At 37.7% G+C, this 53,344-nt stretch overlaps 7 protein-coding genes across 13 annotated transcripts; 3 read left to right on the top strand and 4 right to left on the bottom strand.

Moving 5' to 3' along the window:
- Positions 1-1,086: 1,086 nt before the first annotated feature.
- On the bottom strand, positions 1,087-2,323 carry LOC6639438 (phosphoglycolate phosphatase 2). Of its 2 annotated transcripts, XM_047012071.1 has the most exons (3): positions 2,307-2,323; positions 1,433-2,227; positions 1,087-1,355 (listed from the first exon to the last, which is right to left on the bottom strand). In XM_047012071.1, the coding sequence occupies exons 2-3, from the start codon at positions 2,203-2,205 to the stop codon at positions 1,157-1,159; spliced, it is 972 nt and encodes a 323-aa protein (XP_046868027.1). In that variant the 5' UTR covers positions 2,206-2,227; positions 2,307-2,323; the 3' UTR covers positions 1,087-1,156. The 2 variants fall into 2 exon arrangements, with proteins under 2 accessions (XP_046868027.1, XP_002062588.1); XM_002062552.4 differs by lacking the exon at positions 2,307-2,323 and having other exon boundaries at positions 1,433-2,290.
- A 5,927-nt stretch (positions 2,324-8,250) lies between these two features.
- On the bottom strand, positions 8,251-10,488 carry LOC6639439 (protein lin-9 homolog). 2 transcript variants are annotated; one of them, XM_047012167.1, is made up of 2 exons: positions 10,299-10,488; positions 8,251-10,241 (listed from the first exon to the last, which is right to left on the bottom strand). In XM_047012167.1, exon 2 carries the CDS (start codon positions 10,211-10,213, stop codon positions 8,381-8,383), a length of 1,833 nt encoding a protein of 610 aa, XP_046868123.1. In that variant the 5' UTR covers positions 10,214-10,241; positions 10,299-10,488; the 3' UTR covers positions 8,251-8,380. The 2 variants fall into 2 exon arrangements, with proteins under 2 accessions (XP_046868123.1, XP_002062589.1); XM_002062553.3 differs by having other exon boundaries at positions 8,251-10,230.
- An 88-nt stretch (positions 10,489-10,576) lies between these two features.
- LOC6639440 (4-nitrophenylphosphatase) lies at positions 10,577-11,769 on the top strand. The gene is made up of 2 exons (XM_002062554.3): positions 10,577-11,428; positions 11,493-11,769. Exons 1-2 carry the CDS (start codon positions 10,674-10,676, stop codon positions 11,671-11,673), a joined length of 936 nt encoding a protein of 311 aa, XP_002062590.1. The 5' UTR covers positions 10,577-10,673; the 3' UTR covers positions 11,674-11,769.
- A 906-nt stretch (positions 11,770-12,675) lies between these two features.
- On the top strand, positions 12,676-16,564 carry LOC6639620 (prominin-like protein). Its single transcript, XM_023180454.2, has 10 exons — positions 12,676-13,420; positions 13,471-13,618; positions 13,674-13,802; positions 13,868-14,055; positions 14,108-14,272; positions 14,339-14,805; positions 14,879-14,988; positions 15,060-16,002; positions 16,056-16,195; positions 16,254-16,564. The coding sequence occupies exons 1-10, from the start codon at positions 12,937-12,939 to the stop codon at positions 16,480-16,482; spliced, it is 3,003 nt and encodes a 1,000-aa protein (XP_023036222.1). The 5' UTR covers positions 12,676-12,936; the 3' UTR covers positions 16,483-16,564.
- Positions 16,565-19,136: 2,572 nt separating this feature from the next.
- On the bottom strand, positions 19,137-27,182 carry LOC6639621 (FMRFamide receptor). Its single transcript, XM_002062556.4, has 2 exons — positions 26,993-27,182; positions 19,137-21,108 (listed from the first exon to the last, which is right to left on the bottom strand). Exon 2 carries the CDS (start codon positions 20,906-20,908, stop codon positions 19,295-19,297), a length of 1,614 nt encoding a protein of 537 aa, XP_002062592.1. The 5' UTR covers positions 20,909-21,108; positions 26,993-27,182; the 3' UTR covers positions 19,137-19,294.
- A 6,281-nt stretch (positions 27,183-33,463) lies between these two features.
- LOC6639622 (actin-binding Rho-activating protein) lies at positions 33,464-34,502 on the bottom strand. Of its 4 annotated transcripts, none has more exons than XM_047012053.1 (2): positions 34,370-34,502; positions 33,464-34,269 (listed from the first exon to the last, which is right to left on the bottom strand). In XM_047012053.1, exons 1-2 carry the CDS (start codon positions 34,397-34,399, stop codon positions 33,778-33,780), a joined length of 522 nt encoding a protein of 173 aa, XP_046868009.1. In that variant the 5' UTR covers positions 34,400-34,502; the 3' UTR covers positions 33,464-33,777. The 4 variants fall into 4 exon arrangements, with proteins under 4 accessions (XP_046868009.1, XP_002062593.1, XP_046868010.1 ...); XM_002062557.4 differs by having other exon boundaries at positions 33,464-34,311; positions 34,370-34,501; XM_047012054.1 differs by having other exon boundaries at positions 33,464-34,301; positions 34,370-34,501.
- A 7,005-nt stretch (positions 34,503-41,507) lies between these two features.
- On the top strand, positions 41,508-43,946 carry LOC6639623 (carnitine O-palmitoyltransferase 2, mitochondrial). 2 transcript variants are annotated; one of them, XR_006954699.1, is made up of 4 exons: positions 41,508-41,708; positions 41,767-43,529; positions 43,585-43,829; positions 43,888-43,946. XR_006954699.1 is itself a non-coding variant. In XM_002062558.4 (3 exons), exons 1-3 carry the CDS (start codon positions 41,610-41,612, stop codon positions 43,721-43,723), a joined length of 2,001 nt encoding a protein of 666 aa, XP_002062594.1. In that variant the 5' UTR covers positions 41,508-41,609; the 3' UTR covers positions 43,724-43,946. The 2 variants fall into 2 exon arrangements, 1 of the variants encoding a protein (XP_002062594.1); XM_002062558.4 differs by having other exon boundaries at positions 43,585-43,946.
- The last annotated feature ends 9,398 nt before the right edge of the window (positions 43,947-53,344 follow it).

The following is a 53,344-nucleotide window of genomic DNA, read 5'->3' as shown; positions in this document are numbered from 1 at the left end:
TATACTTACATACATAAGTGATTACTATTACTTATAGTTATGGTATATTTACTTACGATTATAATGTGGCTAACTGTAACATGATAAACGGATACTGTACTGAAACATTTTATTGCTCATTAAATTCAGTGACTGGTACTGTAAACTGTTTCGAATTTCTCGTTTATGCGGTTTCTGAATCTCACCAATTATAATTGAAAGTGGAAGCGGTAGATATGTATGTGACTTACCAATTTCGGGTTTGTCCTACGAGATACTAAGTACTTTCTCTTTGACAATTAAAGCGAAAAGCCGAAATACAATACAATAGGCTCTGACATTAGCTTTTCTCTGCTCCAAAGTTCTGTCTTGTATGCAAACTTTATTAATTACGCGCCTCAATGGCTGGCCAGTGCGACGAAACTTTTGCTGTTTACTATTTTCCCCAGATTGAGTTTTACCATGGTTTTTCCCGCCATTTGCACACCCTCACGCTCCCATTTTTTTCATGCAATTTGTACGACTAGCAAACAAACCAACAACAAAATTCAAGTTTCCATACTATGCACCCAAAGGGTGAAATGGTACATGAAAGTCGGCAAATTGGATGTACCTGACAGTAGGAAATATTTCTACTTCGTAAAGTATTTGTATTCTTGATCAGCACTACAAGCCAAGTCGCCATACCAATAGTAAAATAGTAAAGTACTTGAAGCATAGAATAACAAAGTCAGCGCGGTCCGACTTCCTTTCTTATACCCTATTTATAAGTGTACCAAATTTAGTCAAGATCGGATGACTATATCATACAGCTCCCACGGGAACGATCTGTCGAATAACTTCGTTGACGTTGACGTTGACGTTGACAATAGGTAAGGAGAGATTACCGAAAAAAAACTTCGGCGCGGTCGAAGTTAGCCCTGGCCCTCTGGTTTTAATTAAGAATTCAATATTTTGCAAGCATTTTCTTCGATTCTCGAAAAATCCTAAACTGCAATTGAACACCCTGTAACACCCTGAACACCCAATGGCAAGTTTTCTAGAAAATAAGATATATCAATGAATACAATTTGTTGACAATTCCTAGAAAAGTTGTTTGGACTCCCCCATTGCGAAATGTGTAGTATATATTTTGTAATGTGAACCAAATATAATATGAGTTTTCAATTAATACCAATCACCTATTTCGTGATGATAAAAATGGCAATAGGTCTGACAATTTGGGAACAAATAAATCTGGAATCTGTTGGTATAGAAAAGGCATTTTGGATGCCTTGGCCTGAGCTTGTTTGATGTCAGCAAGACTATTAACTCCGGTGCCAACCAATAGAGTTTGGAAGCCGCAGTTATAACCGAATTGCATATCGGTGTAAATACTGCAAAAATAGAATAAAAATAAATTATAATGAAAGAATGACATAAGGGAAAAAAGAAAAAAAAAAAAGGTGCTTACTTATCGCCCACCATAAGGGTTCTCTCTGGTTTAATCACACCTTGACGTATCAGATGACTGCATATATAAGGATTGGGTTTGCCGCATGTGATGGGTGCCCTCTTGGCCACAGCTTCAATCGAGGCGACCATTATGCCACTACTGGGTGTGAAACGTTCGTGAGTCACTGGAAAAGCCAGATCACGATTTGTGGCTATAAAAAGAACACCGGAATCCATTAGATAGCATCCAGCTTTTGTTAGTTTGGGCACATTGAAATATTTGTCCATGCCCACGACTATAGCTCCCACTTTGCTATCTAATTTTAAATTCTGAACGTAATCCAGCATAGAAGTCATTGAAAGTTTTTCGTCATCCTGAGGCAAGCTCTCTATGCCCACTAAATTCAGTTCATCTGCGATTCCTTGTCCTCCAATTATATAGACCTTGCGTTGAAATTTTTGTTCCTTGAGATAACGAGCCGCAGCCTGAGAGGATGACAGCACTTCATCTTTTGCAACAAGTAAACCCATTTTTTGAGCCTTTTGCCATATGCCTAGAGCAGAAGTGGATGAGTGATTTGTACATATGAAGGCCTTCTTACCCGTTGCCCGTAGAGCATTAAATGTTTCTGGAGCACCAGCCAAGGGCACTTCGTGCTTCCAGATTACACCATCTGCATCAAAGATGATTGTTTCGAAAGTCTTTAGCCATTGCTGTATGCTGTGTCGGTTTAGTGTGAGCAGCTTGCAGCATCCTTTCTGCACAATATTCCTATTAAAACTCACACTCATTGTGCTTATCCAGATAAACTAGCTATATTAATGGATATTGATATGAATTTTTGTGATTACATATAAATACCGGCAAGCTTTGATAGTAAAATTATACAAACCAGATTGTGAATGATTTTATAGGGCAATCTTGATCCCAGTGTCGTTACATTTTAGCCATATTTAGCAAAGCCTATTTGCCAAATGCTTGAGCCAATGAAGTTAGTTTCTGCTGTTTTGTTTAATTGATAGTGTTGCAATTTTATTCGCAAAACTTTGCGAATTTCACACGATATTTTGGAAAAAACAGAAATAGCGAAACGGAGACGGTAGGGACAGCTTTTCGGCAAAAGTTTTAATTGCGCGTCATGAAAAATTACCAAAGTCAAGTGGCAACTTGTCTTAACCCTCGACAATTCCAAGTCCTGGCATGCTCACAGTACAACTCCCAATCTCTATCCTAAGCCAATTCCCTGGGGTGCCACTTCTGTTCAGCGTCGTCGTCGTTGCCTTCGGCTGACAGTCAACTAACGCCCGTTGCGGCAATTAAAATGACATTCAGCTTTATTGTCGTCAACGTTGTTGTCCGGATTTTTGGTTTTCGTTGTTTACCCTGCACTCAGGCATTAAAAGGTAGATTATATATTATAAAGCATGTTTAGAACAAGTCATAATCAACCTCATTGTAAAATTAATTTAAAAGTTCAGCGAAGATCTTTGGTATCTCTTAAGAAAGATCAGAAATTACATTGGATACGTAATTAGGGTCATTGTCTTTTAGGGTATTTTGAAGTCGGCTTACCACCTGAACGCACAGATATTATTTGCTTTAAGCAAAAGCCAAAGTCGACACTTGTCCCAAATCAGAGAAAATTTTATACCTTGGCCTAAATTCATTAAATCGTATTCGCCTGCCAGCTATTAGGCTCTTTTGTTTGAAATGCTAAGCCACACAGTTTAGTTGTCGACCATGAGAATGCCCTGTATCAAATATGTTCAACCTACAATTCAACACGAGAATTGCTTTGAAACTTTATGATCTCAATATACCCATTGAATCATCAAAATTAAGGGTATTAACGCCGGAGAAATTAACGGATTTCATGTCCAGGCAAATTGTCGGCTTGTGGTAAAAAGGAAACGACTTAGTCTGCCTCTGAGCCAAAAAGTTCTTTGCCTAAATATACTGCAGGAAATGTTTGTTTGGCAATAAATAATATGCACGTAATCCAAAATCTAGAAATAGCCAGAACTTGATAAATACAATAGATGTTTGGCTTACCAAATGGCCGAGGATTTAAGGAGAAAAAAACCTACGCTCTTTTTACGCTGGTTGACTACTACATACATATTTAAAGTGCGTGTTGGCCATGGTTTCAGTTATTGGGACATTTTTACGCTTCTTTCCATTCGCATGATTTTCCGATGCTCAAATTCATATGGCGAATGAATGCATTTCTCCCTCCCCGCTTGAATAGTCCACATGCCACATGCTTGCTAGCCTCCCATCTGTCGTTACACTTAGTAGGTAATGAAAAACAACAAACGAATTCCACTTAGCAAAACATCGAAAAGCCAAAAGTAGCAAAATTGTGAATTTGTTACACAAAGTTTTGCTTAACTTTTTTTTTTACTGTTCTTGTTCAGGCTTTTCGGCTTGTTAGTTATCGCTGACCTGGTCCTAACCTCGCCGCCTACACCCACTTGCTCTCTTCTGCCTGTCCTAGTCCCTTTTGAAGCAACATCACAAACTTTTTTATTAAGTTTACAAGACCAAGTTAATTTTTCTTTGCCTGGGGCCTCTGTTTTCCCTAATTAATATAGCTTGAAACGCGCTAAGGAAAAGAGGAACTTGGAAACAACAAAAATCAACTTGATTTATATGCTAATCACTAACTCGGCAACTCGTCGAGCTCCATTTCGCTATCGCTTCATTTGAAAATCGAAATCAAATTAAAGTGTTGGCACTTTGGCCACTTATCAACAGGCAGGCATTCAGCACAAACAATGGAAAACTTGAAATTATCGAATATCTGTGCATAAATCATGCCACAGATAGCATCATCAGTTTCAACTGGGTCACGAGGCATGCCATTATTTCTTGGCGAAATGGCCATGGCAATGAATTGCGTTTTCTCCTTCTGTGCCTTCCTTTGTTTTGTCTATGCGTTATACAATAGTCTTGAGGAAAAGGTCAAAGAGCTAACGTTTCAATCTCAATTAATGTTAGATAAAATACTTAAAGAAAACTAACCATTAAGTGCATGAGAAGGTCTCTTCTATTGGTGATCTGTTCTTTATTTGACCACAGGACAAAATAAACTTTTTATACCATACACCCATAGGGTGAAATGTTATATTAAAGTCGCCAAAATGTATGTAACAGGCAGAAGGAAGCTTGTCCGATCTAGCCTTGTCCGTCTGTCCGTCCGCCTGTCCGTCCGTCCATCCGTCTGTCCGTCCATCCGTCTGTCCGTATGAACACCTAGATCTCAGATCTAGGTAATCACACTCGATTATCTCCTTTAATTTTTTACCTTGTGCAATCAAATTGCACTTAAAGGCGCACTTAAATTTGATATTAATATCTAGCAAAATACCAAAAACTGAATAAAATCGGATTAAAAATAGCCACGTTATGCATATAAACGTTTTTCCATAAGGCCGGAGTTGGCCGTTGGCTGGTGAAGGCGCTAGGCTGCTCGTATGCTTGAGTGAGCCAGATACTAAGATATGCAGGTGTAAATGCATTTGTTTTATAAATTTGAAATATTTGCTTTACTGGTGTATGGTATGCCTAAGTCGACGAGACGACTTACTTACTTCATTGTTTGTTGTATTACAATTCCAAAGACATCCATTAATGCTTTGAAAGCAACATATATTAAACTATGTTCTGATGTGGTAAAATAGTTCATTACAGTCACCAAAGATCAGTTATGTTTTGTCTACGATTAAACAAAGTAAGTCGCAGATGGAAAATAAGTTATAATTCTGGCAGCCCTCGTTAATAACAATATCTTTGAGTGCTGAATAATACAAAGCGGACTACGCCTTAAAGGCAATGGGGAAATGCTTAGCAAAATTAAAACGTGCCATGTACACACACACTTATTCAGTGAGAATAAAAGAAAGAGACCGAGAGTGAGAGGGAGAGGGCGTGATGGGTGGGGAGAAACAAGAATTTAGTTGGCTTGCAAATTTCAATAAAAATGCCTGAAGTACATACAAGTTGGCTAAGATAGTTGCATAGTCGGTAGCTACGTGCCACAAACCAGTCAACTAAATAGCAATCAGTGCACAATCTTTGTTGAGGTAAATGCAAAATACGAGCTTAAACCACAAGAAGACACCCACTACCAAAACGCAACCCAAACCCAACATAAGCCAATTCAACGATGCGCCTCATGATTCCATACAATGTGAAAAGCAGAGCAGAGCACAGCAGCCTTGGGCCATGTAGGACTTTTGTTGTTAGCGGTTTTTTGGGTTTGTGTTAAATGTCTGCACATTAAACCAAATTATAACACATTAAACACTGGCAAATTTTGTGGGAAATTTGAAAGCATTAGTTTGACAGTTGAGCGACGGCAGCACACAACAAATTGTGCTCTTTGCTTTACTTTGCTCAACATTATCCTAAATAATTCAAATTGAATATATTAAATTTCCTCTCTGTGACAAGCACACTTTTAAATTCATCAAGCTCGAAATGCTCTTTCATTAAACCAACTCCATCACACACATATATGTACGTATACACACACTTGTGCACATGTTTAACAAGTTGGATCGGCTGCACTAGATGAAAATGTTGTACATACAATTGACGTTTGTACAAAAACCAACTGACAAGCTGTTCGGTCTCTTGTTTTCCTTTTCTTCTTACAGGGATTTCTGGTTTTATTTAATTTTATATTCTCGAAACTTAAGTATTCAGCGCGTCAAATAAATATTGTAATGTAATTAAAGCTCCGGACTTATCACTGACAAGCATGTGCCCTCTTGGTCACGTCAATCATTAGTTGAAACCCAATCCAAACTATGTATCGAATCATGCAAAACCGAAAACAAACCAAAATTTAAGCCATCTCTTCCGATTTATACCATAAATGTTGCCGCCGGCTGGTCTTCTTGTTTTTTCTTCTCTGTGTTCACCAGTTTTCCTTTACACTTGGTTGTATTTGTTGTTATTGCACATTTGCATTTGCCGCCACAACTGCCGGCCGTTAAATAAATCATTTTTCATCTCCCATCATCTCACACAACACACACATTCATCGCAGACACACGCGTACAGATGTCGAGGCCTGATTTACAAGCGGAGAAATGAGTCAACTCAATGGCTATTTCGAGTTGCCCTCTAACAGAATTTACACATGCTCTGCGTATATTAGACTATTTGACAATTGTTGGTCAAAACTGCTAAATGGGATTGTAAAATAGCAAAATCTGCATAGACTAACATTTTTAAATACATGAAAGATTTGCGTTGTTGTCTATTCAGACATATTTTAAATAAAAATTCCTAGTGATAATATATAATGAGCGTTTGAAGCCTTGGGTATCAAGTAGTCGCAACTACAGTGGCCAGGCAATATAGAGCTGGCTTACAGAAAATCGCGATAAATGAACGAACACTGCTAAGGCCTTTTGCCGAGCTCATGTCCATACATATAAACATGAAATTCTCTTTCACCCCACATAGCGTTCTGTCTAATCAGCAGACACTTGAATGTGTGTACATGAATCCGAGGGTTATTCGAAAAACTTCTGGGACATGAAGGTTGGATGGGAAGGTCCTCGTGCTGTACAAACACAACAACTGCAAATACAACATAAATTGGCGTCGTGTGTTCTGACCCAGTTAGCCTTTCATACAAACTTTACGCCGTTGCCATTGATGACAATTTAATAAAGCAAATTGTTGGGCGAAAAGTTTGCTATGGCATTTGGATTAATTCAGGCCCGCACATCCGCATTCGCATATACCCGCCTGAGCCTCAAAGATCCATCGTTAATCAATTAAGTTGGCGTTTTTATATGATTACTTTCATATCGAATGTTATTAGGTTATGTTTGCTTGCTTGGTGGCCGGCCTTATAAACGATGCCCCGCCACGCGCAAATATAATTAATGATCAAGTGTCAATATATAAAGAGACCAACCAGAAGGAAGCTTGAGTAATCTTAAATGCATTGGATTATGTAATGCGGCATATTTAATTTCATTTATCCAATAATGTTGCCAAGGCAATGGGCGCCTTTCCTTTCCTCTATTCAACTTATCCTCCTACAGAGATAAACTAGTGCCTAAGTTATTACACTTGAAGGCCAAAATTAATTTCATTCGTTTGTTTTGTGAGTTCACAAAAATCGACTCATCGCCTTTGTGTCTACAAAATAGTTACATATTTGTAATTAGCTGAATAAGCTTTTACAAACTACAATCACTCAAAGCGCTGTCTCCAGGCACACGTTACCCTTTAAGTGGGTCCATAACCATATTTCATGACCATTTCTCATGGTCTAAGAACATCCGCCTGTATCCACCAGTTGGTCGGCTTTACAATAGTTTGTCAATTTTTTACATGTAGCCATGCTATTTGTTTGCCGAGTCCAAGTTAAACTAAGCAAAAATGGGGTTTGGCTGCAAATTCATTCAGAGGCATATTAATGATATCTTTATGAAGGGCACAGGATGGTGGTAGTGAGTCTACCCATAAATTCTGTGTAAGCTATCAGCAAAAACTTCACTGACTATACGCCCGCACAATTTATGAGCAAAGTGCATTTATCTGGTAATTAAAAAATAGAAAACACTTAAATGCTGATTTATGTACGGATACAAACATATACTACGAACAATAGACCAACCAGCAATGGACTGCGGTCAGGGGTAGGCTTGGTCCCTGGTTCGTAATGGGCGACATTTTTATGATGGAAGCTGGGATAGAAAGTGAAACTGTGTCTTATATTTCTCAACTATATTAATTGTGTAAAAGAAAAGCTTTTACTTTAAACCTGTTTCAAAAAGTCCGAATATAAAAAAAAGAAACGGGGGGGATCATTGTTCAAATTTTATCGACTTCATTGGGTACGTTTTATTGAGGTTGTAATCACATGATTTATTTCAGTGCGCAATAGCCAATAATTTGTTTGGTGTCCCATAATTTTTGGCTTTACAATGTGGCTGCCTACTTATTTTCTTCCAGTTGTAGAAGATGCAGTTGGTATAGCTGCTCAATTTGCTCCAGTTCGTCTAGTGGCTCTGCCTCTCGGTTATTAATGGCCAGTTCAAAAGAATCCATTAGATCGTCTTCCATTATCTCATCAGATTGCTGTTTGGCCGCCAAACGACTACAGAGAGATTCTACCGAATTGATTACCTTCTTAAATGGAACACTTAAAACGGTCGGCAGAGTTGATAAGACGTAAGTCACCACGTCGTTTAGCACTGCCTCGATATTAACTTGATTGTAATAGTTACCCAACTGGCCGCACAGATAGAAAATGGTTTGTAAATTCAAAAGCAGTTCTCTAGTACCCTGAATGCCTAGGGGCACGGCACTGTTCTGTTCGGCCATCTTCATATCCAATTCAGCAAATGTGCGAGCCTGTTGGTAAAGTTGGCTCTGCGGAAGACAGTGTAGATACTGGACTTGCAGGGACTTGTTGTAGCAATAAAGAAACGATTTGACTATTTGTAGGGGCTCTAAGATCTCTGCATTGATACGATGCAAGGCGGTCATATGGGTTGCATATCGTCGTTGGATTTCATCTCGTTGGCCAGTGGACTTGGTATCTCGGCGGTAGCTAGAACCAAATGTGCTAAGGGAACGTGTCGAGTTTCCTAAAATACTAAGTTCGAATTCCTCATTTATATTGGCTATATCTTGAACAGTCTTTTTTTTCATTTTCAATATACTCTTAATCTGAAGTATGGACTCTAGCAAGGACTTGCTATAAGGACTGTTTTGAAAGTTTTGACAGTAGTTCTTGAATGGCTGGTCAGTCACTATTCTGTTCTGTTCAGTATCAATTTCCATTATTATTGTTGACAAATCCAAGCTCTTGGGTTCCAGTATTGGACATATAGCATAATCTGGTATATTGTGGACCTTCGACTTGCCTTCAAAACAAAATTCTACTAAGTAGCTGTTTTCATGGGGTCTATGCTCCACAAGCACACCATCTCTGAGGCCATATCGGGATGTCACTATTTGACGTTGACCAGGCGGGATCTTCTTATTTAATAAAGACGTTACCTTACACCCCATGGACAAGGGCAGGGGAATGCGCCGGGGTATCTGGTCTAAGTAGTCGTAATCAATATGCTTGTTGAAAGTCCCCAGCTGTAATTCACGTATAGTACGCCGACCACGCTCTAGCTCTAAACGTTCCTGATCAACAAATGCTGAAGAGAAACGTCTCGCCTTACCCATGATACGTCGTAGCAGTTGCCAGACGTGACGTGGTAATTGTCGCGTGACTATCTGGGGGTAAAAGTCACACATGAAACGATTTACATCATAGGCATCGGCAAGGATAGGCTTATCCACTAGTGATTCAAAAAATTCACACCACAACCAGCGGTGCGCTGTTAGATATTGCAAAAACTTGTATAAACGATGTCCTTCAGCGTTATAAGGCACAGAAGGGAAACTATCATCACTCTTTTCTCCATCACTGATGCCGTCGAACTCATATCCATATTCCATTAACGGTGGTGTCATTTGCTTGGAGTTAAAATCTGGTATCTTCACAAATAGTTCGTCATCAAAACTCTCCTCAATGTCATCCCCAATATTAGGCTGAGTAAGGCGTTGACGTTCGGACATCTTCCAAACCGTTCCTAAACCGATTTTTGCTAAATATGGCGGCGTTGAACTCAATTCTGTAAAATTCTCGCTTGATAGGGTGGCGCTCGGTGTACTAGCTGGTGCTTCTAATGATGATGATGTTGTTGTTGCTGGAATTGCCGTAAAATCCGTATTCTTATTTGATTTTGTGTTAAAATCATAGGGCATTTTGTGCCTCAGTGCAGCTGAAACCCATCTAAATTATTCAAAATGCTGTTGACATACGTAATTCGCTGTAAGCGAACAATCTTACCTGTTTTTGTTCGCCCAGATCTGCTTTAAGTAGCCTTTTCACCTTTTCATTTTGCGTGTGCAAAAGTCAACTGTCAATTGATTTAGTTCCCGAAAATATTTTCAAACGGCAACACTGGCAGCAATCTTTAGCTTGTCAACTTTCTTCGAACTGAACTAGTTCTTAAAAGGATTCCAAAAAATCAAAAGAAATTTAATAATTTAATAATATTAAGAAGACTTAAATTCAGATTTGTAATTTTTCTGATATAAAATTATTTTGACGAAGTGAGTGAGAAGCGAGTTCTCCCCCGAAACCCCTTAATCTAGTGTGCGTTTGATAATAATCAAACTTGTGTCGTACATTATCTCATTGAATCGAAAAGAGAACAGCAACATGTTTAAGCAAAGTTGTTCCAATCTAATTAAAATACCAAAACAACGAGTACGCCAATGGCTGAACACGTTCGACGTGGTTCTCTGCGATGCTGATGGAGTTCTTTGGCATTTGGATCGACCAATAGAGGGTGCAGCGGATACATTTAATCTACTGTCTGCTTCAGGGAAACAGACCTTTCTGGTGACAAACGATTCGTCAATGCTGGCTGCAGACCTGAGCAGGAAGGCCAATAAATTTGGAATTGTTGCCCAAGAGCATGAAGTTCTTAGCTCCTCGCTGTCCATAGCCAATTTTTTAAGTGCTAAAAATTTTCAGAAAAAAGCCTATGTGGTGGGCGAACGTGGTATTGTGCAGGAATTGGCTAAAATTGGTATTTGTGCATTTTCCAGTGATGACAAGAAGTCGGTTAAATCCCATATAACCATGCAAGAGTTTGCTTCTAAAGTTAAACTTGATGCAAATGTAGGAGCTGTAATTGTGGGTAAAGATGAGGAGTTTACAGTACCGAAAATAATACGAGCTAGTTCATATCTACGGAATGACAATGTCCTCTTTCTTGGAACTTGTCTGGATGCCGCCTATCCTGTTGGGGAGAAGCGTTTAATTGTAGGTGCGGGAGCTATGGTGGCGGCCATTAAGGCACTCACTTTTCGAAAACCTCTTATTTTGGGCAAGCCTAATCCCTGGATGGTGGCCCATCTGCAGCAGCGTGGAGTAATTAAGCCCGAAACAACTCTTATGATTGGGGATACGTATGCACCTTTCAGTCAAATATCTAATTAATGCTTATTTTATTGCCCTCAACACCTTTTGCAGTCTCTCTACGGACATTATTTTCGCCCACAATTGCGGGTTTCAATCTCTGTTTGTTGGCACCGGAGTTAACACTTTAAAGGATGTTCAAAAAATTTGTGAAGATGGTGATGAGAAAAAATTGATAATGATTCCGGATACATACTTGCCGAGCCTGGCAGATTTGCAGGAATTCCTTTGTTAGGAGTTTCGTGTTTTTGCATAAAAATTGTAAATTAGCATTTCTTCAGTTTGTGCATAAAATCCATACAAATATAAGTCAAATATTGTACACACACAATTCTTTTTCTCTCTAGCCTTTGACATTTTGCGGTTTTTTTTTTTTGCCTTTAAGTGTGAGCCACAAATCTTCGGGCCTGTCGGCTAGCTGTTGGGAGCCCTTGTCAAAAGTTGAACAACTGCAGTCCCAATAGCAAAGGCTCGCACATCACCATCTGCATCACAATTGTCGACCCGAAACCGACTACGGTGACCGAAAGCAAACGACCCATCGCCAGGGTGACCCCCCTCCGACCGACTATCTGCGGTCTGCTCTGGTTTGAACCTTATTTTCGCCCCGTAGCCTCTTATTTCACTTGCTAACCCTCCTCCTTACCGTCATGCCTCCGGAAACCACTTGAAATGCTGACTGAGAGGGCTGCTAGTATGCCGCTGCTGCCATGGACACGCCTCTGGTGGTGTGCGTTAAGCGTTTTTTATACCCTGTAGTCATGAGATAGACAAGTATATTAATTTGTTCAAAAAAAGAAAGCTTTTGTGTAGTTGCTGAACACCGAGTTTAAGAGGGTGTCTTCAAGTCTCAGACTTTTCTTACTGTCGATATAATTTTTTCCTTTCTTTGGCCATCTGTTTGAAAGCAGCCTAAAAATATGGCTCAAAGGCACTTGTTGTTTATTTCTGGCTTCTTGTAGTAAATATACATTTTATCATTTAAGTACACAACCAACAACATAGTAAGAGGGTAGTGCAAAAAGTTAACGGAAATATCGCCAGAACAGAACATTTTTTTTAAAATTCAATCGACTATCTTTTTATCTTTCCTTTTATAACATCATACATAGATTATTTTGAATCGCTTGGACGCATTCCTATTTCAAGCATTATTTTCCCCTCATTGCTTTCTTATATCATAAACAATGTTGTGTTTCTAATTCAAATCCAAGGCCTATCTGAAAAATTTGTCAAACGAATTACTACTTTTCATGCAGAAAAATTGTTGTTTTATCATTTTGTGTTAATTTTTCAATCACTTATTCTGAATAACGTTGGAGAAAATTTTTGTATTCCACATATACATATACATAATACACGCACACATACGCACACGAAGTCCGCGAAAATTTGAAGTCATTTTTCAATTGCAGTGAAAAGAATCCAAATTTATGCAGTAGTGTTGTTGGTGCATGAAATGGATGACCCGCTATTATTAGAGAGTGGAGCTTGTTAAATGTTAAGTATGTTGGATAATACCGAATCAGCTGACCCGAAGATCAAACCAAGGCGGTGCGCAAACCAAACGCGACGACGAAACGGTCACAAAGGCTACCTCGTGATTGGTTACCTCAGTGTGGTGATATGCGCTTTTTTTTGGGCCACTCTGATCTCCCCAAGTTTTGCCCAGAATAATGAGGCATCCGAGTCTTCGGATGGCTCCGCAGGTGATTCCACAGCGAAAAACAAAACGAACCCCGGGGGAGCCGATGACTTTGTAGATAACTCGGTGATATGGCGAGAAGGCTACATAGGCCATGGAACAACTCACGAACAGTTGGGACAAACTCATTGGCCGGCAGTTGAGTTTACCCCTTACAAATCGCAAACGAATTATACGAAACCACCGATTCGCAGTGATGCAACTATGGACATAGTTTTTAATTTCTCGCGTTTCGTATTCGATACCATAGTCACAGATTCTCCGGCCCTGCCGCCGGGTAAGTGAGCTCAACTTTTTACTAAGGCAATGGCTTATTCTGTTCTTTAGGATATGTTGTGCTAAAGGATAATGATACTCTGGCTTTGGGTTCCAAATCGGAGGAGGACGATTGGGCCGACTTAATGGCCAAGTATTGGCTAGTTTTTGTCTGGATTGTGTTTCTGCTTATCGTTATCATTGTAGTGCCATTTATTGCGTAAGTGAATAGTATTGACTCCGTGTTTATGGCTAAGAAAGAACTCAATTCACAGTGTTTGCTATTGCTGTTTCTGTTGCTGTCGACGTTGCAAACAAGGTTGTCCACCCTGCGATGAGCGCCAGGACTATCGTCGACGCCTCTGCTGTGGTATTTGTTTGGGAGTGCTGATTTTACTTCTGCTGTAGGTTCAAATTTTTTTTCCATTCGACATCGCTTTTTAACTTATTGAATATCGTTTGGTATCAGATTGGCTCTCCTCATAGCCTTCTTCTCGAATAGACTTTTGGATCGCGGTCTACAGGACTCGTCGGACACAATTCGTCGCGGCAGTGAAGACACTTGTCTCTTTATGAAGGATGTTGCCGATAATATCCATCATCTGCTGGTACTTAACTACGAAGAACTCGAGAATCATATGATTGACCAGCTTAATGGTGGGTTTTATTTTACTTTACTCCTGACACAGTAAGAAACCTTATCTCGTAGATGCTCATAAGCACTTGTTTTTGGATCTGGCGGATACATCGGAAAGCAATGCTGTAACCGAATTAGAGCGTATATTGGATAATATGCCGGAGGCTCTACAACTAATGAGACAAGTGGACAAGTTGGAAAAGGAATTGCGTTACACTGGTTCCCAGTTGAGAGATGGTAGTTTACATACAATAGTACATTATTCAAAACCGATTATCATCCCTGTATTTGTTACGCGCACAGGTGTTCGAGGCATGAAACGTGATATTAATTATGCGGCCTCAAATCTTTGCGGAACGGATTATTGCATGAGAATGGTTAATAACATGGACGTTGAATTCATTGACACAACTCCCTGTTTGCATTTTGACGAGCTACCTAATACTACTATCTATGCGGAAAGCATCGAGAGTATTATCAAGAAAAAGCATTATGAAGTGCCCAAAAGAGCATTACAGCGGTTGCAAGAAGTCAATACCATGGTCCAAAAGCAAATGGAGCACCTGATACCACCTCTCATTCGTGATGTGAAGAAGGGAAGTGATGCATTCCGTGAACAGTCCAATAGAATACATAATATTGTTGGTTCGGTGCTAAGTGATATTCATCAAAATACTCTCCATTCAACGAAATCGTTTGAAGATGTTTATGAAAGATTCGGTACTGGCCGAGATCTAGTCAATTTACTGGTCTGTTTGTCACTGTTCTTGGTAAGCGATTGCTTTGAAACCCCATTAATGACCACTTCATACCATTATTTACCGCCCTTATTGTGACTTGTAGATTATTGTTATACTAATTGTGTCCCTGATTTGCGGAGTTGTGGGCCCAGCACAGAGTGCGGGAGGAATGGGCTTCTGCAGTAGGGGCACTGGAGCAATGTGTCTATTGATGTGAGTGGACATTCAGACATTATATTTGGGGAATTCCTCTTTTTCTAAATAGCCATTTCGTTTTATTCCAGTGTCATTTTGTTGATTTTCTGCGTGGTATCGTTTATAATATTAGTTGGCACTTTCTATTTCATGATGGGGCTAATTACCTATGAGGGGGCATGCGCCCCGCTTCACGATAAGGAGGAGAATAGCCTAATTCGTCAATTCGATTCGACAATTGATCTCAACATGTATCGCTCACCTAGTCAAGATGATGAGGATCAGATGGAGGTTCCAGCAATTCGGATGTCTAATGCCATTAAGGCTTGTACGGCAAATCGATCAATTTTCGAAATCTTACGCGAGAATCATATGTATGATATCAACGATTTGTCTCGTTTAAAAGTTTTGAACCTCGACGATTCTAGCGAGCATCAAGTTTTTGAAGATGACCTATCAAAATTTGTGATATTAACGCCAGACGAAAGGAGCCAGATTAACGATTTGCGACAAGAAAATTTATCAACTTATCATAGTACCGTTTTTACTGCTAGTATGTGCTCCTTGTACACCCCCATGTCGCTAAGTAATCTGGCTGAAAGTCTAAGACAACTGTCTTACGAACTATCTTCTGAATATGATTCGGCAGTCTACGCATTTTACAATGAACATTTGACTGCCAAAGCCTACCACGAGGCGTATAGTGATGAGCTCAAGAGCACCCACAGTAGCCTTGTCAAAAAGTTGAACAAAATCGATGAGTTGATTTTGTATGAGAATTTCGATTTTGCTACATCCATACAAGTGCTGATTGAGGCCGTAGTACGGGCGGAGAAGTTCATTCAGGATCGCGGCAAGCAATTTATCAACACGGTGACCTTAAATCTAACTCAAACTATGGTGGAGCAAACTGGGCAATACGTTGAAATGGTCGTCAGTCAGGTCAACAATAATGTGGGGCGATGTGATCCACTGGCCTACATTTATGATCGTGGTGTTGAATTTATCTGTCATCATATGGTCGATCCGATTGTAAGCGTTTCTTTTGAACTCAATGCCAAAATACTAATTCTTCATATCCATAGAATGGCTATTGGGTAGGCGCTCTACTTGGAGGTTTAGTTCTATTACCCCTCATCTTGGTGGCCCATCGTCTTATGTGCCTGTATAAGAAAATAGTACCTTTACCTATTGGAGCTGCTCCTGCGGCTATTGTTGAGGGAGGGTAAGTCGAAAAAGTCAGATTTATTCAGTATTCTAATTCGTCGATTTACATTATAAAGGTGCCCCGTCTGTACGGGTGCTCCTTATGTGCCACCAGCGATTATTACCTGTGGTGGTGGCCAACAGGCGTATTGCGAATGTGAACCGCAACGTGGTGGTGGTGGTGGCGGCGGACAAACGGAAATACCCAGGCCAACTTTGGTGGCAATCACACAAACCATGGAGACAACAGAGATCATAGACGATCAGACCACTTCAGATAATCAAACTAAAAGGAAACAAGATTGATGTTACAAAAAAACATCTTAAATTCACTGTTTTTGTGGCCTCTTTTTCTATTTGGAAATAAATTGCTATCTAGATGAATATATTCAATTTAGACAACTCATCTACCGAGGACTGCACTAATGCTGACAGAAGCTAGTTTTCTTAGAAAGTTAAACTCATTTTCCTAAAATCAAGTAAACAAGTGAACTAAAACTATGAAAAATGAACACACTAAAAAAGACTATAATGAGCAACATACTATTACACAGTCGTTCGTTTGTTCCATTCCGTCTTGACTGTCACAGCACACACTAGACCGTCGATTGTAATTTTCCTCTCTCTGCTATATTGTCCTTACTTGAATTTTGTTCCATTGCCATTCCATGTAAAGTATAGCTTGGGGAATTTTATTGCAAAAGCCATGCTAATATTTTGGAGCAGGGAGGATTAGTCATGGTATGACAAAATGAAAGTTTACAAAACTTGGTTCGTGACTTAAATTTTGTCAAATCATTGGGCAAACATTAATTTAAGCATTGCTGCAGCGTTATCCAATTGTCTTGGTAAGCTGAAAAAATCCTTCACTGCTAATTAATTAGCACAAGCATCGCCGGGTCAACACTTTGTCATTGGCAGAACAGAACACCATCGAAAATTTGAACCATTTGTCAAAATGAGAAAGCAAAAAAGCATCAACACTTGAAGCTAAAAATGATAGTCGAATCCTCTGGGCGGCATTAAAAACGCATCAAAATTTTTTTGGTGACGAAAACCACAGTACAAATAACTCAGCAGAATTCTCGATCCAGTCGTTTTCTCATTTAGGTGCCACTAAGGAGGGACAAAACTGCTGACATTATCTCCAAACTGATTTATTATCGTTAAGCTTTGCCAGGGACTTTATTTTACGCCCAAACACAATACGGAGCTTACCTAATTGTTTTTGTTCGTCTCAAAATTGACAATGACCAGGCCTTGGATACCTTTTTGTAGCATACTTATTTGTACATTGCTTACGTAGATTTAGCTTGTTTTTCACCCAACCCTTGTTATAATTGGGCACTCCAATTGGCTTAACTTGTTGGCTGATGACCATATTTTATAAACTTAATTAGCACGTCGAAAGTAAAGAAAGGTAAAAAGGGTTAGTTTCCATGGAACTTTTGAACAATAATACTTATACGACATGGTGTTCAACCGAAATAGACACACACTTATATTTAAGTCGTATAGGCTTCCTCATCTTACTATTCTATACATGTGAATACACAATCTTTCCCTGATGAGTATACAAGCAAAACATAAGTAATTGCGTTAAGTTAAGAACTTTGTTTGTTATCCGTGTATTATGAATATTCCTTTGTGTATCGCCTTGGCATTATCATCATTACCATCGACTCTGTGTTGTGCCTCAACGTGCTAAGCATTGCAAATTGGCTTGACGAATTGTTTGAGATTCATGATTTACGTTGGACTCGCAGTGTCTTGAGCAATTATCTAATCCTATTTGTCTCTTGCAAATTGAATTTTAAGTGTGTCAAATTTAGAATATTTACTGGTGTAGATGAACGCATTTCGTTTGCATTTCAATTGAGAATGACTGCAAAATGTTTATGGTATCATCAGTATTTATTTTTAGCTGAATTTCGGTCTCGCAATAGTTTAAATTAAGCTTTTAGCATTCTGCTAGAGAGCTATACAAATTTTAATCTAAACTATGACTAAAAATAATTTATTAATTTATGAATTTATGCTTTGCATAAGATTTAATATTTATATAAATATATACAATCACTTACATTATTAAACATATACATACAGTCATATATATATACATACACATACATATTAAAGTTTGGGTTTGCAGTAAAGCAAAGGGTTGGTTATATTATTTCTGTTGTGAACACCTGAAAAATGTCTTTTCCATTAAATTTGTTTAACATTTTTTTAAACATTTTATTTAATTTGTAGTTCTTGTGGAGTATTTGAAATTGAGCTACTCGTTTTCTAGTTTGCCTCAAAACTTTTGTTTTCTTTGCCAACATGACATACAAAAAAAATATATATATAATATGAAGTTCTAAATTCGATGGAGAGAAAAAAAAGAATGAATGAGAAAAGTAAAAGTTCGATTAACTTAAATTATGGCCAATCAGAAAAAGCAAACGAAAATCATTTATCAAGTCTTCGCTGATAGATGGCACAAACTGTAAAGGCTTTTTAATTAAAGGTCTAACAAAGTTTCGCAAATAAAAAAGTTTGAGAAATGCTTCAGCTACCAGGGATCGGACCCTTTTGTCGCTAAAAGTTTGCATTTTGTTCGTTATTTCGTGGGCTAAATTTAGTGCAAAATTGCGGCAAATTCAATAGATTGAAACTATATGAATGAGAAAGAGTTTTTAGATTGAAATCAATTGAAATTAAATTCATCAAATGCAGTCGTGAATGATGGGATGGTCTCTGTAATTCAATACTCTAATTCATTTTAAAGTGAAATCGCCGTTGTCATTATGTAAGCTATCTGAATTAGAGTTCGGATGACTGATTAAAAACTTGGGATTATTTCAACTGTGGATTGGAGTACCTAACGAAATGCTTAACTTTAAATATTAAGATAATATGAAAAGTAATTGTTTTTTTTATAGTATATATATATATATATATATTGTGGATAGATTAAGAGTCGAAGAAGAAGTAGTAGTATGAGTTGAAGTAGAAGTTGCAGAAGAAACACTTAATGCTTATCACAAAGTAACGCTACGCTTAGAGCGTTTAGTTTTCGATTACAGTATCTATTTGCTGTAAAAGACTACATCTATGTTTCTATGTACACTCAAAATCCCGATGAGACATGACCGAGCTTCTTATTATCCACCGATGTCCAATCGTAACCGAGTGCCGTATTATTATTGGTTGCAGAATTCGTGGTGGTCGAGGCCGAACGTTGCATCTCCCGAGCCGGATAATAGACCACTGGGCCTGGCGAGGGTGCTCGATTCCGCTTTATTTTGATCAAACCCGGTGATCCGGATACTTGGGTTAGTCGCACATTGTTCAATGAATTGTTACCGCTACCGCCGCCCCCGCCCGTGGCCACCAGATAGGTGGTAGTTGTGCTCCGTTGAGTGCCGTGCCTAGAGAAGCGGCCGGATGAGCGATGGTTCATGGTTCCATCGCCGTTGTTCGATATTGAGCTCTCGTAGTGTATAAGATCCGGTTGGTCACGACTCAGGCGTCGTTTGAAAAAAATGAGTAAAAAAATGCGCTTGAACTTCTCGCCAAATATGATGTAGATAAGAAAATTGACGCTGCTATTGATCGTGATGAGCAAATTGGAAATTTTTGTGACTTTATGATCGATCAATTGATAGAAAGCTTCCGAAATGTTCAGAACTAGAGGCAGAAAGTTTAGCATAAAGAAAACTATGACAACGCATAGCAACATGGTGGCCAGGCCGATTTCCCGCTTCTCTGATCTGGATAGACGCTGACGTTCACGATTTGCCCTCTTCACCTGCCTGTAGATAAGACAATTGAGAATGGCCAGCGTTAGAAATGGTATAATATAGTTGACAATCAAATAGCACCAATGTATATATACATTGATATACTTTAGGTCTCTTCTCAGTCGCGAGGGTCGCACACAGTGCAATATTCTATCCGTATCGGGTAGCTGATATGTCACTGTCAGCACCTCCCAAAAGCGTGGCATATTATAGGCAAGGGCGAAGCACACGCAGACGATGAAGTATATCTTGGCCCTGCCATAAGTGCACAAGGCACGAGCTCTTAATGGATGACAAACGGCCACGTACCGTTCCAGTGTCACGGTGAAGGTCATATAAATGCTGGCTGTTTGGGCTATCATTCCGATGGGGAAAATAGCTGGTGAAATGAATGGATACACATAGTTGTAGTACCCAAAAAAGTGCCCTGTATACGGATAGATCGAGGGGATGCCAAAAAGTAGCATTGACGTTATGATTAGCATAGTATCGCAGCGCGCTAGTCCTGTGAGTAAATAGTTAATACTCGATCTCATCTGCGGACGGGACAATATGATCATGGATATGACATTACCAAGTATACCCAAAATGCCCACTATATTAAGCATAACACCGCAGACCCAAAATTCAATGCGATTGTTCTCTAGCATAGGATTGTAGGGATCCTCACACATTCGCGTCCAATTTGGGTCCATGCCAAGATCATCGTCGTAATGCGGATACATAAAATCCGTTTGCGTATCAGTGTAATTGTGCGGGGCCATTGAGGTGCTGCCATTGATGAGTAGAATTGTGGATGGTGTCAATGTTGTCTCATCGGTTAGATCATAACGCATGGCCTCATTAGCTGTCACACTATCCAAAAATTGATCCACACTTATAGGGCTTAGCTCGTAGTCGGTGGGCGGCAAAAGTAGCCGGGCAGCAGCCGAAGAGCTCATTTTGGATTTCTTTGACCAAATTCTAGTCAACTTTTGCTAGCATTTAGGGAACATTTATATCGTCAAAAGTTTTTCTTAAGAACATAAATTCCTTTCTCTTCTTCTCGGTTTCGGGTCGCCACACCTGAACGGTGTCCTTCGCTGCGCTCCGCACTGTACACGGTTAAGAGCTGCTTGCCACGCCTCGTTGACACTTTAAGCTGTGAAAGAGGAAATGAAAAATACAAGGTCATTGAGTACAAGTTTGCTGCTGTTGCTGCATGGTTAGTTATGACTAAGTGACTTAGCATCTTTTCTATATATCTTAAAGTATCTCAAAAGTTTTCTTAGTATGTACTTATAAGTACACCATTCAGTTGATTGGGATTTAATTTGGCTACAAAGTTGCATTTTCTTTTAATTTGAATCTATATCGGTTATACTGATTGATTTTTCCAATTGTTTCATAATATTTTAATTATCGGACGTTTGTTCTAGATAACTATCAATATTAATATAAGAATGCCGTTTTGGTTACACACGAATAATTTTATTAACTCGACTATTTTTCTGTACGCCTTATAGAATTAATCGTCAGGTTAAGTTCCCCAACCCTTTCTTGTTAGTGTTCTTAGTATTGTTGGCACTGCGAGTAAGTGTCATAAAATCTCATTCCAACACCTCCAACACACATAACTTCCCTCCATCACACTCACCCATCAATCAATCAAGCTTAAGTGGGTAAACTCCGTCCACACAAAAAAAAACGGAAAACCGCCCAACCCCTATGATATCTGCTACTAATATTGCAGAGCTTAGACCTCCCTAGCAATAGACCATCAAAAATGGGTAAACAAATCAGCCAGAACACACGCACGGTGTAATAAAATATAAATTGTAAGTGATAATACACTTGAAAAAATCAAAATCAACACCAATTCAATAAAAGACAAATAAAAGATAATGCGATTGAAATCGATCCTGATCCTGATTATGTGAAAAAGTAGTTTATAGAGACACATGTGTACGTGTACGTAGGTGAGATGGCAACACAGGTGTTTATGTCAGTGTATTACAAATTGATTCCCTTTTCAGGAGTAGCATTTGTTACAGGTGGAATGGTATATTTATAATCAAATCAATATTAAATACTGATTTTGATTTTATTGTACAGTAATTTATAACTAAACTAAATATGAATACTAAAGCAAAAAATCAACTTTAATGCTTCAAATGTTGTTGCTGATGGTTGTGTGGCTACATTTATTTTTGCTGGACTTACACACACAAGCACATGAATCATGTGGCCTATGATGTATGCATGTTTCGTCGCCATTTGTTATCTATGTGGCAGCTGCAGTTAATTTTCTCTTGTTTTCTAGCGCGCTCCTGCACCTCCGCCCAACTGCCTTTGTTCCTGCTCGTTTGCATGTTAAGTGGTCAACAATTTGTGGTCATTGCACCATTGAAATGAAGCAAAATCACCAGCATTTTGTGCTGTTGCAGGTGTTACCTATGTATATACCGGTCATTTAAACAGAGCAAATGTCGTCCTAGCCAGTATCAGTAGTCGACTAGCATTCGACAGTGTCCTGTTAATGCGATTATAGCAATTAGAAGTCCAAATTGGAATGTTACCCGACATTTGGCCTGCGTTGCAGCAATTATAATTCGAATTAGTTTTTATGCGCGGCCGCCCTTTTCGTTTGGCGTTTGCTTGCTTGACGATTTCCACGTGCCTGTACACTCACAAAGCCACACAATTAAACACACACTCACACACACACATAGTACTTACACACAGTTTTATGGCCCTGACATTGGAAAATCGCCCACACAACAATTCTTAGCCATTGCTTTACCCAAACCCATCCAAATATATTCCACTTGTCCTTTTTTGCCATTGTCTTTTTATACTCTGCCATTTTAGTAGGGTATTTGAGACTTGGCATGTGTTTTGTATTAAACATTTGTTACAAATATTATGCTCATTATCTCAAGCCATGAATTGTTTTTTAAATAATTTTTACCCAATGATAGACTTGCCTAGGATATTGCCTGATGAAGCGTATTCAACATTCGGCATAGGCACTTTAGAAATTTTAAGGGTTTTTGTTCTTTCGTGCTGCTTTGTTGCGGTGAATAAAAACATTCTGTTTTTTTTTTTTTGTTTCTGTAACATTGCCGTGTTTTTGTTTTCTTTATTGTTAGCCAACATCAAAGAACAAAAAATGAAAAAGTAAATGACTAACAGAAGACACATTTTTTTTTCCTAATCCAGCACTTAAATTGAGATTATAATAGAGGAAAGGATAAAACGTAACTGCGCCGATTTTGGTATACCCTGTGCTATTGATTCCAACGGTAAATATATATAGTAAATTTAAATACTCTATTAGTGATAGGGGCTGCGGGAACAATGTCTTTTCTGCGCTATAAGAAGGGCTCTAAATCCACGGAAAATTATATGAATTACATATGGATTAAACGGGATATATGTACTTAGTTTTGCCTGGCATAAAAAAGGATTGTTTTCCTCCAAATGACCCTTAAGTAATTTAGAGAGAGAAACGAGAGAAAGAGGGAAAGAGAAAGATAGAAAGATATAAAAGGATGGTGCAACAGTGCGTATGAATAATAAAGTTGCAAGTTCGCCTTTTAATTTTTTAATATTTTAGGATTTTATCACATTTAGCAACATACACAAACACTCGTATGTTTGCACTACTATGTTCTGCTTCCCTTTAAACCACTTTTATGTGCTAATTGCTTTTGAATGTCAAAACAATTAAAACAAATGTAAAGAGATTAAATGCAGGCTGCTATGCAAATATTATTTAGATTTCCATACAAAGATATATACATACATGCATACAAATGTGCATATGTTCTAGCCTGAAGCAAATTGAGTATACGCTCCATTGCAGGTAATCCATATTAAAGGAGTGATAAAAGAGTTATAGAATAACAAGTGATTTTTTAACCAAATTGAATTTTATTATTTTGTGGAACCAATATGGGTTTAGAAAATTTAGTAGGATGCGGCTAGGATTTTTATTTAGTTGCCGCTTGTTTGGCAAACTGTGGGCGCCTGTTTGTCTATATATTTTATTCATTACACTGGTTTGTGTGGGGGCCTATTGTGTGTCATGGTCGGAATGAAATTTTTGTCATGTGCTGTTTCAATTCTACTTATTTGTACTAAAGCTGGCGCCTGCTTAATATTCAAACAGATGCAAGTAGAATTGTTCTGATTCACTGGCATTAACACCACAGAATAATCGCCTGAAGTGCTTTTGTTTACGGTTAACTTAATCAACCGTAATGAAATATGCCCACACAGCACTATAGTAGCTTTTAAAGAGCAGAACAATTTAATTATAAAAAACGATCAACGTCCATCCCGATTCGTAGGCTTTGTAAGGATATAAACTATGCTTGAAGACCAATCGGAAACAAGTGTCTATAATTATGGAAATCTCCTGCGTTTCACTTCGTTAGTAAATCGAAATCGGTTCGCAGATAGTTCATTCGTTCCCAGACATTTCGATATCTCCCACGCCACTGTCTGCTGACCATATATCATTTGACTTTGGACACACACGCATAGAGAGCTGTTGGCATTTTTCTTAAATTTATTTAATTAAAAGCTTAAGTATATTAATTTATTTCTCTGACTGTTGGAGGCACCTAAGCAGAGTAAATGGTTTCTTATTCTATATGGTTCCATTGTGTTTGCTACATGTTTGATCACATACACACATCTATGTACATATGTACAATACAATACATACGTATGTTCATTATCAGTAGGTACTTTGGTGAAACTACGACTATATTTTCTCATATACAAATTTTTATTGCCTCAGAAAGTGGAAGACGGAGAGACGGAATAGAATAGATAGATGAATCGAACATGCGGTTGACTTTATAAAACTAAATAAAACATACCAAACGGAATTTCAAAAATGAAAACAGAAATTATTAGAATAATTATATATACACACATATCGCACATATATATCGGCGTGCGAGAGTGAAAGAAAGGCAAAAGAAAAGCTAAAGAGTGAGTGAGCTCTTACGATTTATTTTTAGTTGACAGTTTCAAGGCTCTTTTTCACAGAGAGAGTGTGTGTGTGTGTGTGTGTGTGTGTCGAGCAAACATACCAACAAAAATTCAGAGATACGCGACTTGCCTGGCCAGAGTTGACCGTGTTACCGTGCTTTGTTAGACTTGATATCCGCGCTGCCTAAAATTGGCATTAACATATTTTGTCAGTCATTTTTTAATGAACATCCTGAAAGGCTTTTTAGTCGGTCCTACCTAATTTTGCCTTGGGCATGTTTAATTGTTAAAATTTTAAGCAATTTGATTGCTCAATGGTCAGGTGCTCAAGCAGCATAAAGCAGCTGATTTATGAATACCAAGTTGAGCATCCAGCCATTATCCTTTTTATGCGTCTTTGTTTCGGGCTGTTTATTTTGTTCTTGCTGTGTTAGTTACTTGACTGGTGCGTGTATGCGGCGTATATTTAATCTTCTAGACGTTAAATGGCAAGGAGCATTTAAAACCACGAATTTGCAACAAATGCTTAGAGTATTTAGCTCAAGGATAAGTTGTAGAAAAGCCTCTGTGGGTTAGTATAGATCTGACTTAACATAAGTTACTCCACACAGATTCACACACAACCACGTACTGAATGATATATGTCTAACCAAATTTTGTTTTTGTTTAGTTTTTAATTTGTTTAACAGGCTTACAAAAGTTTCTCATTGTCTATCGCATGGATTTGTCTTGCAAATTAATTAAAATGCAACTTGCTTGAATATTCACAGCTTTTAGCACACTGCGATATATTTACTTATCCAAGGAAATAAAATAAAATGCTCAAATATAACAAAGTTGGGTTGAGTTAGAAGATTGCTTTCATTTTATGGATAATTTGAACAAAATAAATAAAAACTATAATAAACTATGTATTTATGAATATAAATATATATATTTAATTTTTTAACAAATATTTTTTCGAAATCGAAATTTTTAAATGTACCATTCTTAAATTATTTACTAAAGAAAAGACATGACCAAACTGAAGTAACATAATTAGTTGTATATATACACATATCTAAAAAAATAGTATCTTTTTTTCGAATTTTATATTGGTTTTCTGCCTCGATTTTCTAATTTTCAAAACAATTAAGTTTTAAATGGTAAGTGGTAATGGTCAAGTTCTAAATGGTAAGCAAATTGAAATATTGTCAAAATCAAAATTTTCTATTAACGCAGGTAATTGAAAAGCACTGAATCTAATTCAACAATTGATGGTTTTCACAGGTAGAAGGTACTCATACAAAAATCCACCTAAATTATTCATCCTCTCATACATCTGATCATCTAAAGATGGATAATATTTCAATTGGAAAGGTTTTAATGACATTTTTTTTTTTAACAGCTGATTGAAGCGTTCGTTTTGTGGGGCTTAGGTCAGGATGATTCTTTTGGAATTTTTCATGTGTGTATGTAAATGAATTGTGTCATCAATGTACATATTCTTGTTTCATTTTGTTTTATAAAAACATTAAAAAGCTTAAGGCAAGATACACTTATTGACAGCGACAATCCTAAGGACTTTCGTTTGGTCTACCCCAAGGCTTTCGCTCAAATGAGATAAGTAATAAAAAAGCCACTTGAAATGATGTTGTCTTAAAAAACAACATTCGCACACACATACATATCTTAACATTTTACTGTCATTTTGTCAAATAAAAATGCGTGCCCGTTTTTTTAATAGGCTTATTACATTTATTTATTTCGTTTACCTTGGAGAATTTTAATTTACATTTCAAGAGCAATTTGCCTGGCTTGATTCCTGACGTGTATGTGTGTACCACATACATATTTTTTTTGTGTGTGTGTTTCAGTAAGTGTGTGTCAGTCTGTCAGTTGAAATCTTCCAGTATTCCCTAGTTATTTGAATTCTTTTTCTCTTGCTTCACAAGATCTCCAGGGACCTGTCTCCGGCAGTTCTCAAAGGTAATTCATTTGCTTATCATTATAAGTAGGGCTAATGGAGGGGTATATTTAAGTATATGTGTATCACTCACACGTGTAAACAATTTGTAGATGCTGCTGTATGTGGACGGATATAGCTGACTTTCGACTCTTCTGTTTCGACTGATCTTCTGTTTTTCGCCTGGCTAGCATGGCTAATTTGCTGATTTGTTTTCGCGCATTTTCGTTTTCTTCCTCTGCTTTGCCTTTTGCTATTAATTCTTTGTCAATTTGTTGTTGTTGCTTTTGTTGTTCGTTCACCAAAATATATTTATTATATTTATTTATAAATTTATGTGGTCGCTGTTATATGTACATATGAAATGTATTATGTATTCATTTGTTACACTTTTCTAGGCTTTTTCAGACAGCATAATATTTAGCCATTTCATTTGTTTTATTCTTTTAGCTCTTTTTATCACAGTTAACTTAAAAAACAACGGAAAAAAAATTGAAAATTCTGTACACTTTTCTTTTATAATTATAAGGAAATAATGTTGTCTTTTGCTTAAAAATCAGTATTTTGTGTTTTTTACACCATATTCCGTCCAATTTCGTTTTTTGATGTGAATACTTCGAACGCTGTCAGCCGACTGTGCCTCTAGCCCGAATTCCTCTAGTTTTCCGGCTGGCAACAATGTTGCTTCTGCAACATTGGGCATGCGCCATCGTCAGAACATTTTCCCTCATACAAACAGCTGTTCTTATTCATTCATTCATAAAATGAAGAAAGCAACTCGTTGCGCCGACTTAAGTACACCATGCACTAAAGTGAAACAACTCTTTAAGTTTAAAAATACATATGTACTTACTTCTATAAAATTATTTTCACATGTTGTTTGCTCTACATCGGCTATCTGATTCGTTTTTTCAAGCTCACCAGCATTTTAGTAAATCATTTTAGCGAAACTTGGCTATCCTAACGCACATTATTAATTTTTTTTAATTGGTGTATGGTAAGAATAAGATAAGTAAGTAATAAAATAATATTAAATTTAACTGAGCCAAATTCAATTTCAATGGTTTAAGTATTGCGAAAGAAACCCACTTATTTTAAATATTAAGAAAATTGGCAAGTGTTTGTTAAACTATGTATTAAATTTAATAATAATTAGCTTGTATACTCCCCAAGTTCTTGCAGACGGAGATTCCTACTGACGGACAGACGGATACGCTTTATTGACTCGACTATTGATGCTGATCAAGACAGTACAAAATTTGTTGCATACATTTTGGCGACTTGAATGTATCATTCCATATCATGGATGAATGGTATAAAAATGTCAGCATTTGGCGCGCATTATTACTACATGCAACATTTTCATTTTCATTTGCTGCTGCTGCACTTGAGTGTGATTTTTCTATTGATTGCGTGCGTGAGCTTGTCCCTCGTGTGTTTGTATCTTGCCTATTTATAAAGTTAAGTAAATGCCAGAGGCAAAAGACGGCAAGCAATAAACGACCCAGTAATTGAGCAACAGACAAACAGACAGACAACGAATATAAAAGTTCACAATAGGTATATGTATTTGTACGCTAGGAAGATAGGTGAAGCAATCGCTTCATTCTATGAAAATGAACCACTAAGTAAACATCGCGCAAAGCAAGAGTCAAAATTTACTACTTTCTCGCTTTCAGTATGTGCATTAAAAGCTTAAATTAATATAAATTGAGCAATTGTGCGATTCAATTTGTAATATTAGATTTCTGCATATTATCAGGATGCATCGACAGCTCTATAATGGTGTATTGTGATCAGGTAAGTTGAGTCGTGGGTTTCTTTGAAACTTTATTTCCTGCTTCGATCGTGAAAAATTCTTTTGTTTTATTTTATTTATCTTATGCCAAATGAAATATAGTCACGTTATCATTATATATATGTTTGCCAACATATGCTTATTACATTTTGCCGTTTTCCTTCACTGAACAATAGCGATTGCAATTCTAGATGCTATTGCTACTTAACATTTAAGAAAATACAATTTGACTTTGCAACGGGCTTAAACGTTACCGCCAACCATATCTTTCATCTCTTCCATTTGGCTGACTATCTGCCCGCCTGTCGCAAATTGTCAAAATTTAGCATCATGTGTTTTTGGTTCTCACTCTTTTATATTTCTCATCTGGAGAAAATAAAAAAAAATTTTACTTAGCTTCTTGTTTGACAGTCAACGGAAAAGCTACTGCACCAGTTGCAAGGACCATACATTGAAATAAAAAATTGTGGAAGGAAAACCTTGTCTGCATTTGCGTTTAAGGCAATTTTCATGTTCGTATTTTGCGACAGAGACAAGGCACTTGGCGTGCCAAGAAAGGACAAATAGTGTCTCCAGTTACTCTTGCTTTACAATTCCTCTTCCTGAAAGTTAAGTAACTCTGCTTGCGTTCCTGTCGACATTTTGGGCCAAAAGACCCTGAAACGGTGTTAAGTTTTCGGTCTGCGGTCAGTTATCAATAAATTCATTGATAGTGGGTGGTCACACAACAGAGTATTGGTTTTCCTCCGTTTCTCTCTATCCCTTAATCTTTCTCTTTGCAACTATATGCATGTATCGCATTTTGTTGTGTAATTGTGCATAGCAGCCACATTTTTGTATTTGTCTCCGAGAGTTTGTGTAGGTAAATTGTTTGGACACTTCAAGGTAATCACATTTAAAGTCTTTTACCAACTTTAATGAAATCAGTGACCAAGCCAAAATGGAAAAAAAAATTTGTGGGCATCATGCAATTGATTGAAATTGTCACATACATTCACTCACACTCAACGTTGCCTTAGCTAACCATTGAATATATAATTGTGTTCCATACGAACGGATGCTCACAGTGAGTCTGTCAGTCAGGCGCCAAGTCAAACATAAAAACGAAGAAGAAGCCCTTCAAGTGACAAAAACAAGAATTCAGAAATTGAACAGCAACAAGGAAAAAAAAAAATGATATTCAAAATATAAAAGAAAAGTCGAATCAAACAAAAAATGAAAATCCTTTAAACTTTTAGTATTTATTTTTGCCTTTCAACACAATTCTAAGGCTTACGAAACACATGGCAAGTCACAGAAGTGTTCAGCCAAATACTAATACAAAACTTGCTCCAATTGAACTTTAGGCTTATGCCACCCAGTCGATTTTAGAGATTTATTGAAACCTGGGCTTTGCAAGTCTAATCTGGGGAGTTTGTTTAATAATAAAATCGGTTACTTTTGTTCCGATTTAGTTTACTTTTAGTAGAAAAACAAATGTGTATTTAGTTGAGATTGTTGTCCTTTGTATTTATAAGTTTATGTCTAATCTGACGACTTTAACTCTGAGAATATTTTTTAATACCCATTGGCCAAGTGTTTCATCATTGTCGCTGGGTTGATTTAAACCGCAGCGCCTCATTCGTGCCGCAATGACCTTTCTGCTTGGTTGACGTTCGGCTTATCCTTTTTTGGCGGGGGTATAATAAATTCAAATTGATATACATACAATAAAAACTTGGCACATCATCTGAACTTCGTAAGTAAGAAACTGCTGAGTTGCCAAAAAACTTAAAACTGAAGGAAAGTAAACTAGAATTTTAGTTTTTGTGTTGAATAAATGCCCAACATTCCAATAAACAAAAAACCGCCATATAAATAACATATTTATAATCATAAATCGTATTCCTTTGTGCTTTACTTCTATTCTATTCTGCAGCTAAGGGCGGCAATTTGCATAAATGAGTGGAATAACTGCGTCATTGTTTGCCTGTCTGCAAAGTTTTCTTCACTCGGTCGCCGCCTCTTCACATTTTGAGCAATTTTAGTTTTATCATTTAGCGTCATCATCACCGACATCATCATCATTGAGTCTGTGCTTAGCTGCTGCTGCTGCCAGCTATTATCGTTAATATGCAAAAATATGTAGGTATAATTTTTATGTTTGCTACATTTATAAGCAAATGCAGAATCTGATCGCAAACTGAAATCCGCTCGCCAATATTCTTGGACCTAGACAATATAATATATAATATAAGTTCCTTTAAGTTCGTTACCCAAATCGAAACCGCGGATGACAACTTTTTTCACCAACTACTGCCCATTTGAGTGATTCCAAGTGCAAAATGGCCTTTGAACCAAGTAACATGAAAAGTATTTCATACGTTCAACGAGGGTAAGGACTTCTTGATACCCTAGAGGTATCCAAGAGAAACTCGAATGACTTGTGTGCTATAACTCTTTAATCGGATACACCCTTTGTTTGTAGGGTATTAGGCTTAAATCCTAAAAATAAAGCTCTTCGGTTGTATTCTCACTTTGACTGTGTTGATTATTGGCTCTCCTGGTCGTCATATCCATGCGGCTGGCTTATCAAATGTTAAATGACAGTTTTATGATTCCAGCTAAGTTATCAGCTCGGCTATGACAATGATGATGATGACTAGCCCGGTTTTTCATTGTGCTCGACCTTTGTGGGTTTTTGTTTGTCTAATCAAAAACAGCTTACTACCTTTTTGGTGCTGGAATATGGGCAAATCCTTTGAGACAGCGATGGCAAAAGCTACTGCAATAGCAACAGCAGTTTGAAAAACAAGTACCGGAAATGGATAGGGGAGACAAATGGGGAAGAGATAAAGGGAAATAGAGAGATATCGCCAAGTGTGTGCTCAGGTTACGTCGTTTTAGCTCGCATCCTTTGGCTATAAATCAGCTGGCAAGTTTTGACGGAAATTCAAAACGTCTAAGCCAAGTAGCAGCGGGCTGTCCATTATGAGATTCTGGTCAAATGGCTTTAAAGTACTGACACCAGGATCCTGGTGAAGTTTTCACACAACTTTTTACTTGGTTAACTAATTCGGTTCGTCCTCATTTATACACTGTTTCACAGATCATAAAACACTTTTCCTAACAGCAACTGAAAAAAAACAACAAGAATAAATCAATAATTTATATGCATGTTCAGGGTATTTGAGTGGCACATATGTGTGTGGCGTACGGGAAGCAAGAAATCCTAAGCCAACAAATATGCACATAAATAAATAAAAGTTCATGTGAACTTGGACAGTCAAGTTCAAGTCAAAAGTTAAGCACAAATACACGGACATGACCAGTTGGCTTTGTTTCGTTGATACCCTGGCGTAGGATTGAGTATTAGTTTATTCCTATCTCATTATGGTATAAAGTAACTCAATTTAAGCTTTATTTTTGGTTATATTAGGAATTGGTGGCAGAGTATCTCGCAGTAAATGCAGCCATTTATCGTGCGAAGTTCTCACTTTTGTCCTTTTACTTACCTTCTTCTGGACAATTGTGTGTGGACTGTGATTTAGTCGCATCCGTTTTCGCCCTAGGGCCTCTAAAGTCCTCTGATTGGGAATCAGAGAAAGGGAGAGAGATATTGGCAAAAAAGGAGCAACCAAAACAAAGCTTACAACACAACAAAACCCACCGCAAACTGAACCAATTTTCGAGCTGAGCAATCAGCACCTACGACTGAAAAGCACAGTGGGGCGAGGCATTTCAGGCTTTCTACTCCCTGGGTCTTTCCCTATTTTTTCACTTCCTTTTTGGCCTTCCGCTTTTAGTTGGCAACGAAAAATGGCAAACGGAAGTTGTGCGCAACGAGCCGAAATCCTGACATTTGCATAATAAAAAACAATATTTCTTTTTCCACTCCAAGTAGCCGACTTCCTAATGCCCAGTAGACAGTTGCATGGACTAGACTACCATTAAATTGAGTTTAAGGCCAGTTGTTAGACCGAATATACCCGTCATCCTGTTGTCCATTTATAAGTAGAGTATAGTACGCGTGGGATAAAAATGCCTGAAAAAATGCGAATAAAATTTTACTGCCAAAAACGGAAACATGTTTATTTTAGATCATTTCACTTGCTGCCCCTCCTGCTATGCCTCTCAATCATAATTATGTGCCAAAAATTGAACAGCAATCATTTTTTCAATAATCATTTGTTACTGGTGGAAATATTTTTAAAGCAGGAAACTCGCCTCCGCAAAAAAAATCTAAATAAATTACACATGTTGCAGGCGGATAAATTTTGGTGGGGAGAGCCCACAAGTCGGTCGACTGACTGTTTAACAAGTTTGTGGAGATAGGGGGACAAATGATCAGGGGGGCGCGAGTAGGATGACTGTTGGAGTATAGTCACTGTATTCAGCTCGTCGTAAAATCAAATCAACGGTACATTAGTTGTGCACATTCACGTCACCCGTTGCTACAATGGACTTCACACATGAAATCCTAGTCAAAATAGTACAACACAATGTGGCTTCCCATGATGAAGTGTCTAATCTAACCTACCAATACATACGTCTGCTATTCTCAGCATGTTTTCTATTTATTGCCCACTGTGCAGTACGATTTAAAAACAAGAGTCTCTTCCCTTAGAAAAGCGAACGACTTACAAGATTCGCAAAGATGCCTGAGGATTCCATAGGAAAATAATTTGTCAGATGAGCGAATGCGAGGCGCTTTGATGTCTTCCTACGCTTAGGCGTCCGTGTATGTACATATGTATGTGTATTTGTGTGTATATAAATTTGACTAAGACTGGTGTAATTTATTTATTTGCCATGATAGGGAGACACTTTCTGCTGGGATATGAGAAGAGTAGAGTAGAAGGCAGCTGCGTGGCATATGCCTCGCATGGGAGCTTAGAACTCTGACACTAACTCGTAAAGTATGCGTGGCGTATACGTGATGGGATCTCCACTCTGGTTGACTCAGTCATGGCCAAGAAGCAGGTTTCTTTGCCTGCGAAATTTTAATTTAATTAGCTGTATAAAAAAGGGTCTGACGGTCTTTCTTTTGTGGGCACGTGCGTAAATGATATGGGTCAGCGATCAGATGACAGTTGAATAGTTCACGAGAACTGGGCATTGCGTAGTGCAGGTCTTTCAATCGGTTTTTCTGTAGCTATGCAACGTATATCCTCGATTTTAAGAAGTATTTCACCCTTCAATTCGTCGAATGGTCGTTCCAAACTTATGAGGACCCTATCATCCCGTCCCTGGAATAGAGTCTCACCCGGAAAATCTACATACTTATGCTTGCGGGCACCAAGTAATGTGCCCATTAATTTATCTGATATGTTATTATATAGCTCAAAAAGTTGGCCAAAGTGCACACTTATCAATTCTGATTCTTGAGCCATTTCACCCTTCTGATGGATCAATTCGCATAATTGCAAAATTTCCTGCAACGACTGGACCTGAGCCTGCAGAGCCCTTTGCTCCGAACGACTGCCCGATGGAGCTCGTCCATATTCCTCCTTGAGGAAGGTGCGCTTTGGCATGTCCTTGACACTGTAGTGAGTGAATGGATTGATTTTCTGCCAGTTCTGGTGGTCCTCAACCTGCTGATTGAATAGTACAATGCGTGAGGATACTGAAGAGTCCTGCAATGTAGTCTTCATTATGACAATTATGTTTCCTTTACCATTTACCATAACTCACCTCACTGTCACTATGTTCACTGGCTGCCATACTGGAAATTTGGAATGAGTATGTTCGTTAAGTTGTGACTGCAAATAGTACAGTAGCAAAATAGTAACCATAAGTTATGACATATGGAATACGGCCTACCATCTGTCAATGCCTAACAATTTGACGATGTAGATTAAATTCTTTTTTACTAAAAAAAAAGAATAAAATGAAGAAATGGCTACTATGTTACCGTAGCGGAAACAGCGAACCAGAAGAGCTCCATAAGTTTGTGATAGGGCCAAGTTAACGGAAACATTTCGAAATCACTCAGTTGGTAAGAAGGACGACAAATTTTCCCAGAGACAGCAAACAGCCACTAAACTAAAAGCAGGAGCAGATCCAGAGACCGGATCAGAGTCAGTGTCTGAAAATTAACGAAACAAAACGAAAAAATCTAAAGCCAAACTTAAAAGCGAAAAGAACTGACAACAATCTTTAACCCAAATCAGACGAAATATTGATGTCCTTGCCTTAAATGGTTTTAGACATTACGAGGAAAAGCCGCATATTGGCGAACTGATAGTTCGCAGATGGAATGTCGTGCACAAGCTAAATTAACAACCGATTCACCGAAACCAACATGGCCTTAGTTTTTTTGCTCTATTAAACAACTTTATATGAATAAAATTGAGGTGACATGATAAAATGTGTATGTAAATAAAACGGTAGATTCCTTGCCAATGCCTTTTTTCTTATAGAGTAATGCTAGAAAAGAAATCTTACTGATTTCTCTGTGTGTGTGTGTGTGTGTGTGTGTTTGTGTGTGTTCTATGGTGTGGACTAACTTACTAAATGGCAAAACGGCGTCAGTTTCACATCCGCCAAGCAATAAACATTAATGCGCAATTAAAGCTTGAATCTGTCTTTGTGGGTGCGTCTGATTCTGACTCTCAATGCTTAAATGGTTGGGGTCGTAATTCTGTTTTGCCCTCTTCTCGGAATGTTCTGTAGTGCCTTCTGTACTGATTGTGTTGCGATGGTGTCTGTGTTTGATTTCTAGTCTTGGCGCCTTGTGTTAGCCTTTTGGCTTATTTATGGACTTGCTACAAAATAGAAACCAGAACCCGAATAACCTAAGTTAGTTTTTCGGGTGTGTTGAGCTTTGATGTTTAATGATGGGCTCCATTAGGCGTAGGAAGTGACGTTGTCATGGCACTCGGTGTTTATTCTCGCCAAACATCAAAGTTTAATTATAATTGACCATTTTATCTATAAGTGATTCCCTGGAAATGGCTAAAAGAGAAAAAAACCTTCCTTAAACTGCCGAGTTTTTAAAGTAAATGCACGAGAACTGCAAATGCAGAGGTGAGAGGAGACTTAAGCTGGCTCTACTGGAGTGATGACAGTTGCCAGAAAGCAGCTTGTTTGCATCGATGCTACCCACCCATTTTGCACCGCCCACACACAACTTAGTTGCATATTCTCAGTTTCTTGGGTTTCTTGCTATTTTCCTGTAACAGGATGTCCTGTACAAGTTCTAGTGACACAGCTGCCCTTCAGTAACAATCCAATCCAGCCAATTTATGCATACGCCTTTTAAATTTATGGTCAAAATAAACATACGAGGGACCTTGCAAATGTTAAATAAAACTACACACATACTAGTCGATCGATGAGAATTCAGTATCACAGTCTTATTGTGACAGGTATAATCTATTATTGTAAAACTTATAAGAATTTACATGCATTCACTGGTCGACATTAAAAAAAAAACAAATATAGCAAATCTTTTCATTTATCGTGAATATTTCCCCTTTATCTGTTTCGAAAAAAATTAAATCAATTTAATTTTATCTGAAACAATTCTTATGTGCCCCTCGTGTATAAACGTGTACTGTAATGCTTGACGAATTATTCAATTTGCCTGTAAAACAATTTCAATGAAATGCATAAAAGCGTTTTAGGTTTCGAAGAAGAAATCGCAACGCTTGAATGATTTTTATGTGCGGGGCACGTTCCACAATAAATTTTCATGCGAGCTCCTCATATTGGATTTTACAAATTGATGCTTAATCCCCGACTTGGCCCCTGGCATGGTGAAGACAGACTAAATTTATATACGTATTGTCTCGTTTTAACACCTGTTTATTCTTCAAGTTTCCCCCAAAAGACGATAAGTGGGAGAATGAAGAAATGGAATGAATTTTCCCTATTTAAAGTCAACTAAATGTAATTTATTATAACCTTGGCATTTACTAAATAAACAATTTATTTCAATGTCTGGCGCCAGTCAATATTTTTGATAAATTGAAATGCATTAAGCAAGTTTTTGTTGGCCTTTGCATATTGATCCATGCTAACAGTTGGCAGCATCGGGTAACTGCCAGTTGCACTTTTTATACCATACACCCATACGGTGAAATGGTATATTAAAGTCGCCAAAATATATGTAACAAAGCAGAAGGAAGCTTTTCCGACCCTATGAAGTATATATATTCTTAATCAGCATCAACAGTCGAATCGATCTAGCCATGTCCGTCTGTCCGTCCGTTTGCCGTCCGCCTATCCGTCCTTCGGTCGTTATGAACTCGTAGATTTCGGAGACTATATATGAGATATAGCCACCAAATTTAGGCACGTGTAGTAAGGTGATCAAGTTTATTTCAAATTTTTGCCACGCCCCTTTCCGCCTCCGTTTATTTCAAAAACTATTCTAACTAGAGAACATATTTGGTATGTGTATTTGCTTTGTAAATGTGCACATTTTTTATGTGTAAAGATTTTGCAACGCCCCCTTCCGCCCCCGTAATTTAAAAGGACTCGATTATATTATCACTTAAATTTGATACTAATATCCAGCAAAATACCAAATTTGATCAAAATCGGACAAAAAATAGCCAAGTTATGCATAAGGCCGGAGTTGGCAGTTGGCTGGTGGGGGTGCTCGTACTTAAGCATGTGAAAATGCACTTATTTCATAAATTTGAAATATTTGCTTTACTGGTGTATGGTAGACCTAAGTCGGCGAGACGACTTACTTACTTCATTTTTTATACGAGTGTTAAGTACTTGATCGAACCTGAGTTGATTAAATTCGGCGCTTGTTTTACTTGTTAGCTATCCAAGATCTAGATATTCGTATTGATTCAGAAAAAAGAACCAAGCATACATGTGTATAGTCCTGAAAATATAGCTTTTTTGGCCTAGGATTACACAGCAGGGAACATAAAACAAAGCCCACAGAAGGACTTTAGCTGAACTGAGCATTCTCTGAGCCGCCAAAAATAGAATTTAAAACAAACAAAAGTCACATGTCGTCTCAGGCACTGAAGTCGCAGCGCTCTGCTGTTTGCTGTTCATCCTTCGCGTCGGTTCGCCTTCCTTAGGGGCGCGAGGGATTTAAACTGGGCGATGCCGATGACTTTATAGCAATTTAATGCGCCTCTTGTTCCGTAGTTGTTCTGCTTCTTGTGAAAAATGAACCCTCTTTGCTGTTGGTGCTGCTGCTATTTCAGCTTGATGGGCACGCCAAAAGAAAATAGCAATTTGTATGGCCTTCTAGGAATATCATCAACAACAACATAATCATCAGTAGAAACGACAGAAAAAAATAGAGGAAAGAGAGGCTAGCTTTCTTCGCTCATTTAATTCCAGCTTTGTATAATTGGGTTTATCATTCTTTCCACTTGCTGGTGTTTAGACCGTAAAAAATCTTTGTCATCGTCATTATATGTAGAGGAAGATAAAAGCGCAATTTATAGAAATTTCTAAATTATTTTTATTCAGATTCGTGTTTTTTTTTTCAATCATTCGAAAATTGAATATTGAATTGATACGAAATACATTCATATTTACATACAAAAGTTGTCTTTTTTTCTATATATGTATATTTTTCTATATATGTATATGTACATTTAAACAATCAGTTCAGCAAGGGCCATTTTTAGTCATGAACTACACGTTGTTCTTTAAAAGCAGTTCTCCGCCATTACCCTCGACTCCAATCCATTTCATATAGTGAGCACTTTTATAACATAACCATTTTGTCTATGGCCAATCAATAAACTCATTGATCATTTTGAAGAGTAACATCCTGCACTTTATGGCACTTGTTCCATACACATACATATTGATTGCCTACACAGATGACCCCCATTGACCTTTGACCGCAGCCATCCCCTCCGACCTCTGGCTACATTTTTACATAAATTAAAATGTTAGTTATCAGGCTACACTTTTCCTCCTGCTGTCTATTAACCATAAATTAACAAGTACATAAAATCTGTTACAGGGCAAGTAAAGAAAATTATACTAGCTATTATTGTTTATAGATTATTTAACAATTTCAGAGACAGAGAAGGAATTTTCTTCCCAGACATTATCATTGAGTTGTAGTTGAGCCGGCTAATCTTTCAGCTTTATTTGTTGGGCTTTTGCGAAAATTGGTGGTTTAATTTAAATTTACTGGAGATACCTTCGAGGCAGAATTAAGGTCACCATTTTTCTTGTGTCTCTGGTTTATTTTTGTGCCTCAAAGCATTGCTTACATTTGAATTTTGGCTTTTGTATCTGGTACAACATATTTCTCGTCATATGATTCTCCCTGTTTTACTTCTTCTGTGTGTAAGTGTGTTTTTATATACATGTACATATGTGGGAGTGTGAAGGAAAAATTATGACAATGTTTTGCTCGAATGAAGCATTTTATGCTGACGCATTTCTATGCAAAGTATTTTGTCTACCACAGAGGACATTTGTCGTTACTTGTCATTGTCATTGAGAAATGGAAAATTTATGTTTTCCCTTTTTCCACCTGAACACTCTTTATTCGATTCGACTTTGTTTAAAAACCGCCTTCCTTCCGCCAAAAAAGGTCACTCCCAAATCGAATAAAGCGTATCCCAATCCAAATTTGTCGACCTTTTTTAGTATTTCAAACGTGACGGAATTGCTTTGTTTGATTTTGTTCTGCCACCTTCTGGAAAAAACAAAACCAAAACCAAATGGTCAAAAGTTCCTTTCGTTTTTTTTTTTGTCTTAAAACAAATGTTTATTTTTGCACATTATTTTTGCTTTCATTTCTGTTCTTTCTCTTTTTTATTGTGTAGTTATTTTGCTGACATCTGGCCACGACAGTTTAAACTTTCAACAACCAAAAGTGTCAGCAGGCGTCAAGTATTTTTTTGCCCGTTAATGAGCATGCTGTTCTGCTTTGGCATACCCTGCACCACCCAACGATTTGGTTTAAAGGGTATATATGGACCACACACAAATTTATTTTTATCAGAGCCTCCAAATTTTATAAGTTTTTTTAACCCAGTCCTAATTTTATATCCCTTCCGACACCTGGAACTGAACTGGTATTAGCTGGTATAGGATATCTTAAAATCGTAGACGACTTTGAAATAATTTTATTTTTAATTTTGTCTTCCTTATTTTTTATTTTCTTCCTTTGACTTTTAATAAATCCACACAGCGGGTAAAATTTTGCTATGAAAAGCCATTCATTAATAATGTCTAAAGAGGAGAGAGAGAGCGAGTGGAAGGTGCGGAAAAAAATGAGAAGTGTAAAAATTATTGCGAAATTTCAGTGGAGCAACATCAGAAAGAAAGAAAGAAAAAAAGTATTTGGGCTAGAACGTGCATATCATTTAGTATAACAAATTACATATATTTCACTACCGAGGTTTAGTGCTTTAGCAACGAAATATATACATATTCCAAAATTATCCTTAACGTTTACGACATAAGCATTATTTCCACTTTTTGCAAATTATGTAATTGTGCATTATAATAAAACTATATTTTAAAAGTTCCTTTTTTTTGTTGCATCAGCAATCCTCCCTTGTTTCGTTCGTTTTCACAAACCATAAATAAATAAATCAATTTTGAGAAAATTGCAAAAATTAAAACTGGTCAAATGTAAAGTGCAAATTGAATGGCGGCCCTTTAATTAAATTCATTACGATGTGACCTTTCCAATTTTCGAAATGTTACGCCACACATGTGAATGTAAGCAGTATATGGGTGATAATTTGACTTTATTGCAAACATTTAACATTTAAAGTCCCAAAGCTGGACTTGACCGTTTACCCTGCCCCTTTTTTACTTTTGCTTGTTCACTTTTTCCTTATAATTTAGTAGTGTGCCCCTCGGCTCTGTCGCTTGTATAATTTTCCACTTTGCACCAAGGCTGGCGAAGTGTGAGACTCTGACTCTGAGTTTTGCATCCGTATCCGCATTCGCATCCTATTTCCCATTTGCATTCGCATTTGTATTGGGTCAGAGTTATCTACTTCACTTCTGTACTTTCACTTGTCTTGTTAAATATTAACGCAATTTCACTTTGCCCAATTACACTGCAACCCATCCGCATCGGCACCAGCATCCCTATCCGCGGCTTTGGCTTTTATGCAAATATCCAGAGAGCCTTCACCCGCGCACTTTGCTTAATTTAAAGAATTGTGGATAGCAAGTTTTATGGTGTTTTCTTCTATCTTCTTAGCTTCGGTGTGAATTGCAAAGCTAAATCGATAAGCACCTAAAGGTTGCTCGTTAAATTCGACAAGGCAAGAATTAAATTTTTATACGAATTTGCATTTCGCTTTTGCGCTTTCTTCTAAGTTCAGTGGCAACACCTGAGCACGCAGACAACTCCACGTCAAGCACTTGACCGTGCCGCGAATTGCAGACAGTGGAACAAATAAATACCCGTTCAGTCCAGTCGACACCATCCACCCACCACTTACCACACCAATCTACTTATCCTGTTGACCATGCAAATTCCAGCACAAAATGTGTTTACCTTTTTAAACGAAAGGTTAAAGTACGCTTGAGGAACGCACCTGAAGCGCCTTGAAATCGTACAAATCGATAGGCTTTATAGGTTCTTGGAATTTAAAAAGAAATTTTTTTGAGTATGCGTAGTTGAACTCGAAGCAAGGAGCATCACACTAAATTTGCAAGTAGTATATTAAATTTTATTAATACATATAAATAGATATATACATATGTTGTTTTTGTTTTTAAATTTAAAAACACCCGCCATGATAGATTCCAATAACCGATGGCATACGCATTCAGATTTATCGATAACTGATCAGCTGTGATCTAGACATTGCCAAATGGGGATGCCACACTATTTCTGTTTTCATCTGTTGCGTCTGTTATTATTGTTGTTGCTACAGATTGTGGACTTTGAAACCCTGCAGTTTGATTTCTTTTTTTTTTTTTGTTATTCAATTTACAGAAAACAAAAAATATCCTCAAGATGCTAAGACGAAAAGTTCATGCAACTGCTACGACAAGCTTAAGTCGCTATTCCTCCACCACGACAACAACTCATGGCCGGCATTTTCAATATCTACAGGTTGGTTTAGACTCTTAAAAGAAGTTCGAAATTGTTCAGAATTTTCTCCTTCTTTCAGTGCTCCAAATTGCCCACTTTATATTTTCAACGATCACTACCAAGATTACCTATACCTTTGCTGGATAATACTTGCCAGCGATTCCTAGCAGCTGTCCAGCCGTTGCTGAGTCCCTCAGAGCTTGGTCATACACAACAAGTGTTAACTCAATTCCGTGAGGGCATTGGAATGGAATTACATGCCAAATTGAAAGACATCGATGATCGGAATAAGCACACAAGTTATATATCTCAGCCCTGGTTCGATATGTATTTATCTGATCGGGCTCCTTTGCCCCTAAATTATAATCCTTTGCTAGTAATGAAAAGCGATATACGTCCCGAGTATCAAGAGCAGATAGTTCGAACCACAAATCTGATTATCAGTTCGTTACGCTTTTGGCGTTCACTTCAAAATAATCTTCTCGAACCGGAAGTCTACCATATGAACCCAAAGAAGAGTGACACCGCCAGCTATCGTCGATGGATGAAGGTTGCTCCCAAAGCATTAGCCACATATGCTTCTTATGCATTTAAAGCTTTCCCCTTGGACATGAGCCAATACCATAGACTATTTGGCACCTCCCGCATACCTCGATTGGGGAAAGATGAGCTGGTCCACGCACCGGAATCGAAACATATTCTAGTCATGAGAAGAGGCCACATGTATGCAGTAAATGTACTTGATTCCAGTGGTTTCATAGAGAGTCCAAGTGTGATTATGGGCAGGCTAAAAGCTGTACTCCAACTGGATGGCCAGCGGGAAGCTGCAGAAGTACCTTTGGGTGTTTTAACCTCTGCTCAAAGAGACGAATGGGCCAAAGCCAGGGCCCATTTGGTGAAGAGCTCACATAATGCTGATATTTTACACCGCGAAGTTGATGCATCATTGTTCTGCGTATGCCTAGACACACCGGAGGATGGCGTCTTCCAGGAGGAGAACCAAGTGCCTCTGCTAAAACATTTGCTAGGAGGCAAGGCAACGAATCGCTGGTTTGATAAGTCGATTTCTCTTTTAATCAGTGCCGATGGTACTGCGTCTGTTCACTTCGAGCACTCTTGGGGCGACGGTGTGGCAGTTCTGCGGTACTTCAACGAAGTTTACAAGGATACCCTAGAACTCCCATTTGTTTCTACAGATTCTCCCCACACTCCTGCCGATGGCGATACTGGCAATGTTCGTGCGATTAACTTTGATATTGATAATCAAACAAAAAGCTCCGTAGAGGAGGCCTTTGCAAAGAACTCCGCAGTTATGAATAGCTTGGAGATGAATCTTTTAAAGTATCCTCGCATTAACAAAAAAACCTGCAAGCAGTACGGCCTGAGTCCCGATTCCATTATACAACTATCGTTCCAGCTCGCTTATAGGCAAGCTTTCAATAAATATGTGGGTACCTACGAGTCCTGCAGCACCTCAGCATTTCGTCATGGCCGCACCGAGACAATGCGGCCATGCTCTACAGCTACTCAAGCTTTTTGCGAGGCAGTTCTAAAACCGGAAAGCTCAAAACCATCTGCCAATGAATTGAGATCCATGATCGACAAGTGCAGCAAAATGCATGGACAGCTAACCAAAGAAGCAGCCATGGGACAAGGCTTTGACCGTCATTTGTTTGCATTACGCCACGTCGCCCAATTGGAGGGTGTACAACAACCCGACCTATACGAGACTGAAGCCTATAAACGAATAAACCATAACATCATCAGCACTTCAACCTTGGGTTCTGATGCCCTATTAGCGGGTTCCTTTGGCCCAGTGGTTAAAGATGGCTTGGGAATCGGGTAAGTTTACAATAGTTCATCTTCTTAAGCATTCACTTATTTTAACTGATTTCAGCTATTCGATTCAAAATGACTTTGCTGGTGCCATTGTAACCACGTATAAGGATCTAGCCGATGGCAAAGTTTTTATTAATAGCTTAGAATCGGCATTTAATAAAATATATAACATTATTGAGCAGAGCAGCACGAAGTAGATTGCCGCCCAGCCCCAAACAATGCAGACTTAAGTATGGCTTTAACAAAAATAAAACAAAAAGCGAAAAAGCAGGCCACCCAAAACAAGACGAAATTTGCTTTTATGTAGGTATTCAAAATGTCTGAAATGCAATATCTTATTCCAAGTTTTACAAATTTATAGATAATAAACAGAGAGAACACTTTTTGGCCCCCTTCCTAGCTCACTGATTGTAAGGTGTACTCAGCTACCTATTTTTATTTCACCCGAAAGCAATGCAAGGAACATTCGAATTCGAACACTTTTATAGTTTAAATGGCTTAGTTAGAACATAGTTATAGAGTACTTATATAAACGAAATTTGTGCCAGGTTAAACATTTAATTTGCACAGCACTTAAAAAAAAAAAAAACAAAGTGCTATCTTCAAATGGTCCTAAATTCAAAGTCCCTTTTGCTCATTTTGTATGCATAAGTTAGGAACAAAACACCCACGATACTCCTTATACCCACACACATATTAAGCAAATTTTGTTGATTAACCCGAAGGAAACTTTCACCCATTTGACCTTTTTTTGCGACTAACTTACGAGTAACTAACAAGGACAACGACATCGTCATCTTTGGTTGGCTTAGTTATATTTTGGTTGTTGGATGGGGGTTAATGTTAACTTTTGATTTCGTGTCCACTCAGGCTCTCATCATAAAAGCTTATCAAAATATATATTCAACCTTTCATGCACCACCACGTTTCTAGTATTTAGCTGACTGATACGCTGACATTATCAGTTGATTTATTGTCAATTTTATTCCCAACTGCTTCGTTACGTACTTATAAAATTGTCGCGGAAAATACATTATCAGCTAGGCAACCGACAACCAGGCGCAAATAGAAATAAAAATTAATTCGCTTAACTCGTTTTATTAATTCGGCTATGCTTTAGCTCAAGGTTTGTTTTTAATCCTCAATCCTTTGGTTTGTAGCTGATGCGATGGGTGTCGCAGCACCATTAATGAGGTATTAAAAAATCCAAGAAAAGAAGGTCATTAAATTGCATGATGAACATACAAATATATGTAATAGTGCAACAGTGGCGTATCCAAACAGGATGGGATCAGCACTATCCAATATGCCTCTAAGTCCTCATTAAAGATCCTCCAACAAACAAACAGTTTTTTCATCCTAACTGTATAGAACTCGGTGAACTGAAATTGGAAACGGACCTTAAATGACTCTCGAAAGGTACACCAGTCGGCATGGCACTAATCCTACCCTGCCAAAAATTGGTTTGTATAATTTTGACAATTTTACGTCTACGGCCATGTTTTCCATGCGCAAACAATAATAACAATTAAAAAGGCATTTAAATGCCACTGTATGAGAATGTTTATTGATGGCATGTGTGTGAGTATGGGTATGTGAGTATGAAAAATGTGCGGTCGCTTGGATTTAATATTACGCATACGCCACCATTCATGAGAAGCTCATTAAATTATTCAAAATGAGACCCAGACTGGCTGGCTGCAGAGCTAAGGAATCTTAACATCGCCCCTCTCCATTCCTTTTTCTCTTACTCTTTCTACTCTTTTATTTCCTGTCACCAAGTCCTTCTGAATTTGGTCGTTGGCTCCCTCAAATGATAGTTCATTCTGTAGTAGCAGAACATGTGGCTGTAATAAAAAGTCCTAACGTGCTTGGCTTGTAAATGAAGTAAATGAAAATGAGTCAAGTTGTTGCTGCTGTTATTGTTATTCTGCCTGCCCCTTGAACACCAGACCCTGTGCATCCGATTGCCACACGCCAATGTCAGTCAAAAGGCTAAATAAACTCTGGCAAAAAACAAACAACTGTGGGATAACCCAGAGGGAAAATCAATAATTATTCTTCTAATTGAATATTAATATTTAATTTCATGGTCAGGATTCGCTCACGCCTCATTAGCCTTTAGGCCTACTTCAGTTTCTGCTCCTGCTGTAGCTGTTGTTGACAGGACCTAAAAAGTTTTTGTGGCTAACTTCCACTTCGGTTTCTTCTTTGATTTATGGGAAAATTTGTGGTTACCGCCATTAGGCCAGATATCAACGCTTGTTTTCCATGATGAAAATAACGGCAAGTTAAGAAACATTTGGCAAGCCGCACCGCAACCGCATCAAAAGTAGTAACAGTTTAGCATAACCATCACTCGAACGGGTACCCAATAGAGAACACATTGCGTATGCTTAATATGGAATGTTAATGTACTTGCCCATGCCCGAGTCGAAACGAGCGGCAATAACAGAAACATTTCTCACCTTACTAATGACCAATTAATATGGAAATCAGTTTGGTGCTATACCCAGTGATCACAAATGTCAGTCGCATTAATGAAATGCTTATTATGATATTAACTTATCCAACACATGACTTAGGCATGACCTTGGTCCAATTGGCCAATTGTTTAATCAAAAAAATAGTTTGTATGTGTTATAGGTTTCCTCCTGCCCCAATTGCACGTATTATTAATGAAAGTGTAAAATTTAAAAATGTAAGATGTGCAACATTTTTCGTACGACAATATAATTTTCAAAGAACTTTCATAAGACAATTTAAGGCATATGTGCATGTTTTGTCGATTCCTTTTTGGATCATGTTCTTTACGCAATTAACATCAAATTTATGAGCACTTCAAGCTAAATGGGAAAATGTCTGCGCAGGTGGCATGTACTTAAAAACCTTAACTGTTTCCGCCCCTTGCTACCTTGTAGGTTAATTGATATTGCTACGCCCGACAGCAGACGGCGTAGCATCCACCACGTAACACAAAGACCATTTGCTAAATATCTGATATCTGATGTGTTTATATTATTGTCAAATACACAACAAAAATGTTAAACATTTTATTAAAATTACAAGTAGTTTAAAAAAGATTTTTAACGGATGTTCAAATACAGTAGTGGGATGAACTGAAAGGTAGAATTACCGAGACTGAGAAAAAAAAAACAAAGTTGATTAACAAAGTATTTTTCATTTCAAGTGCCAAATAAATATCAAAAAAAAATAATATAGCACATATAAATTCAAAAGCGTTAACACCGAATGTTCAATCGTCGGGAGTAGAAACCAATATAGCTACGTGTAAGCCCTAGATACATAATAAGAGATATGACTGCCTCTGCTCTCGTACATGGCTTATCATCAGGGCCGGCTGAATCAGAAAGCCAGGAAGCCAGAAAACTCCACGTGATTAACCCACTGTAACGTAACTACTCCATATCCATCAAAGCAGAGGCCGAGTCAATTAGGTTAAGTTAAACTAGCTCAAGCTGGAGCAACCCGGTCTGGGTTTTGTTTTCGTGGTTCATACGTGCCACGAACGTGTTTACATTTCGCCTTTATACAGCAACATTTTTATTATCATTTGCCTTTTCTCCCTTTCATTCTCATCTGATGACTTAGCCACAGAAGCGGAAACAACTTTTAACACAAACATAGACAGCTTGAGCCCTTTCAACCGAAAATGACATCATGAACTTCTATTACTAGAGTTTGGTCTAGGAGATAATTCAATTTTTGCAGTTGGACAAGGGATACAAAAATTATAAGTGGCTTTTGACAATAAAGTCCTGCTTCACTTAGACATGCCTTTAAACAGTTTCTAAATGAAGGTATATTTTTTTAATGGCACAGTAACAGATGTGAATTTAGCAGCAAAAGTATTAAGAATTTAAACATAAGCTTTGTATATAAAATTGAAAGAATATTAAGAAGTCTATGTAGAGCCAAAGTATTGTGTGAAGCTAGACCATTTTCTTTTCTTAGGGTAAACATAAATGCTTTACTTGCTTTTTGGCATAGTCTCCTCTGGCTTTCTATCTATTAATTTCCCGATTTCTGTTTTTACAGCTCGCGGCGCAAAAAAACATTTTTATTTTCATCCAAAAATAACAGTGGGTATATTTATACATATATACATATACATACATATACATATGTATATGTATTATAGTTTCACTTATCTTGGGCTACAACTTCAAAGTGACATTTGATTTATGTATGGGAGTGGGAGGCGGTAGGCCTCGATTTCGCCTTTTTGTGTCTGGTCCTGAAGCAGAAGTTATGATAGCTTCTGGCCTGAGCTCGACACCCTCTTTGGTTGCGTAAATTCACATATGACAGCATGAACTTGTGAAGATATCCAAGTATCAAGGATTTTATGACCAATCCGGAGCAACAATGAAGGCAAAAAAAAAAAGCAACACTGCCCACTTTTTTGTACTTATGCCAAATATGCCTGAGAATATTGCCAGATATGCAATAATTTTCCATGCTGCTCTTCCAGGATTTTATTAGAAGAGCTGAACGGCACAAAAGGCACACAAAGGGTCTTCTTTTTTCCCTTGTGTATGTTGACCAAACGTGCGGAAGTAATTGCCATTGTAGTTGTGAGACCAGTATGTAGGTCAAGTGTGTCGTTTTTCATCGTAGTAATTACATTTTGCATTTGCTTTAGTCTTTGAGGCGAGAATCATTCGCCGTACTCTTGTCCTTATCAATATTGTAAAAAATATGTGTTTCAGTCATGACAGCCAATGCAGTTTGCCCAAAGGGTAATGCAATTTTATTACCGCAGAAATATTAAAGCTTAACTAGATGCATCCTAGATTCCTTTCTCTTCATTCCCATCAACCCCGACTAAGATGAAATGTAGCCCAGGGTCTGCCTTAGTATAGTATGTTGACCTTCAGTTCAACTAGCTTGAGTAGCATGAAGGACTTTTGTTGGCCACGTCATCAAGTTGCTTTTTGAAACAGAAAATGGTTGAGCCAACATGTTTTTCCTCCTAGCACGCCATTGTTAATAGTTATGTGTGGGTAGATGTTTATATGGTATTTTGTATTTTGTTGTGTGGGTGTATGTACTACAAAGCAGCAAAAGTGTTTTCTTCATCCCCTGACAATTGCTTTCTACCGATAACAATCCAAAGGTTTTTGTTGCCGCCTATAATCGTTGCAATTGTTGTGTAAAAAAAATACTAAATTACGTAATATGTATGTGGTATACAGAAGAACCTGGAACAATAATCTACTAACACTATAAGAAAAACGTAAGTTAAATCAAACCCAAAATCCCAAAAACTTAAGCCACTCATTAAAGGCCTCCCCAACCAAATGTCTTTGAAATTTTTTATGTACATACGAAATAATTATTACATTATATTATTTTGAACATTGTACATACATATATGTATATATGAATAATAAGAAATATTCAGTACGATACTTCTTTTTTATTTAGAAAGTATTGCACAATTGTCGTCATTTCAAAAGGAAGTAATTTTGTGTGTAAAAGTATATATCTGGTAGACGTTAAAGTTAATTAGCCATTTAATTTAAAGACAAAATTCCTAATTCATTTAAGGCAAATGAATTTCACGCCGAGGCTAATCAAGAGCTTCAAAATACCTACTTTTTGTAAAAGTCTATTTTTAGGCAGCTCCAGGCAGTCGCCGAATACTGGGCAATTTGCATAAATTTGCGATGAATCAATGTTTTTTTCTTTTCGCTTTCGTTCGTTGGGATGATGATGATGATAATAATAACGATGAAGAAACAAGCAACCAAGGAGGTCATAAAACCTTGAATTGGAGCCAGAGAAGCTATAGCCGGATATGGCTTTGAAGGCGCTTTAAATACGTAAGTCAACAACAATAAAAATGCCACCACACACGCAGCCAGTCATTCAGACATGACGCTATTGCGTGAGTGTGTGTGTCTATGCCGAGGAAGAATGGTGCTTGGCAAATTTGGCCGGTTTGGTGGGAGGCCTCAATTAGCCTTCCCCTAGATAAATCAACGGAAAAATGGAACGTTGCGGAAATTTTAGAAGGGGTAAAAAAAGAAGGAACAACAAAATTGTAACATATTTTAATCTTATTTTAACGCTAAAATAATTTAGTTTAGTCATTGTTAGAAGCGTTATGGATCTGTAATGACCGGGTTCCAGTTTAATAAAAATAATGAAGAGACGAACACGTCAGTGTCTCATACTTATTAGGATATACAATTAAAGAATTTGTTTAATTTTCGCCCAACAAACAACTAAAATGAACCCTTTTTACTTACTTTGACTGTGAATTTTAGCTTTTAAATCTTACTTTAGACCAACCAATATGACATTTCTTTACCCTTGGATGTTTCTGTTCCATTCTTTTACTAACCTTGGTTCTTTCATTTGTTTTGATTAATTTTTCGTATCGAAAGGTCTTTTGCCTTTTTTCCATAGTTGCGACAGCATAGAGAATACATATATATAGTGAGAATATAAGCAATTAACATTTATTAGTTAATAAGCTCATTAAGAGATTTATTTCATCCCGATCGGGCGTTGGAAATTCAGAAATATATGTAAATATAATACAATGGGCTGCAATAGTTCAGTTGGGTTGTAATTCGTTTAACGAAAACCCGACCCTTTCCAAGTCGACACCTGTAGGTATAGAAAGAGAACTTGCAAGAGTAGCCAGGAATTTCTGTTATTTTTTTTGTTATTTTTTGTCCGATTGCGGAGAGCCAACGCACAGTTGGAATTGAAATATATAATTAAGTGGCACTGTGGAGCGGCCGCAACAACAAAAGCGAAAATGGCGGTCGTCATGCTATGCATATTTAAATGACGGTTTTTATTTTGGCCATTTGCTGGTCACCAAGGGGGCGAAAAGCAATTTTAGTTCGGCATAATGAAAATTAAATAAAAGAAAGTAATATTCGGCATTGCGTGCGAATCATAGCGATGCGATTAAGTGAAAATGAAGCCTGATTAATTGCCCAACGATTGCATCAGCAGCAGCAGCAGGAGAGGCCCATAAGACTTGTCATTATGACCACAAAAGGCTAGCCGCATGTTTTATGCCGGATTAATGCAGAACACAAAAGGCTAGAAAATGTCATACTTGTATTTATAGCTTCACTCTCTGTTTTGTTTCTTTTCGTTTTCCCTCTGCATCAATCTCTATTCTCTTTGTGTGTCGGTTATTGTTATGGGCACGCATAAAAAAATTGCGACTGTGAGTGCCAGGAAAATTCATTGCGCTCGCATCATACCCAACCTCCAATACCTCCCTCTAACTATCCATTTGATGCCACAAAATTTAATTAGCTGGGAGAGAAAGGGAGAGAGAGTGAGAGTGACAGTGAGAGGGACCTGGCCAATTAGGTGGTCCATTCCAACGCGTGCGAGGTCCATTAAAATTTCTCATGGAGTAGGTACATACACAAAAAGCGAAAACTTAAACTTTGAAAAATGGCACTTCAAATTTTATTGTCACATTTTATATGTATAAAGCTAAGCGCGTTTTGCTCCCATAAATCTGATCCAAAAAATACAATTTTTATGGTTTTCTTTTAACCCTATGAAGAAGAGAATTAGTAAATGGGATTTGTAATTGATTTTCCCGAAAAATGAAGTTTTTATGCCCTTCTTAAAATCGCCTTTTAGATGTTTAAACCATCGTCAAAATATGTGTATAGTGAAATAAACGGAAAGAAAATTGGGACATGTTTTTATGTGTCTAATTCAGCTCAATTCTTCAATGTTGTTCAAGTAAGTATCAAATGTTGCAAGGGTATTAATAGTAAGCATACTTATATGTATTTAGACTGAACTCTTTCGACAGTTAATCGCTTGGGCTTGAATCGTTTCTTGGCTTAAAGACCAGCTCCCGCCATGAAGCCTAGCCAAGGCTTTTAACCGGTCATAAAACCCTTGGCAAAGAACAACAACAACAAAGTGTCAATCAAATCAATAGCAGAGCCAACAACCAGCAATTTTTCATACACACACACAAACACTTACTGACGTTCACATGCATGATGAATACGCCTGATGTTGCATACTTTTCTGCGCCCTCTGCTCAACAAAAAATTACACAAACAATAAAGAAATAAGGGAATCCTCCGCGACCATTCTACATTTATGTTTAACACATTGATTTTTGTTGTTCATTGTTGATCTAGCTAATTTTATATAGCGTAAACTACAGACATTGCTTTTGTTGTTGTTGCTATTGATTTGATTTAGTTTGGTCGAAATTTTGGTATCTTTTCATTTGAGTCTTCTGCAGCAACGGGTTCATTGTCTGTTTGTCAAGACACAAAGGCTGATTTGATGGTTTTGTTTCTGGCATATTAAGCATTGTTAGTGCTGATATTACTATATTAATTTGAACTAAATGGACTAAAGCAGACCTTGACATTTGCCAAATGAAGCTGAATAAAGTAAGTAAGTTGTCTCGCCGACTTAGGTCTACCATACACCAGTAAAGCAAATATTTCAAATTTATGAAATAAGTGCATTTTCACATGCTTAAGTACGAGCACCCCCACCAGCCAACTGCAAACTCCGGCCTTATTTATACTTGGCTATTTTTTGTCCGATTTTGATCAAATTTGGTATTTTGCTGGATATTAGTATCAAATTTAAGTGATAATATAATCGAGTGTTTTCAAATTACGGGGGCGGAAAGGGGCGTCGCAAAATCTTTACACATACAAAATGTGCACATTTACAAACCAAATATACATATGTACATACCAAATATGGTGTCTCTATCTAAAAAAGTTTTAAAGATAAACGAAGGCGGAAAGGGACGTGGCAAAAATTTGAAATAAATTTGATCACCTTACATACTACACTAGCTTACAGAGATTTACGAGTTCATACGGACGGACAGACGGACATGGATAGATCGACTTGGCTGTTGATGATCAAGAATATTTATATTTTATTTCTTCTGCCTTTTACATACATTTTGGCGAATTTCATATACCATTTCACTCTCTGGGTGTATGGTATAAAAACGAAAAAAGGTTAATTTTCTCGATGCCATATCTCCGCAGGACATTAGTCGAATTCGACAGGACACACTTTTTTGCATTTTCCAGGAGCAGGACTATCGATCTGTTGTTACAAATAAGCCAACTAGCGGTTGAAATACTTTTGGGCATTTGCATTTTTGAATTCAACTGTCAGTTGGCATATTTGAATTTGGCGGGCAGCGAAATTTGAAGTTTAAACGACGAACTTCGTACTGGAGAAAATATGAAATACCAGGCCAACAGAATTACTTAGTAGGTGGCTGGTTTAAAATTACTTTTCAATGCGTAACGGACTTTTGGGCATTTGAATTTTTGAATTCAACTGCCAGTTGAATTATTTGAATTTAGCGGGGAACGAAATTTGAAGTTCAAAGAGGAAATTCGTACTGGAGAAAATATGAAATACCAGGCCAACAGAATTACTTAGTAGGCGGCTGGTTTAAAATTATTTTTCAATGCGTAACGGACTTTTGGGCATTTGAATTTTTGAATTCAACTGCCAGTTGGATTTTTTGAATTTTGCGGGCAACGAAATTTGAAGTTCAAAGAGGAAATTCGTACTGGAGAAAATATGAAATACCAGGCCAACAGAATTACTTAGTAGGCGGCTGGTTTAAAATTATTTTTCAAAGCGTAACGGACTTTTGGGCATTTGAATTTTTGAATTCAACTGCCAGTTGGATTTTTTGAATTTTGCGGGCAACGAAATTAGAAGTTCAAAGAGGAAATTCGTACTGGAGAAAATATGAAGTACCAGGCCAACAGAATTACTTAGTAGGCGGCTGGTTT

The sequence above is a fragment of the Drosophila willistoni genome (genome assembly GCF_018902025.1).
Source record: "Drosophila willistoni isolate 14030-0811.24 chromosome XR unlocalized genomic scaffold, UCI_dwil_1.1 Seg144, whole genome shotgun sequence".
Classification (NCBI taxonomy): Eukaryota; Metazoa; Arthropoda; class Insecta; order Diptera; family Drosophilidae; genus Drosophila; species Drosophila willistoni.
The sequence above is the reverse complement of the archived record's forward strand: the minus strand, read 5'-3'. Positions and strand labels throughout refer to the sequence as shown.

Excerpts from the sequence above, each read along its gene's own strand:
- LOC6639438 (XM_047012071.1), bottom strand. The coding sequence starts at position 2,205 with ATGAGTGTGAGTTTTAATAGGAATATTGTGCAGAAAGGATGCTGCAAG. Across the intron at positions 1,356-1,432 it reads ACCCTTATGGTGGGCGATAA|TATTTACACCGATATGCAAT; the intron begins GTAAGCACCTTT and ends CTATTTTTGCAG.
- LOC6639439 (XM_047012167.1), bottom strand. The coding sequence starts at position 10,213 with ATGCCCTATGATTTTAACACAAAATCAAATAAGAATACGGATTTTACG.
- LOC6639440 (XM_002062554.3), top strand. The coding sequence starts at position 10,674 with ATGTTTAAGCAAAGTTGTTCCAATCTAATTAAAATACCAAAACAACGA. Across the intron at positions 11,429-11,492 it reads ACTCTTATGATTGGGGATAC|TCTCTCTACGGACATTATTT; the intron begins GTATGCACCTTT and ends CACCTTTTGCAG.
- LOC6639620 (XM_023180454.2), top strand. The coding sequence starts at position 12,937 with ATGTTAAGTATGTTGGATAATACCGAATCAGCTGACCCGAAGATCAAA. Across the intron at positions 14,273-14,338 it reads TGGTTCCCAGTTGAGAGATG|GTGTTCGAGGCATGAAACGT; the intron begins GTAGTTTACATA and ends TTACGCGCACAG. Across the intron at positions 16,196-16,253 it reads GCGGCTATTGTTGAGGGAGG|GTGCCCCGTCTGTACGGGTG; the intron begins GTAAGTCGAAAA and ends TACATTATAAAG.
- LOC6639621 (XM_002062556.4), bottom strand. The coding sequence starts at position 20,908 with ATGAGCTCTTCGGCTGCTGCCCGGCTACTTTTGCCGCCCACCGACTAC.
- LOC6639622 (XM_002062557.4), bottom strand. The coding sequence starts at position 34,399 with ATGGCAGCCAGTGAACATAGTGACAGTGAG. Across the intron at positions 34,312-34,369 it reads GTGAACATAGTGACAGTGAG|GACTCTTCAGTATCCTCACG; the intron begins GTGAGTTATGGT and ends ACTACATTGCAG.
- LOC6639623 (XM_002062558.4), top strand. The coding sequence starts at position 41,610 with ATGCTAAGACGAAAAGTTCATGCAACTGCTACGACAAGCTTAAGTCGC. Across the intron at positions 41,709-41,766 it reads GGCATTTTCAATATCTACAG|TGCTCCAAATTGCCCACTTT; the intron begins GTTGGTTTAGAC and ends TCCTTCTTTCAG. Across the intron at positions 43,530-43,584 it reads AAAGATGGCTTGGGAATCGG|CTATTCGATTCAAAATGACT; the intron begins GTAAGTTTACAA and ends AACTGATTTCAG.